The 62650-nt window shown below is 35.6% G+C and overlaps 5 protein-coding genes and 1 long non-coding RNA gene across 9 annotated transcripts; 2 read left to right on the forward strand and 4 right to left on the reverse strand.

Moving 5' to 3' along the window:
- Positions 1-34450: 34450 nt before the first annotated feature.
- On the reverse strand, positions 34451-34983 carry LOC139087392 (huntingtin-interacting protein K-like). The gene is made up of 2 exons (XM_070636187.1): positions 34794-34983; positions 34451-34729 (listed from the first exon to the last, which is right to left on the reverse strand). The coding sequence occupies exons 1-2, from the start codon at positions 34941-34943 to the stop codon at positions 34523-34525; spliced, it is 357 nt and encodes a 118-aa protein (XP_070492288.1). The 5' UTR covers positions 34944-34983; the 3' UTR covers positions 34451-34522.
- A 444-nt stretch (positions 34984-35427) lies between these two features.
- Positions 35428-35793, reverse strand: LOC139087393 (fatty acid hydroxylase domain-containing protein 2-like). The gene has a single exon (XM_070636188.1). It carries the CDS (start codon positions 35791-35793, stop codon positions 35428-35430), a length of 366 nt encoding a protein of 121 aa, XP_070492289.1.
- Positions 35794-36144: 351 nt separating this feature from the next.
- LOC139087396 (uncharacterized) lies at positions 36145-37374 on the reverse strand. Its single transcript, XR_011544123.1, has 3 exons — positions 37261-37374; positions 36253-36332; positions 36145-36191 (listed from the first exon to the last, which is right to left on the reverse strand). It is a non-coding gene; the product is annotated as an uncharacterized lncRNA (long non-coding RNA).
- A 2456-nt stretch (positions 37375-39830) lies between these two features.
- LOC139087395 (probable cytochrome P450 313a3) lies at positions 39831-41217 on the forward strand. The gene is made up of 2 exons (XM_070636189.1): positions 39831-39912; positions 40560-41217. Exons 1-2 carry the CDS (start codon positions 39831-39833, stop codon positions 41123-41125), a joined length of 648 nt encoding a protein of 215 aa, XP_070492290.1. The 3' UTR covers positions 41126-41217.
- Positions 41218-42920: 1703 nt separating this feature from the next.
- Positions 42921-46038, reverse strand: LOC139087390 (mitochondrial dicarboxylate carrier-like). Of its 3 annotated transcripts, none has more exons than XM_070636183.1 (4): positions 45977-46038; positions 44646-44708; positions 43878-44573; positions 42921-43819 (listed from the first exon to the last, which is right to left on the reverse strand). In XM_070636183.1, exons 2-4 carry the CDS (start codon positions 44683-44685, stop codon positions 43704-43706), a joined length of 852 nt encoding a protein of 283 aa, XP_070492284.1. In that variant the 5' UTR covers positions 44686-44708; positions 45977-46038; the 3' UTR covers positions 42921-43703. The 3 variants fall into 3 exon arrangements, with proteins under 3 accessions (XP_070492284.1, XP_070492283.1, XP_070492282.1); XM_070636182.1 differs by lacking the exon at positions 45977-46038 and adding an exon at positions 45825-45970; XM_070636181.1 differs by lacking the exon at positions 45977-46038 and adding an exon at positions 44811-45000.
- Positions 45405-51134, forward strand: LOC139087391 (uncharacterized). 2 transcript variants are annotated; one of them, XM_070636184.1, is made up of 2 exons: positions 45405-45518; positions 50300-51134. In XM_070636184.1, the coding sequence occupies exon 2, from the start codon at positions 50354-50356 to the stop codon at positions 51080-51082; it is 729 nt and encodes a 242-aa protein (XP_070492285.1). In that variant the 5' UTR covers positions 45405-45518; positions 50300-50353; the 3' UTR covers positions 51083-51134. The 2 variants fall into 2 exon arrangements, with proteins under 2 accessions (XP_070492285.1, XP_070492287.1); XM_070636186.1 differs by lacking the exon at positions 45405-45518 and adding an exon at positions 45594-45795.
- The last annotated feature ends 11516 nt before the right edge of the window (positions 51135-62650 follow it).

Raw genomic sequence — 62650 nt, forward strand, 5'->3', positions numbered from 1 at the left:
AATTTTCGTATATTAGCTTACTGACTTATTGACACAATCGATTGAATTTATTGATAATTTAATTTTAACCACTTCCACAATTGTGTATCATATCGTCCAATGCGCTATTGAGTCAATAATTATTTAATCAAAATTATGCTGATGAGATAAATATCAATACAATAAAATATGTAGTTTGCTGAGGCTTATTGGATTTTTGAATTGTTTTGTGGCTAATAAAATTGGTTTTATTTACATTGAAAACCTTTTGATAAATTTAATGCATTGTTAATTAGTGATTAAAAATTCATAAAAGTACATGTTGGTAGTAAAAAGTTTACTTTTACAGTATTTTGTGGGTGTAATTATATTTGTGTACTTTATTTGATACTAGGTAAACAGCACAGAGTGACACAAATGAACTCTTTTATTAACACTAAGTTGAAGTCGTCTCTATTTGGCAGCCGTATAAATACTGCATAAGGATCTTACCCGAACGATGCAGAATTGGTCGAGAATCCTGCTCTACGTCAACTTGACTCAGGTCTGAGGACAACTTGAAACTGGATTGAGTCCGAATTTAGACTAATTTGAGGCCGCCCTGACTCTAGCCTGACTGGAATCCTATAGGCTGACTGGAATCTAACCTGAGGCATCCTTGATTCTGGTCTGAGACCGACTCGACTCTGGCCTGAGACAGACTTGTCTCTGATCTAAGGCCGGATCTCATTGAATATGACCTTTAATGGAGCCAGAGTCACACTGGTCTGATGCCAGATTTTCAGACTATTGTACGTCGTGTGTCTTCCGGGCTAAAACTAAAGTGAACTGGGCATGCTATAAGAAGACATGTAGAAGATCCTTCAAATAAGGTCTTAAAATTTGACTTTCTACAATCTGAATCTGAAGATGGCAAAAGATCAATGGGACGCATCAAGAACTCATAGAAGGAAGCTATTGAAAGAGATAGAGGTGCTGACTCCAACCTCCTTCTCCAGTGATGTATTCAGGAGACAATACTTCAATTCGTATTCGGAATCAGCGAGATGAGCCCAGCGGTAGACCCAGCTTGAGAAGTCATCTGAGAGATGCTAAGGATCACAATTGATCTACACAACCAACAAAGTAAGTAAAGTAAGTAAGCACTTCCCAAGCCACCCAATGGACTATCCAAAATTTTAAATTTACTAAGTTTATGAACAAAACTCTCCCAATATAGATATTGAACCCAGCACATTTCTAAACAAATATTTTGATTCTTAAAGTTTCACAAGCAACCAAAAAAAACTTTTCAAGCATAAATCGGAACAAGGCCGAAAAGACTAACTTTTTACTCCTTTGAATAGTAAAATTACTGAATGTAGTGGTTTTACTCTTCTGGAAACTTTTGTATAAGCCATCTGAGAAATAGTTTTACTTTGGGGATCATCCATAAATGATGTAAATTTTTGGAATGGATTCTAAGTTTCATCCGACAATTGTATTCTAAATTCCTATGCACAGCTACTGACAAACTCTCCCTTCACTTTTAGACATCATAAACAGTCAACCCCAATTCCATCCATTATGCTTAAAAGGACTGAAGGCAGAAAGAATGAGTTATAAGAAAAAAAACATTCATCTTGAATGTTAAAGGAGAAAGTTTTATTATGGAAAAATAATTTCATTCCATTGCAATAACTTATGCATTGTTAAAAGTTTATAGGAACACTTGAGCTTTTGATACTTTTCAGCAAACACAGACATAGATACCGTACACAAAAAAGTTACATAAAAGTTCTGTAACAGAAATCCATTAGAAATGAATGAAGTTTTTTGTATTTTATGTAAGAGATGACGATGACATGATGGTCTGGATGGTATGGATTGGTTCTTGAAGACTTTGTTTTGGTCTTGGTCTCTTTCTGTGTCTCTTTGTCGTGGTATCTCTGTGTCTCTGTGTCTCTATGTCCCTGTGTCCCTGTGTCTCTGTGTCTCTGTGCCCCTGTGTCCCTGTGTCTTTATGTCACTTTGTCCCTGTGTCCCTGTGTCCCTGTGTCTCTGTGTCCCTGTGTACCTGTGTCCCTGTGTCTCTGTGTCCCTGTGTCTCTGTGTCTCTGTGTCTCTGTGTCTCTGTGTCTCTGTGTCTCTGTGTCTCTGTGTCTCTGTGTCTCTGTGTCTCTGTGTCTCTGTGTCTCTTTGTCTCTGTGTCTCTGTGTCTCTGTGTCTCTGTGTCTCTGTGTCTCTGTGTTTCTGTGTCTCAGTTTCTTAAAACTATACCAAATCTACAACCCCTATCCACATTCCCTGGACAAGAAACTAAATCAGTCTTAGAAGAGTAAGGAACATTGCAAGCATCATCATAATTTGTAAGAAACAAAACTTCATCTTTTCATGACACTAAGACAAACAAACTAGCATAAAAAAGGGAAAATATTCTTGTGTTTTCAAAAGTTTTATTAAGTTTGATGTAATGCGGATGATATGCCTTAAAGGGGCAAAGGAAGAATGATGGAAGGAAATAATTTGTTTTTTTGCTGATTTTTGTGATTCATGAAATTGTTAGACAAGATTAAGTGCATGATAATTATAGAGTTAAATGAAAAAGTTTGATGAAATGTTTTGGGAGTCGTTCATTTGTTACGTAATGCAAAGGATCGGCTTATTTGACACCCTGCGCCACCTCATCTCCGTGTATCCATGGGGAAGACTCCATCCGTGTATCCATGGGGAAGACTCCATCCGTGTACCCATGGGGAAGACTCCATCCGTGTAACCATGGGGACGACTCCATCCGTGTACTCATGGAGAGTATTCCATCCGTGTATCATCCGTGTATCATCCGTGTATCATATGTGTATCATCCGTGTATCATCCGTGTATCATCCGTGTTTCATCCGTGTATCATCCGTGTATCATCCGTGTATCATCCGTGTATCATCCGTGTATCATCCGTGTATCATCCGTGTATCATCTGTGTATCATATGTGTATCATCCGTGTATCATCCGTGTATCATCCGTGTATCATCCGTGTATCATTCGTGTATCATTCGTGTATCATCGGTGTGTCATTCGTGTACCCATGGAGGGTACCCAACCTTCCATATCAGCATTATTAATTATTGAACCGCCCCTTTGTGAAAAGTTGAGGAACTTGTGATTATTTGAAATGAATCAAAAACTGTCCGAAGTTACTCAATATGCTTAATCTATTACCAAACAAAATCTTGTATAAATTAAGGATATATTTATAAGAGGATCAGAACATTTCGTACGTACATTGTAAATTAATCCTGGATATAACTGAGATTCAGCAACAATATTGTATTGAACTGTAAGCTTCTTTTGTATCGAAAGCTTCAACATGCATCCAGGAATGTGAATATATAAAAAAATCAATTTTATTCATGCTGCAAATTTTTTTTTATGGAAATCCGCATTTCCATTAAACAAATATGAAGATTTTTTTTTTTGTGTCTCTCATCCCCATCACATCCATCAATACGAGTAATACATTTATGCAAATAAGGATTTGGGTCAAATTATGAATATCATCAGTATTCAAATTCATGTATCGAATATGCAATTAAAAGCATTCACACTGCATTTTAATTAAAATTAATTTAATTTTATTTAATATGATGACATTTTTTTGTCATCATCATCAATGTATTTTTATGCAATAAATGTTTGCAGACTTGCCGAAAAATGTTATGAATGAATTGGTGAGGAAAGCATGCAAGTTGAGAGAAATTTTATGGGATATTGAAAAGGCTGGAATTTTTGGTATGGATTTAACATTGTGCTTACCTGATTTACTGGACACCGTACAGATTGATTTGATCTCAGTCGTTGATTACAGCTGATTTGTCTTGTAACTGACAAGTTTCGATAGCAAACGCATTATGTAAGAACATTTATTATTCGGAGTAAAACTTTATCGAAACCAGGCATTACAGTACTCTTACGTCTTATCTTCAACATGGCATTGTAGTGACTCCTTTGCTAATAGGGGTACCATACCTAGTTCATTTAGCGTATCTTAGATCGACTTACTCAATCTAGATATAAATCAAATGATGCTAAAGTGTTTCTGATACGTTTCATAAATGGGATTTGATACCCATACCAACGACTGGATTGTGCTGCTCAGATACTGTATTAATCAATTCCAAGCTGATAAGTATGGTTGATTTTTCGCTAGATTGACTGCCAAACGTCAAAATTGGGAGTTTTTCAAGTGACATCATTACAGTCTCTTACTAGTTTTGACTTTCTATATTGAAAATTGAACAAAAAGACCCTTAGTTTTTCAGGTTATTTAGATCCAGAGCTGCGTTTTGTGGAGTTTCGTGTCTGATAATAGCTTAACGAGTGAGTGTGCACCAGACCTCGGCATTCCGTAGACCTACAATTTATAGTGGAATCCAGAACTACTCATTTGATGACATTATTTGCTGTAGCCGAAAGAAGCCTGTGTGCCACATTTCTACTACAAATTATTATTAAAAGGACAAAGCACAAGTGGAAACGAGTCTCGAACTCATGAAGACAGGGTGGACATTGCAGAAATAAAGCACCGAAGTGCTAATCCATTCCGTTACGTAGCCATAATTATTTTTCACAAATTGGAAGTTCTCAGAGTGGAGTGAACTCACAAAAATTCATCAAAAAATCCTATAAAAACGCCCTCAAAGTACACCAAATTTATTGTAGTGATACAATAAAAATTTCATTTACTCGTTCATAATAATTATGATTTATTTGCATGACGAGAGCAATTTCACTGAAACAATTCCGCACAACTCGTTGTGAACATTAATGTGACATTATCAAAGTTCGATTATTTGCAAATTTATTTGCACTATTGTCGATGTTATACGAGGGGAAAAATTAATTTTGATTTAATGTTATTCACTCTCATTTGTTACCCCAAAAAGTAAAAATTGTTTCCATTATCGGATTTAATTAATTAATAAGTTGTAAATGAATTTATTGTAAATCGTTTTATGGTTGAATATAATTGAGATTTTTGTTGGAAACAATTGAGCTTAAATTTGTTCGAGGGGATGATTTTTAATCAAAAGTAAACAATTGGTCTCTGTGTTCGTGAGGAATTCATAAATTTTGAGTACAGGCGACACAATGAAGCGAACTGCATTTTTCGGCTTTAAAACTGGTCAAAAGTCAGCCATCATGGTGCTGTTAAAGATATTTTGCGTCTTTCTGATTGAGGATGAGAGGAAGGAGGATCAAAAAGTCGATTTTGTTGCTCTACGTAATAAATGATGCAACAATAAATACGGCAACGAGACGGTGCTTTAGTGAAAATGCTGTGCCACGGAGTATTCATAGAAGTTGTAACATAAGCCTATTCAAGGGGTTTGTGTCACGGACGTATTCGGAGAGGATGGAGGCAGGATGGAAGGTAGGATGGAATTTAGGATGGAAGGCAGGATGGAAAGTAGGTTGGGTCAACCTCGCTCCCTCACTTCGGAAACCAACACTGCCTCTCCCAAATAATTCCTGATTACGCCCCTACGTTGTGCTATTCAGAGACTATTGTCGATGTACGTAGAGCTCAAAATCCAATTCCTATCATTCTAAAACAATTATAAAACTTCAAATTCCAATAAAAACTCACAAAACACAAAACTTCATCTGCAGTAAAAATCCAATTTCAAGCTCACAGCATCAATCCATCATAAAATGAATAAAACCTCCAACATCCTGTTAAAAAGAAGTCACAAAAATGGGGAAAAAAATTATTTTTTTATACATAATTTGATATAAAGTTGAGGCGAACCGCAATGGAGAGAGAACAAAAAAATCTCACAACAGATGGACGGACTGCAGTTAAAAATTAAATGTCATTCTGTTGTGAGAAATTTATGACAGACGTTCTGAATGTCAGCAGAAGCGAATGAAAAAAACTTTTTCCATATTTTCCTTGCTTAAAATAAAAATTAATATTTTAATGTCATGTGTCAGAAATTTATCAAAAAAAAGTGGAACTTTTTATTTTCAATTAAATTTTTATGCTGCACAAATTTTAAATTTTGTTTCAATATGATGAATATTTTTTGGTTCGTAATTCTGTTCAGCTTGAATATTTTATGTATACACATTTTATATTACCTTGCAGGATTTAATTATTGTAGTGAAGTTGATGTAGCGGCTAATGTGCCAGAAATAGGAAGGATGGAAAATTGTGGAAAGTGTCTTTTTCTGTCTATTCATCTAGATTGAAACTTTGTTAGATATTCAATATCTTGTCATGTTAATTGCACTGTAAATGGACCTTGCCAGATTGTTGAGCTGAGAACAGGCAGGACTTTAGACGTTCGGACTCAAGTAAAGGCACCTTTTGGACATTTGTATTTCGGATGTCCAAGAAGACGCTTCCACTGGAGTCTAAACTACAAATTTCTAAATATGCGCCTATACTAAAGTCCGGACTCCACTTTCTTTTTGGAGGATGTCTCAACTCCACAATAGGCACCTCCTGATAAGTGAAATTGAAAACCCTTTCACTTCCTCAGTATACAAACATTCATATTATCTTGTTAATGTTCAGTTCAAGAGGAAGACCGAAAAAGTCCTGGATTGTTTGTGTTGATAAGGATGCTACTGTTCTCAATATCCCAAATTGGCAGAATTTATCGAAAGATAGAGCTGTGTAAAGACGTTCTTTTAATGCGGAAATGGGTCCCCGTGCGCCTCAGCCAAGAAAGTAAGAAATAAGTAAGTAATGTTCAGTAGATGTCTACTTCTAACGTATATTTGTCCATTCAGGCTTCAAGAGTCTTTGGTGTTCAGATTCCAGCACGAATACAGCTCGATCGCCTGCTGTATGTTTATCAATTTCAGAGTATGACATGAGAAGATATACGTTTGACTTCTGGTCAGCAATATCAAAAGCTTTACAGCATAAGTTACTACTCACTAGAGTTTCCACAAACTCCCAGTTCCGACAAATCCAAAACTTCCCAAAATTGTTCTTGATCTTGACAACCCTTCCAACAACAAACTCAACTACCAAACCTTATCATCGAAAAAGTAAGGATGAACAGAAGTGTTGTGAGGAAGTAAGATAGAACATATACGAATAATAAATAATGAAGTTATGTAGCACAAAAAAAAATATTTTCTAAGCCATAATGTGGTTGCTTTTTGTGCAATCTATTTGTTTGTGTGTGCTACTTATAATTGAATTTTTTTTTCTTGCAGAATCCAGCTGTTGAGCTTATAAAGGCATAAAAAAAAGTTTTCTATGTTCTGATATTTTTATCATAGAAGTGAAAAGGAAGTAGGGAAGTTGGAGGTTGTTAAAGATGGATGAAGCGTCTTTTAGGGAATTTGGATCAGTAAGGTGTGTTTAGTGGTACGTTTAGGGATTTCCCTCATCACTATAGGTTCCCGATGCCGAGACTGAGAAAGCGAAAAAGGAACAATGGTTTAATAAGTTAGAAAGTCAGGCAGGTATCTTTAAGGTCCTGGGTTCGAACCCTGGGAAATTAAAGTTGAATTTTTGGCACTTTTCCGCTGTTCAAGTCTCTTCAATTCAGGTTGTTGGTCTTATACGTCTCTAGATATGCCCCTAGACAGACAAGATTAGACTTTAGAATTCACATAATTTTAAAAATTTACATCCTTAAAACCTCAATGAAGAGGATGAATGGTATAAATAATGGATGATATGGCTATATTTTATGCATATGAAAATCTCAATTTTACAAGCAGTTCCTCAGTAAACTTTAATGTAATTAAAACTGTGATATATGTTCAATATGTAAGAAGCTTACCAAATCTACTCCGATTAAAAATTTAATTGAATTTTTTATGCTGTCCAGTCCTGATAAGAAATATAAATTTGCAAGAGTTACCACAAATGAAACGATTCATTGACGATTTATTCATTTTGCTCTTCCTCTTCCATCCTGTTCATAGTTATATCTTTTTCATTTCCTCATATTCTCTATTATGCACAAAAGCTTGTTTAGACTAGTGCCAATAAGAATGAAATAAGAGGTAAAAATTGTAAAATAATGTCAACCACAACGAGTCATACCATTGTTGCTCGAAATTGTGTACATATTACATCTATTCATTCGATAATGGAATTTTGATAAAGGACGGAAGTAGGAAAGATGCAGATTAAAGGTCATAGAGCGCTTAAAATTTGTAACGGCTTTTAAAATTTTGAATTTTTTATAATATTTTGTAGGAAATTTTATGCTAGCGGTGGGCAAACTTTTACTATTTGCGGCATACCACGATGGTGAGCCTCAAATGGAACACTAATGTGTCGCGGAACCCATCACTGATTTAGGACATGGAAAAGGAGAACATATGGATGTAAAAGGGACAAATGTTATGAGTTTGGGTGTTGAGAAAACCTAGTAGAGATGAATAGGAACACTGTATCGTAGGAAGGTTTGGTTTGGGTGATCAAATCCTTTTCCTATCCCCACCATTTTTGAATAAAATATTCAATTTTCTAGGGGTTCTCTCAAAAAATGTAGCCTCTACCCCTGCCTCTTCCTCATCAATTCCCGTCAAAAAAATTCTGACTTCGCTCTTGATGTGACTGATAATTTCTATGTATGGAATGGAATTTCCGCCGTTTTTGCAGGAATCAAAGCTAGACTTTTAATTAAGACCGGGAATGAGACCGGGAACGAGACCGAAATTGTTGTTTAGGTCCCGATCTCGGCATCAGGTACCATTACTTTGAATATGACAAGAACCATAACCTCAAAATTTCTGATTTCCATAAATCAGACTACATCCAATGATGAAGCATGTCACAAAAACCCATATTGATCATGTTCAGCACTAACATAACCTGTCAAATCATGATAAAAAGTACACAAGTGAGCAATTGAGTTTATTAAATGCTTTATATTGATACTGTTATTCAATCGCTTCCATTTCCTCCAATGTTTTGACTCCTTTTTTCCATACATGCTCAATATCAAATGTATAGGAAACACTGCAATGGCAGTTTAATCTACTGACAATAACAAATATTTACAGAAAAGCTAGTTTCTTTTTTCAGTCATTGCTAGTGCTTTTAATAGTACATTTAGAATGTGCTTTTTTCATCATGGTTCTTTTCCTGTTTGTGCTTCATCTTTTGTTACTCATTGCTAGTGCTTTTATCGAAAGAGAAAATTGTTAGCAATACATTTAGATTAAATACATAGATTCTTACTTGTTTTGAATGCAAATGGAAGGAATTCTTTCCCTTTTTTTTGATGCAAATGCAATGAAATCTCAATTTTTTGTCATTTTTTAAACCGGAATTGCTTGTTATTTAATGCATGTTTAAGTTTCAGAGTTGGGATCAAAGCGGAATGAACGATCCATAAGGAGGATAGGGTGTTAGTCTAAAAGAAAACTAATTCTATTTAATGTTTCTAGCTTACTCGGTCAGGAATAGACCGAAAACCGGTAAATACCTTTTAGGTAAGAATTTGGACTTGATTCACATCTTCATCACATGGTATAGGTCACCAAAAAGTTGAAAACGGTATGAAACTGAGAACGGCGGACAGCTGGTTGGCTTCTTACCGGATCAATGCCAAGTCCAGTGCCAAATCATTCTGTTCGCTTGATCCGGTAAGGTACTGCTATATTGCTGGATAATTTCCTCTTGTTCTTTCACAGTTCGGGATCATATTCTATGTGAGATGAACCTTGATGTCCTTTATTCACATCTATCCCGAGTGATATAGATGAAGAAGGCTCCTCCACAGACCCATGTGGTTGTCAAAATTTATGCAGCTTTTGTCGGCAGTCGTATGGATGTTCACGAAGGCAGCTTCCATTTGGTGTTAGTAAAGCTCCTTTTTGAAACCTTTTCATTTGTAACGCTCGGTGATACTTTCTTACTAACACCCCCAGCTGGGGCGCACGATGGTTCATTGCCGCGCATAAGGAATGTCTAAGGACAGCTATCCTTCGAAACCGTCTGCCAATTCGAGATTTTAATGACTTCTCAGAATATCCAATCCAGGAATTCTTCGGTTGATAATGGATATACTGATTCCCTACCAACCACAAAAACCAAAAAACCTATTTTACCATCCCCGAACTATATTCATTTTTTTTCTTTCCATCTTCCGTCATTGAAATGCACAAAAAAAAATAAAAACTATAAGCAACTCAGACTGAAAAGATTACGATGAGAAATTCGTTTTTATTATTTTTTATCTCCTTTTCATTCCTCTTAAGTACAAGAAAATCGAAGAACTAGTAGCAGCAAAGAGGAAGAGAAGAAGCGAATAATAGATTGAAATTCATTAAATATTTGCATAGCAATGCTCGCATATGACAAAGCAATATAAAAGAGCAATGTAGTTGAGTAGTTTATGCATCTAATTCAAGTTAAGGAAGAATTATGACTGGGTTGAAGTTTAGCGCATGTTAGCAATTGTTGGCAATGACTTCAAGTTGGAGACTAATAATTGTCATAGGCTAGATAGTGTTTAGGCCGGAATTCACAGAATTGAGTCTCAATCCAGAGTTACGCAGGCTAGATATGAAGATTTATCACCAATAATAGGTCATGTGCTTTCCAGGTACTACTTATAATAAGAATTAGTAGGAATTGGCCTTAACCTAAATTAGGGGGGTTTGAGGGGGTAGGGTGAGTTGACTAAGTTAGATCGGAAACGCTTAGGGGGGCTTTGGGACTTCCTCTTCAAAAACCTTACAAAATTAAGGATTTTTTTCCCAAAAAAAAGGGATTGGGAGCAAGTGTCAGGAGTGGTTAACCCCCATACCCTCTCCCTCTCCTCTTTAATACCCCCTAATCTAAACATTCCAAAATTCCCCCATTTACAACACTAAATTACCCAAGTCATCAGACTAAAGTGTCAAAACACTAAAATTTAATCACACATAACCTTAAAATGCATGTTGAATTTTTAAGATGCAATTTGCGAAAATGTATACGAAGAAGTAGATGAGATGCTTTTCATCAATGCAAATATGTGCTTTTTTGCTCAAATAAATATTTGTATTTCAGTAAATCAGATATTGCTCTGCACTTCTTTAGACGAGAAATACTGTTGAGGAAGAAAGCGACTGCTTAGTAAAATTGAATTTTTTTGTTATTCCATATGCTTAACTAACCTCCTTTTATGTGCATATGATCTTATTTAGTTTTTCGTAATACACTTATTTTGCTCATGTGAGATGCTTGAGAGACATTTAGACGTGTATTTTAAATTTAAAGTTTTCGGGGGATGTTTGGATATGATGTCGGTGTTATGGGGATTTATTGGGATTGAGGGAAGCAAAGTCTGACTCCGAAGCTGATCAAATGAAATAACATAGAATAAAAGCCTATCCAAAACACCTCATCTGAAGGCTTGCAGCCCTACAATCAGACTAGGTATGGGAATGAAGGTATGCTAAGCCGTGCTGGACAACCTGTGTGCCGGGATACACTAGTGACTTGTCATAAAGTTTTACCGTGACACAAAAATGGAAAGCCCATCAATTTATTAAAGAACAAAAAGTAATACTGCCTAATCGGGAACGATCGGAAATTACGTATAACTTAGGAAACTGGAATGAGTATGTAGCGGGTAGCATCCTTACAAATTCATCTAAATTGACTATTCTTAACGTTCCTTAATATCCACACCATCCCCTTAAACAGCGAATAAATAAATAAATTGACATCAACAGTCTAAAGTATGTAGACTCAGTTTGTATGCTGCATATCAAATGAAAGGAACTACATAGAAAAAGGATTAAAAATGTTCTAGCAATGACGATGAATTGCAACATTATTTAAAGTTTTAGCATGTAAACTTTTTTTTATTTTTAATGAGCTTCAACTTGATTAGGTTGAGGTTGATAGATGAAATTGGATGTATGTAAATGTGATGAATTTTTTAATTGTAGTTTTGCAGTTTGTTTAGTCAAGGTAGAATGTGATTTTACAGGTTTTTAGATGATTCTGTTTGAAAATTAGAGATATATAGTCAGATGGTGAATAAGCTGAGCATTTCTTTCATATAATTAACATTAGCAGACATAGTGTATTCTCTCGAAAGTGTTGCTTACTAGATGAGAGCGTTACTTACTTAATATACTTGATGAGCATGTTCATAAACATTGTTCATAGCTTAGTCTGCTCTTAAGAACATGCTTTTTGCTTGCTAGAGTAAGTGGAATGAGAGTTCGGCACATATTGAACTGTTGCCATCACGGTGACAAGGTTCCTGTATACTGCCTTTTGTATGATATTTTGTGTTACGGCTTTTTGCCTTCTAGGAATTAATTTCATATGAATCTGGACTTAATGTATTAAGGAATTATAAATTGAAGAAGATTGAGTGTTTCCTTGGTAGATTCCGAAAATATTTCACAAATTTTCTACACCAATGTCCATTTGAAGAACCAATAAAAATGTATTTAGCCATCAAACAGCACTCAACAAATTCCCTGAACAACACAAATCTCTTTGACAATGATGGGCTGGACATTTTATTAGAAGACCTGTAGAAGCTTATATCAATGTAATAGATATGGAACATTTTGATAATATGGATCTGTTTATTAAGGTCTTTGCAGAGACAGTGTTGTACTTGGTATTGGAAATAGGCAGACAGATGCCAGTGTAAGATTCAGTTTTAGGTATCGTGAGGAAGGCAATAGTTTATAATTCTAAAAACTATTAAATTATCTATATGGCCAGCCCGATCAGCACATATTGAACTTTTGTCACCACAGTAACAATGTGGCAGTATACTTAGAGCTAAATGGCAGCTACTTAGCGAAAACAACCAAATTTGCCAGGTGGATGCCACTTGTTTCTAAGTTTACTGTCACCTCGTCGCCATAACGGCAACATTTGAATATATGTCGGTATGCAGAGATGTAAGTATGCAAGTAACACAAGAATTCCACAATGAATTTAAGAATCAAGAATGACTTCAAGAATTTGTGAAGCTGCTCATGTGTCGCTCGGGTATTTCCTCCTTCTTCCGAAAACCACTTAAACCTCACACAATCTTCTTAAATCAAGCTCATCATCTTATTCTGTATCTTATTTTTTTCTATCAATTCAACAACCCATATCGAAAATTAAACTGCTAAACTGTCTTTTTATTGCTCCATTGCTGTGCAATAAAGAAAAAAGAAAGGAAAACTTTTTAATGTGAATGTTTACCAAAGTGTTTACACAACTTTGTATCTATCCAAAACCATTTTTGTGTTTGTTTCTTTTTTTTTGTCATTTTCTTTTATCAAAAAAATACTATGAAAGCTTCTTCCTACTGTTCCTTTATGCTCTATCTCATATATGTGATATGTACTGCATAGTATGTGTATGTGCAGCTATGATGACAAAGTTTTGAAATTAAATCTGCAGAACTGGAAGAATAAAAAAAATGTGAAAAGAAAGTTTATACTTAACAATAGTTATTGTATGTATATTGGGTATGAAAAAATAAAGGATAAAGTTTTTCATGTTTAAGCAATAAAAAAAATAAGTTTATTCACACATCGCTTTTATATACATACTTTATAATCCTTAATAGCTAATTTTTGTGAAGATTATGAAATTAAAAAGTTATTCGAACGTGATCAAATCTTTTGGCAAGTAGTTGCGAGGAACTTAATTTTTGTGCACTTAAGTGAGTCAAATTGAATTTTTTTAACCTGCGGCAGGGATTGGTCTTGAAAAGTTTCAGTTTTTGTTTTTCTTTTGAAATTTAGATTGGGTTTAAAACAAGTTTTAAAATAACTTCGAGAAGTTGGGAGGTTTTGCTATAAAAAGGACACAAGTTCTTCTTTCGAGTCTCGAACCCAAGATTGTTAGATCGGTGTTGTAGTAATTAAATTGAATTGAATTCCGTCAACGAATTGCATCGAATCACACAAAAAATTAAAGTAGCCTTGATAAATCGATCAAAAACCATTGATGAGTAATTGATTCTGTTTAATCAATCTCGTTAATTACAGTTAGTTAGAAATATGATTGATGTACAGAGGTGAATAAACGGATTGTTTATCAAATTATTAAGCAATTAATGTTCATATCATAATAGACAATTAGCGTACTAACCTTAATGAGCGTCAACAATCATATTTATTGAATCAAATAATGAGCGAGCATACTCAAAGTATTCTTTTTTCATACAAATGAGCATACTCACAAAAGTGAGTATAGTAAGAGCATCAGAATGTTAAATTTTGTAGGCATACTCATGCATTTGTTGCTTGTTTGTTCAAGATACTATGATACTTGATCTCATTTTTATGATATTTTCTTCAAATTTTGGATTTATTACAAAATAAAAGATGGATCTAGAATTTTGTGACATTCCCGGAATACACACAATGAAGAATTGACCAAAAATCTACCCCAAGTCGACTTGATTCTGGCCTGAGGCCGGATTTCATCGAATCATGACTGAGATCAGAGTAATGTTGGCTTTAAGCCGGATTTTTGTCCATTTTGAATGCCGTCCATCTGCCTTCCAGGAATTTAGCGAAGAAAAAATTTTCTGGAAGGGGTTCTGAAAAGTGTATTTTTTGCATTATGTAACTAGAAAACGGAGGCAATAAAATTGGGTCTTAAATCCTTAAACGAAAGTAAGGCATTGATACTCACTTAAGTATGCATGGTTTCATCCAGAACAATAGAATCTTTCATCCTGAACAAAAGAAATTTCATTCGAATGAAATTTAGTATCAATGCCTTAAAACAAATCTACTAATGCAAATTTCAAAGAATGTAGCAATTCAAAGTTCACTAAAATATCAAAAGGACTTGCTGATTACTTCACTGTTGCACTTTATACACACTTAAGTTATCCTAAATGAAGAAAGCTTCGTCACGAAGCTTTAAAAACTAAATTATAACTAATTTTTTAACAAAAAATAGATCCCGTCTAAATTTGTCAATCACATGAATACCTCGGAAGTGGATTCCTTGTTTCTTCCAGATGATACGTACTCGGATGCCACACAGCGATGTCTTTCATTTTATGCTAATGAAAGAGCATTTGCGTATTTTTTAAAGGTCTATAGCGGAGTCTTCTTCATTTGTGTCGCTCAGACTAGTAGCAAATAAGGAGTTTTTGAATCAAAAACCACGCTCAAAACTCAGTTTTACTCAAAACTACAATCCGAACAATTCGTGTTGGTATTACCAACACTGAATATTAGTATCCATAAACCGCAATAAGATAATTCTCATGTTCCATCCAAGTAATTAAATAAAATTAACACAGCAATAATTTTTCAGCCCACAACTGCATTTTTTCAAATCTCACTGCGTTATCTATTTAAACAAGCCATGGAATGAGGCAGCAGTAGTGAATGAATTTAAAAATAATAATAATAAATACCTAGTATGTAGGAATAAAAATCGAGTGGAAATAAAATAAATTTTCTGTGGAATGTTTGCCATTAATTACACAGAATTAACATTTAAATTGAATACTACTGTATCCTGTTGGAACAAAATATAAATTTTTCTCGTGCATAAATCAGATTTAATGCAAACAAAATTTAAATGAATGGAAAAAGAGCTGATGATAATGAAAATGATGAAAAATTCCACTCAGCTCTTTTGCCTTTGCCTTTTTTTTAAATTTTATGTTCATGCTGAAAAATATATTTTGCATAATTTTGCGTTATTTACCTATTGAAATGCCGGATTTTTTTATGCTATGTTGATGAATGAAAAACTATTTAATTAAACTTTTTGATGAATTTTTCGAATACCGAAACTCATTTTTTTATGAATATTTTGACGTACTTTAATCGACTTTTGTTTTAGTTTGATGAAGAGTTTGGTAAACATGCCCGAGTGGAACAGGCTTGGAATAGTCGACCGTACGGTTAGTTATGAACTTGACATTTTTAATGGCAAATTTATAAGACGCTAAAATGTTCAATTGCGATGTATGGGTCAGAGTCGTGGAATATGACTGTAGTGGATGAACATGACATTGACATTTTTGAGAAGTGGATTCTCAAGTTTATATTGGTCCTTAAGAAAAAAGGTAAAAATCTACCTCCATTTTAAGTTACTGTGTGGGATATGACAGTTGTGTACATTAGGTTACGTGGGCGTCCAAAGAATTCATTGAAAGAAGCTGCCGATTAAGACAGTGTTGCACTTGGATTCCGGGAATTAGCACTCGGTAGCCAGCGATTGAGCTAATTTTAGGCAACATCAATTGATTTGGATTTTCCATTTTAGGATCACAATTGATTGGCCAGCGAAGTATGTGTCTAATTAAATAATTATAACAAACTTTTGTGGCACGGCACACTAGTGTGCCAGTAAAAATATTTGGAAATGCCATGTAAAGCATGCTGCTTGCGTTTTCGGCTGAGGCTTAACACAAAGATGTACCACGATAATTAAAAACTTTCCCACTACTAAACTAATCAAATTGAAGAATTATTTCCAAAAAATTACAAAAGTACTCGTTTTTACCGAGTTACTTCAGCGCATTTTTGTCCCAGCGATCAGTAATTGATTAATAAGTCACTTTCAGACCTAAAAACAAGATCCAGTAGGATCCAGGTCACTTCCACATAATTTAATGGATTTTTATAATTCAAACCATGTAACGGTTATGACAAATTTAAATTTTGTTCAGTAAACACTGTTAAAAATTCGAAGAACATTGAAATACACTGTAAAACAATGAAAAAACGAGTTGTTGTTTTTGTTGTTACTATTATGAAAATGAAAAATTGTTAATTATAGTATTTATGTGTTGATTTGAAACTTTTAAATGTCCGGCGCCGCAATAACTCTATGGAACTGATCTTTTAAAACCATTCCGAGGTCTCTTCGATGTCTAGTTAAAAAGTTTTTAGCGTCAGCCGACCGAACGAACGAACGACCGAACAAAGTGTCTTATTAAGCTACCTTTTTGAAAAAAATTTCAAAAATGCGCTAAAAAACAGGGGTTTGACCTAAATATCCCAAACTCATAAGTACTCCCGTAGCTAAAACATAGACAATGGACTCCATGTAGATCCATTTTCCCTCTCCTGAAGCTTGCCCAACCTTCAAAGTGAATAAAAAAATACATTTCCTCATTCCATATTAGCAGGTGTGCCATAATATTATGACATTGATATAAAAAAAGTTCCATTAACACTTAGCTACTGCAAAAAAAAAGTGACGGAAATGTATGGTCATAAAATTCCATCAATCATTTAACCACATATAGCACTATAAAAATTAAATGTATGTATTTCATTTCAAACTTAATTTTTCATAGGAATTAATGGATTCCCGAGAGATACAAGTGTAGGAGGCTTATTCCCGAGTGAAACAAATGAAGAAGGCTCTGCCATGGAACTTTAAAGACTCTTGGCTCTAAATCTTGGCTAAATCACTTTTGAACACCAAATGGAAGCAGTCTAAATTTGACAGCCATATGGACGCCAATCAGAGACGGCTTTCATTAGGTATTAATAAGAGGTTGAGCGGAGCCTTTGAAGTTCCATTTTGTAGCCTTCTACATTTGAGTAGCTCGGAATTTAAGTGCAGGAGCAATGTGTAAATATATAAGCTCTTCAGGGATGCTGATATTGTAATACGAATTGTAGTGATCAAAATTAGATGGACTAGACATGTTATTAGAAGACACATGAGAGCTGTATTAATTAAGATCTCAAAAATCTGACTTTTTGTATGACGAGAGAGCACGTGGGCTAGAATCTAGGAACTGTTGGAAGAAGACTGTCGAAGCGCAAGTGGAAATCAGCTGAATCAGGTTACATCAATGATAGGTAGTAGGTAGTAAGTAATTCAGTAAGTAAAACAAATGAAAAAGGGCCATAACTTTCTTGACGAAGCCGCACGAGGGTCCATTTCCGAATCTAGAGTTGCTGTTGCTGTCTTTAGATAGCTTCTACTTACTTACTTACTGCAACCATGTTCCTGTGTGGAGCTTAGGTTACAACAGAAGGCTTTCCATCTGACTCTGTTGCTGGCTCTGTCACCTAGTTTGTACAAATTCTCTGTCCGCACGTTGAGCTCTGACAACTTCTGACAGTTTCTTATTTCCAGCTTTTTTGCTCGTTATTTCTATTGCTCGGGTAATAAAACAGCTTTAAAATTTGAGAACTTAAACTGTGGAACACAAAATTCAAGAGCAGAACTAGAAGCCGGTTTGAATTTTAGTATCAAGGGCAGCTGGGTGTCGAAACTTCCGTACATTCCCATAACAATAGCACTTAAAATTTATTCAAAAACTTAAAGAATAAATTAATTTTGTCCATTTTATATCTCCAACATTTCTTCATGACCAGGATAAAGTTTCTCCATTTATATCAATTTACAGAATGAATTTTGCATCGAAATGTGAAAAATGTGCAAGTCAAATAATCCACAAGACTGATTTAATTAAAGTCATATACAATGAGAAATTTGATTTTGTGATGATACTAATGAATACTCTCTTTTCAACATTTATGCTTCCTGCATACCGAAAAAAAAATTAGTCTCTGCAGGCATCAAAGCTAGAAATAAAAAAGGAGGCAAGAGATTTAGAAACAGAAATAATTGACAAAATTACTTTAGCAATTAGACTTGACACTAATGCCTTCGACTATAACACCATTGCAGATTCTCGTCTCCTACATACTATGAATGTAAATGTTCCATTTTAACATTTGATGAGATTAAATTTCCATTGCAAAATGTGAATTCCTTGCCTTTTTTTGCTCTCTCTCCTACTCAATGACATTATTGGCAAATGACATGAAAATGAGAAAATTTCCTCTCCATTTGCCATCAAATTTTTTCTTTTTTTCCTGATGCTGCTGCATTTGAAATCATGGAACTAAGCTATTATCCGGCTTTTAAAAATAGTCTCATTATATGCCAACACTATCATTTTTAACCCATGACTTTTTGGCTCATTCTGTTCAATGGGTTTTGTCGCTTAATATTTTAAATCATCTTAAAGATTTGATGAGGATTGGGGGTAAAATGTTAAGTTTCTTGATTAATTGAAAGATATCCGAGCGACACTAATGAAGAAGGCTACGATACGGAACTTTAAAGGCTCCGCTAAACCGTCAGAGGAGGGAGGTGGAAGAAGACGTTTGAATTGAACTTTAATAAGGACCAAAGCTCGAAGTCGACGCGAATTTTGTATGGCGTCAAGTCGACTTGAGTAAATTTTTTCATACAAAATCCAAGTCAACGTCAAACTCTGATAAAGACTTTATTAATCTTGAGGTTGTAAGCAAACAGATCTCTTTGACTTCGTTGCAAAGTTTCAGAAATTGCGTAGAAATATCCGAGTGACACAAATAAACACCAAATGGAGGCTGCCTATTTCAAGCAGCTATATGGACGCCAAACGGAGCTTTAAAAGCTTCATAGTGGAGTATTTTTCATTTGTGTCACTCGGGATATTATCGTCGCACAACCCGAATAGAACAAAACGTTTACTAGGGAGCTGTCACGTCATCCTATCAGCTGTAAGACACAAAGTTGCTCTAGCAACGGCTGATTTTAACCGAATATTATGGTAAACCACTCATACAATAGATCAACAAGTTCTTCAAGTCGAGACGCAATCGATATTGAGATATCTCGGGAATGATTTGATCCAGTCTTGAAAATATAATTTTGTCACAATTTACAAGCCTATACTGTGCCAGTTTTTATTCTGACTGCGTTGAACCAAAATAAACCTTTAGCTATTCGGATCATTTAAATTCAGTCTCGAACTCATGATTGTCTGGTATTGTTGCAAAAATTAGGTACCAAACTACTAAGCCATTCCGTCATCAAGTCACTTCGGCTCATTGTGCTGAACCAGGTCATAATTAAAATTTATCCTTAATATGGAGCCTTTTGATCCAATTCATACACTCAATACATATTTGCTGGGAGGCCATGTATCACAATTGATCTATAAGACCAGCGAATTGAGTAAGTAAGTAAGTAATACATATTTGCAACTACATCTTACTCATACAACGATGGACAACTTATCACACATTATAAACTACAAACATAATCCCCATTCACCTTAAATTATTCATCCAAAATGAAAACTATCCAACCTTTATTCCACATTGTACTAATACTCGCAATGCAGCCATTGCTTTGTGGTGGATCAATCAATATCGACTGATGTGGAGATAATTAGGAAAAAATTCATCACATTGATTTATAGTTGCAAAATGTTTAATGGATGAGATAAATAAGAGAAAATTTTCGGTCAATGTTGCGTGTATTTATTATTATGATGTTAATGTAGCTCATCATCAATTGAGGATTTTTATGGTTGTGAATAGTGTGTGATTGATATGTATTATGAGGATTATATAGGGATTATTTTCATTTTAAATTTGAACATTGATGAATTAGAAATGATTATTGGATTATAATGTTCGATAGTTACATTATTTAAGCTGATACACGTTTTATCCCGAACAGACAAGGAACATATTCAGGAGTATGCTCACAAAATTGAGCATAAATAACTTTATTGATTGAGTTTACTCATGTCCACTTTAATTTAAGTGAATAAGCACATTGTCTTTTAGCGTATTGCACTTTTTCGAAATCTACATCTACGATTAAAGAAATAAAAAGTTTAGAATGTTGAACTGCCACTCAAAATTCAGATTTTTATATCATTAAGTTGATAAAAACTAAGAGCCAACTTCACGTTGGTCGGTTTCTTTCAATCCGAACATCAAATCAAAGAAAAAATTTTAGCATCAATATTTATGGTAGTCAACATTGTCACTTAGATAATGACTAAATTGTGCCGATCGGGTTTGTCATCGAAAATTAAAAATTCCACTTCCAAGTGCTGAAACGATAGCTTTGAGACCATAAATGTAATAAATTTCGATGAGCATATTAAAAGTCAAAACTCCAGCCCCCAACCTTCTCTTCCTTAATCAACAATCTTATTTATTCCCATCCCCATTACTTTGTTAAAAATTCATAAGACTTGTTTTTCAACAGCCAGCAACAAATCTTATGAGACGATAAATATTCATAAACATGACAACAAAAAAAGAGGTGGGAAAAAAATGGAAAATTGTCGTATGAAAATCTCATAAAGACGATCAACTTTTTTTTCCTATTTAACGCCAAATTCATTGGGAAAGTTTTCCATTTTAAGAAAGAAAAACTTTTTCATTTTCCATTTTTTTTTTTATCATCTCATGTTGTTGCTGCTCTAATCCAACTGTGTGTTAAATTCAATTACTTACATTCATACATATAAAGTACAATTTTTAGCGAATTATCCCATTGGGAGGAATAGTGCCTTTGTACTTTTGTAAATGTCGGTTTGTCTATATCAGTGGTGGACAGCCTGTGTGATGCAAAATTGTTTGGAAAAGCCATTGACAGTATATTGAGTGCGATTTCGATCGAGACTTATCAACCAAGTGTACTTACATACTTACTTCACAGGCTGTACAGATCAATTGTGATCCATGACATTCCTCAGTTGCCGTCTAAAACTAGCTCTGAAGCCATGTGTCCATTTTGTAAAGCCGTGTGAAGCTGAAAATTCTGAACATGGGCGCCACACGCGCTCTATCTATTCGCTATCTTCCCGAAAAGCATAAAATGTTTTTTAAGGGCACCGCTATATAATTGTATTAAGGACACGAAGTTGCCCAGATGACATCATGGTCGCTGATTTTGACTCATTTTTTCCGCAAAAATGTGGTTCACCACATTGTGTCGCTCGGGGTTATTGTTGCGAATTCAATTTCTGCTTCCAATTCTAGAAGCGGAGGTGCTGTAGTGATCGATCTTCAGCTCTAATGACCTGATCAAGAGAGTTTCTAGTTGAATTTGTTCGATTTCTCGCTATTTAAGCTATACAACTTGGTTTTGTCTAGGGTTCGCCCAGATGCGCAGGCCTGCAGTTTCAATTGTTCTAGATGCGCATCTAAATGCATCCATCTGAATTTTTTGTATGAAATTTTTTTCATAAAAAATTATGAAAAATCGCGTTTTTGAGAGTTTTTCACCGTCGTAATTGGAAAACTAAATCAAAATTAACATTTTTTACGATATTCTAACTTTATTTTTAAAAAATTAAAAAAATGCAATTTTCCAGTGTTTTTCCAAGATTTTTCATCATTAAAATATCTGCTGCAGGCCTGCAGTTTTCTGCATCTCTGCATCTATCTGCATCTAGTTTAGGCGAACCCTAGTATTGTCATTCTCCAACTTCCTCCAACCTCTCTCCGGAGAGTGGAGAACTCAGGTGACAGCTGCGGAGACTCAGTAGTAGTCCACCTTCATCACCCCTTCCTTCTGAATACGCCCCTAGCTCCCATCCCCCAAGTTCTCATTTCAAACTCCAACTTTTGATTAATCACGCACTAAATGCGCCATTACTACTTCCTCCAGCCAATCCCTTATTATGAATTTTCTGGATGCCATTCCTTAAGAAAAAAGGAAAAACTTTTTCCGTTCCTCACAATCGAAAAAAAAAATATTTTATTTGATGTTGATGATGATGGCAATAAGGAGTGAGTAGAAGGGGATGTGCAAAAGTTTAAGAGTAGCTAATAAAAAGGGAAGTGAACGAAAAAAAAGCAGTCGATGAGAAATGAAAGGGATTTAAAATAGCATATATGAAGCATGCAATCGAAGCAATAAATCTTTTAATAAAATAAAAATTTTCGTTCCTTACAATCGAGTGGGTTTTGCTAGTTTGCCGTCTGTTTGCTGTTGTTATTATCGAAAATTGTTTATCAATTTTTTGAATTGAATTTTTTTTTTTTGTTCCTTTACTGTTTTTTCATGGCATATAAAAAGTATAGAGAGTGCTGCATGAACGGACTTTTATCTTCTGTAACACTTTCTATGTTTTGGAGACTATCAACAGGAAGGGAAATAATTGGTTGGAGGAAGGAAAATGAGAGTTGTAAACATTGTAACATATGAAGCTATAATTTCTGCTGGTACTTTTATTTTCATATACTGCGCATTTATTGAGTTTAAGGACGAGTTAAGGATGGTCAGGGTTTGCACTAGAATTACTTACTTTATTACAATAGAAGGCTTCCCATCAAACTCTGTAGCTGGTTCTGTCACTTAGTTTGTAAAAATTCTCTGTCCATACGTTGAGCTGAGATTCTTTCATTACTGTTCTGCACTAAGTAGCTTTTGGAGTTCCTGGTCGCCTTTTCCCTTGTGAAAAGAAAATGTCTATGCTTATTTACTCCCTTGACTGGAGAGCATTTAAACCCCTTTTCTACACATCCAGGAATTTTTTGGTTTTTCTCGAGATCTCTTATCTTTCACAAAGTCTAATACTGTCACCTTAAATACTGGGGCATCCTGAGGGTGTCAATTTGTATGATCTAAAATGTCTGTAATAAATACTTATATTATGATAACTGCTTTGGGGGATTGGGGAAGCCGAAGTCTGACTCCGAAGCTGACCAAATGTCAAGTGTGTACCTTCTCGTGGTATCCCCTGTTACCACCAATCACACCGCTGGCGACCGAAGCTGTGCCGGGATATGTACTCTAAAGAGTAGATTAAAATCCTACTCAAATCCTCGCTTGTAGGGTGGCAGCCCCACAAACAAGCTAGGGATAGCAGGCTTACAACTTGCTATCTCCGAACCAAACCTGTACAAAGAAAGCTACAAAAGGATATTAGGACTGGATCAACAATGACAACCCAATACAAACGAACCCGGACAATGATTGGTCAATGGAACATAAGGACACTCTTTCAAAAAGGCATGCTGGCACAGGTGAATAAACAATTCAGCAGATATGGACTTAGTGTGCTGGGACTGAGTGAAGTGAGATGGACTGGTGCTGGTCAATTAACATCACCCTGCGGTACCCTGTTGCTGTATTCTGGTAAAGAAACCGAACACAGCGGAGGTGTTGGCATTCTCCTAAGCAAGACAATTCGAGACTCACTGCTGGAATGGGAGCCAATATCACATAGGATAATTAGAGCCAGAATACAAACGAAGTATAAGAAGCTGACGATTCTTCAGTGCTATGCTCCTACTGAAGACAAGGACTTGACGGTCAAAGAAGCTTTTTACAGCCAATTAGATCAGGCACTGGCGAAGGTTCCCAAACAGGATATAGTGGTGCTAATGGGAGATTTCAATGCCAAAGTTGGTGATTCGAATGAGGATGTGGAGCATGTTATGGGCAAGCATGGCTTAGGTGTGAGAAATGAAAACGGTGAATTACTCGTGGAACTGTGCGGTAGTCATAATTTGATGATCGGAGGCACCTTATTTCCCCATAAAGAATGTCATAAAGTCACTTGGAAATCGCCGAATCGCAGAGACCAAAATCAAATAGATCACATATGCATCAGTCGTAAATGGAGCAAAGCACTAATGGATGTCCGCAACAAACGTGGAGCCGATGTAGGTTCAGATCACCATCTAATAATCGGAAAACTTCGGTTCTATTTCAAGCGATTAAAGAAGAGCGCTAATACAAGAAGAAAGTTTTGCCTCACAAAACTGAAGTCTGCTGAAGTCAGATCCAGGTTTGTCTCCAAAGTTAAGGAAAGTACCTCGAATTGCAACAACATCTCTATTGATGAAAGGTGGAGACAGATTAAGGAAGGTATTGTAAACACCTGCAATACTGAACTAGGGATAAAGAAAGATAAACGTGAGGACTATATCCGAGAGAGTACTTGGAACGCTATTGACCAAAGGAAAGAAGTGAATGTGAAACTCCTGAACTGTAACGAGTCGAGAGCTGAGGAACTAAGCAAGCAGTATGCATTGCTGAATAAGAGAGTCAAGAGGGAAGTAAGGAATGATTGGAGACGACATCTTAATGGATTAGCAGAGAAAGCACAAACTGCTTCTGACTGTGGCAATATGAAGGACCTCTATAACACAATCAAAGAACTTAGTGACCGGTCAGGCCGAAAGCAAGTCCCAATCAAATCTAAAGAGGGTAGAATCTTAGTCACCGTTGATGAGCAAGCGGCTAGGTGGAAGGAACATTTCGAGGAAGTCTTGAATGTCCAGCGTAATGGTATCTGCATAGAAGCGGTGGAGAATCCACCAGCTTTGCCAATCGACACGCGTCCACCTACAAAGAAGGAAATCATTGAGGCGGTAAAAAGGCTTAAAAGTGGCAAAGCAGCGGGAATGGATGAAATACCGGCAGAGGTCCTCAAAGCTGATGCTAATGTCACCGCTAATTTTCTCAAGCCACTTTTTGATGAGATTTGGTCCCTTGAGAAATATCCCGAGGAATGGAAGGAGGGATTGATTGTTAAGCTTCCCAAGAAGGGCGATTTGAGTAGCTGCAGTAACTGGAGAGGAATTACCCTCTTATCAGTCATAAGTAAGGTGTTTATGTCGGTAATTCTACAGAGGTTGATGGACCCAATCGAGACAAGATTGAGGAAGGAGCAAGCAGGCTTTCGACCGTATAGATCGTGCATTGATCAAATCAGTACGCTGAGGATTATCGTTGAACAATCAATCGAGTGGCAATCAGCACTTTATCTCGTCTTTATTGATTACGAGAAAGCCTTCGACTCAATAGATCGGGAGTGTATCTGGACAGAATTACGTAATTTAGGTGTACCTGAGAAGCTTATAAGGCTTATACGTGAAGCGTACGATGGATTTAGATGTAGAGTGCTACATGAGAGTGTGCAATCGGAATCTTTTGTGTCATTAACAGGAGTCAGGCAAGGTGACTTGTTATCACCATTACTTTTCCTAGTAATTATGGATAAAGTAATGCGGTCTGTGACGAGAGGCAAGCCTAGAGGGATTGTTTGGTCTTTAAATGATCGTCTTGAGGATCTTGATTACGCAGACGACGCGTGCTTGTTGACACACACACATCAAGACATGCAGGGAAAGCTCAGAGACTTGGAATTTGAATCCGCTAAAGTGGGCTTGGTCATCAATGTTAAAAAGACAGAAAAGATTCGAATCAACGCCAAAAACAATGCACCACTGTATATTGGCGAACAAACCATCAAAAGAGTTCAGCACTTTACGTACCTAGGCAGTAACGTATCAGCAGATGGCGGTACAAGGAAGGACGTTGAGCAAAGAATCCAGAAAGCACGAGGAGCATTTTCGAAGCTCTCAAATATCTGGAGATCCACCAGCATCAGCAAAGCCTTGAAGATGAAAATCTTCAATGCTTGTGTCAAGTCAGTACTGCTATATGGTTGTGAAACCTGGCTCACAACTACAGAGATACAGCAAAAGCTTCGAGTTTTTGTTAATAGCTGCTACAGGCGGATTCTCCGCATCTGGTGGACTGGGAATCCAACCGAATGGCCATCGAATCAAGCTTTATTAAGAAGAGCAGGCCAAGAAGACATCAATCGAGAAGTACAATTACGTAAATATGGCTGGATAGGTCACACACTTCGAAAACGTAATAGTGTTGTAGCTGGGGGTGAGACACAAGCTTGCTATACTGCCCTTGGTTGGAATCCACAAGGAAAAGGCGTCCAGGTGCTCCAAGAGCAACATGGCGTAGGACGGTAATGAAAGAATGCCAGTTAGATGTCAAAACTGAGAATTTGTACAAGCTTTGTGATACAGCCAGCAACAGAGTCAGATGGAAGGCCTTTTGTAGCAACCTAGGCTCCAAGTCGGAGCATGGTTCCAGTAAGTAAGTAAGTAAGTAAGTAACTGCTAGACTTTTTAAAAATTTTGAAGCTATTCCGAAGCAATTCCTGGAGTCGGTTGTAATTGTTTGGCTGAATTGTCCATGGACTCCTTGCCGCGCGCGTTGAACAAGTTTAAATCAAGCTTTATTCCCCGAGAACTTCTGCCAGTTCTGAACACAATAGATATTCCGAACTGGCTGAAGTTCTCGAAGGATAGAGACACTCGACTTTAGAAGTTCTCTCCGCACGGCAATGAGCCGTGCGCCTTAGCTAAGAAAGTATGCATTCAGCATTAGTTTAAAACCAGCAAACTTAGGGAAAATCCAGTAATTCTATTGAACAGAACTATTGCTTCAAATCTGAGCTCTCGATGATGTATGGTGGCTGAGATTTCACGCCTCACCCAGCCAGCTAACTAGTCAGACATTCAAAGTAAATTATGAGCATTATTTTGTTCAAAATTGCGTTAAAAACAAGCGAATCCGACTTAATCTCTCCATTATTAACTCAGGACAGTAGTGGCCAACCTTATATTTTTTGCTGACATTTCTGAAATTTTTGCCTTAACACTAGTGTGCCACGGAGCACAGGTTGCCCAACACTGTCGAAGGAGTTGAACATCTTAATTTCTGTGCAAATTTGGCTTTTTCATGTCATTAAAAATTTACATAAAATACAGAATTCCGGCACAGATAAGGCCAGCAATAGAGTCAAATAGAAAACCTTTTGTAGAAACCTAAGGTACACATCAGAGCATTGTTTTAGTAAGTAACTGCAGAATTCCGGCACCAAGAGCATAAAATCTTGTGAAAATTTCAACAAAAAATCAACAAATCGACACGCTTACTAACATCTTGCGGCACTCAGTATCAAAACAATTGACAAAAATATGTTATTCATAAAAAACATTCAGCGCGTCGTCATGATCCCATTTCAAGCTATCTTCACGATTTTTATAGCTATTGACTGTCGTCTTCTTATTCTGCTTCAATAATAAAATGTTCTTTCTTCAATTATATTACATACATAACTCCATTTATTCTATCTATTCCATATCGTAAAACAGAACAAATATCAACAAAGTGGAAGAATGAAATAAGAAGGAAATGAAAAAGTTCATTGAGGTGTGAAATCTGATAAGAAGCATGAGGATACAGAGTAAATATCCGAATGAATGAAGCGAGCATATAAGAAAATTGACAGCAGTAAGTTTTTTTTGGAGATTTTTTATGATGTCCATAAACATTTGTTGAGTGAATTTGGCAGTAATTTTTATTCGTTTATGGCAATCAGGAGTTTATGTGCACAATTTTAAGTTTTGAACTGATATTATGGATTAATGTGATTATGTACTGAGAGTAATATTCATTTATTAATCCATAAGATACTTAAGACAAAAAATAGATGTGATACAGACCGACGCATATAAATGCGCAGCTATGGACCTTAAGGTCTGATAAGCTAATGTTTTTTTTTTTTACAGACCGACGTGACTCATGCGCCGGATTTGATGAAATCTGGACTGTCCTTAGATGATTCCTAAAGCTGCCTCAGTTACTGGTTTACAGGCTATCATTTTCCAATCAGCATTACCAAATACAATTCCCGATCAGCACAATGCAAGTCTCATTTTCATAGGTTACAATGGACCACAAACTTGCCAAAAACAGGTGTCACCATGGGCGGAACCAGATATCTTCTGAAGGGCTGGGGAAGGAAGTTGATTCCTCCTACCTAAATGAGCTGTTGACTGTCACGATGTTATCAGGATACCTACACTTTTTACTGCCTAACTCTGAGGTTTCCTTTTGAAAGACCTTTTGTTGCAACCTAGGCTACAAGTCGGAGGATGATTCCATTAAGTAAGTAGGTCAGAAGTATCTTAGTGGGTACGTATTGCTGCTCAAGATCACTTCTATCATTCACATATCATGACCCTGATCTTGACCTTTACTCAATTCCTAAATTTCTTAACTACACGTCTCTCATAACCAATAACACACAAAAATTCCCCATTCCCAAAAGCTGCATCCTTATCATATGTTTATTCATGCATTCAATTTCAATCCCATTGCATGTCTCGACAAATTATTCTTAGATGTCTCAATGTCTACAATTCATTTAAATAATTTAAGTCATTAATTTAATTTAAATTTGATACAAACAACAGATGAATATCCGAGACATGAAAGATGAATGCTTCATGCCTCAAATTTAAATGATTCTGATCTTTTTATATATAAATCATTAGATGTGGAGTCAGCTATTTAATGGATATTCTTCATTTGAATTAATGTTGAGTATCTTTGGATAGAGCAGTGTCTGTCAATTTGTGGATTTTTGGATATCTGGGACTGGTTTTTGTACTGCAACTAAGGTTCTAGAGAAAGAACTTCACTTCTCGACAACTTTATCCAATTAAGACTCGAACTCACGACTCTCTTAATTACCGGTCAAGTGCTCTTACCTACTGAGCTATCGGGAGCTGTTAGGGAACGACACAAAAAGCACATATTTGACTAAGTCGCAAAATCCAATGGTTTTTATGAGCATAAATTGAAATTTTGAAAAATTTTTTAATGAAGCATTTGCTTGCGGAACAACAAAACTTCCAGGCGGCTACTCCGTTGCCATGAAGATGACCAAAAGTCATAATGACGCTAGTGTGCCTTAATGGCAAATTGACGGCCAAATGACGGCTGTATTGAAATATTAAATTCACCAACAGTATCGCTTGGATTATAAACAGCTTTCTCTTTATTCTACATGTGCTTAATCACTTCTTTCTCTGACTGCCCAAATCAACTGTGTCCATGACCTTCAAACTACATATTAGACTTCTTAATTAAACGAATCATTATCAATTCTGTAAGTCTGCTTCAAAAAAGAAGTATATTAACAACACATAATATTTAACAGACACTAGCCAACTGCATGATGATGCATAGCATCTCAATACTAGATATTTAATTAAATTATTCTCTCTTTTCGATGTTGCCTGTATCTACAGCAGTTAATTAAAATTAAATCATGCATGATAATTGTATTATGTGTTAATTGACTACTCACAATGCGGTAATTATATTTTGTGTGGATATCTGAGTAGAATTAGTTTGTAGATTAATTGTGGTTGGGGCTTTAGAGAGGAAGCTAATTAAGAGAAACTTTTTTTTTCTTCCTCCTGCTGTCATGTGGCTACGGAAATGAAATATTAGCAAAAGTTTTTCTGCATTTGAAATTTTTTTAGAATTTTATCAAAATTCACAATGCAGCTTTGGAGCTTTTGAGCACAAGATTTTAAGTAACGGTACTTATTACGGACGTTATTTAAGTTACGTAGATTTTTACGTACGTAATTTCAGTTAAGTAATTTTTTTACGTACGTTATTTGAGTTACGTAGATTTTTTACGTACGTTATTTGAGTTACGTAGATTTTTTATGTACGTTATTTGAGTTACGTAATTTTTTGCGTACGTTATTTGATTTACGTAAATTTTTACGTACGTTATTTGAGTTACGTAATCTTTTACGTACGTTTTTTGAGTTTCTTATATTTTGAGTTACATAATAACCAAACCATCCCCTTCATTAGAAAATTCACAAAAACGTCCATCAACCAATCTGTCCATTAAATCACGAACAATATTCAAACCAAATTAATGTCCGTATCATTAACAGATTTTCTTCACATTTATCTATTTTCCAGTAAATCTAAAAACTAACTCTTTTGTCCCCTCTTCACTTTCAATCTGTTCAGGATATTTAAGTAAGACAAAAAATTTAACATTGATTTTTTTTCTTGAAACATAATTAAATCTAGATTTTGGTTGATGTTTCTGGATCTTGTTATACTGTATAAATATGGTCCTGGATCTTACTGGATCTTGATATACTGTATAAATATGGTCCTGGATGTTATTGGATCTTGATATACTGTATAAATATGGTCCTGGATCTTACTGGATCTTGATATACTGTATAAATATGGTCCTGGATCTTACTGGATCTTGATATACTGTATAAATATGGTCCTGGATCTTACTGGATCTTGATATACTGTATAAATATGGTCCTGGATCTTACTGGATCTTGATATACTGTATAAATATGGTCCTGGATCATGAAAAACTTGAGAATTGTGCACATATGAAAATATGTTGTCGATACTGTAAAAATATACAACTATGATATTATAACAGACACTACTGTGACCTAATAACAGTCGGGAACGAAGCGAAGCGAAGTGGAGTCCGACACTACTGTGACCTAATAACAGTCGGGCGAACGAAGCGAAGTGGAGTCCGACACTACTGTGACCTAATAACAGTCGGGCGAACGAAGCGAAGCGAAGTGGAGTCCGACACTACTGTGACCTAATAACAGTCGGGCGAACGAAGCGAAGCGAAGTGGAGTCCAACACTACTGTGACCTAATAACAGTCGGGCGAACGAAGCGAAGCGAAGTCCGACACTACTGTGACCTAATAACAGTCGGGCGAACGAAGCGAAGCGAAGTGGAGTCCGACACTACTGTGACCTAATAACAGTCGGGCGAACGAAGCGAAGCGAAGTGGAGTCCGACACTACTGTGACCTAATAACAGTCGGGCGAACGAAGCCGATCATCGTAAGTGAAAACATAGTTCGAGCGAAGCTCGAACCTAAGCAGTTCGAACGCAGTACGGACTTGGTTGAGCGAAGCTCACAAATTTTTGCGCCCTGAACGGAGCGAAGCAAGTGAAGGCGTGAAAATTTTCCAACACGTAAGAAAACTGTACATTTCTGTTAATTGTAGAAAAATATTTTAATAAAAATTTTCCTTGGATTTAAAAGACTAAAAAGTAGTTAATAAAAAAAAACGTTAAAAAAACTTTTTAAAAAACACGCTTTTAAAAAAGACTAAAAAACTTAAAAAAAAATGTTCTAAAAAGTAGTAAATAAAAAAAAATCACGCTTCTTAAATAAAAATATTTAAAAAAACTTGAAATTAAGAAAATAAGCTAAAATATTTTTCCAAAACATTCTTGTGTGGTACAAGAACACTATGACTTAAAAGCGTGGGGCGAAATTACTATGCATTTAACACTAACTTCTTTCGAACGCCCCACGCTTTTAAGTCATAGTGTTCTTGTACTACACAAGAATGTTTTGGAAAAATATTTTAGCTTATTTTCTTAATTTCAAGTTTTTTTAAATATTTTTATTTAAGAAGCGTGATTTTTTTTTTATTTACTACTTTTTAGAACATTTTTTTTAAGTTTTTTAGTCTTTTTTAAAAGCGTGTTTTTTAAAAAGTTTTTTTAACGTTTTTTTTAGTGAGATTTAAATAGGCAGCTAAGCTGTGCATCTTAAGAATTTAACTTGAAAATTCACTTAACTCAAATTACGTACGTAGAAATTTACGTAACTCAAATTACGTATGTAATAATTCAAATAACGACAATTTACTCAATTTATGCATCTTTTAAGAATTCCTCATACATATGCATACCCAGCCAGTCTAAAACACAAACATTTTTCCTCATTTCTTCACCAAAAAAGAAAACTTTACGAATTCTTTTTTTGTTCATTGGACTTTTTATTGAAATTGGAAAACTTTTTCCGTTTTTTAAATGCAAACATAAAGCTTAATTGTCTCATTCAAACTTTTTCCATAATTGTCTACTTTTTTTTTGCTGGACGATAAGACTAGTAAAATAAAATAAAACTGAGATATCATGTTACATTAAATGTGTATAGTCGCTCTCTGTATATTGTTACATGCTGTGTAGAGTGAGTAATAATAATAACTTATCAAATTGCAACAATAGAGGGGGTGGACAGGATGTATGATAATGTATGAATGTGAACGACCAGATAATGGATGAATAGAGTACAATAGATGTGATGTATTCGAGAATAGCGCATTATTGCTGATTAAAAAGGGATTAAGTGATTTCATATTTATTAATTCGTCATGAAACCTTCGTTGAATTGCAAAAAAAGGAATTTCTGCTTTAAAATTCAATTATGAATGAATATAAAAATAACGGTCGAAATTTATTTGAATTGTAGCGGTCATAGAATATTTGAAAAATAACGGTTGAAAGTTTTTTGAAAAGTAACGGTCAAAAAATATTTGAAAAATAACGGTTGAAATTTTTTTGAAAGGTAACGGTCAAAAAATATTTGAAAAATAACGGTCAATATTTATTTGAATAAATGAGGATCAAAAAATAATTGAAAAATAAACAATTAAAATTTTTTGGAAAAGTAACGGTCAAAAAATATTTGAAAATAAACGATCAAAAAATATTTGAAAGACATTCTATAGTCGTTCTTTCAAATATTTTTTGGCCGTTATTTTTCAAATAATTTTTGACCGTTAATTTGAAGACCTAATTTGAATAATATAAAAAACGCTTACCTAAACTGGACTTACATAGAGTACATCCATTACAAACCTAATCAATCAAAATCCACCGTCAATCCAAATCCACCACCGACAAGACATGATAAGCGAAACAACTCCTCAGGCACCAAACACTTTTCAACTTCCTTTACATTTAAAGCCGTTCGTGCTAACAACCAAAGAAAACCAGACATAAAGAGAAAGTATATATAGCTGTAGGTAAACTCATGGGATGAGCATGATGATTGCACTTAACGACTTATTGATGAACACAAATAATAAATATATAAAATTGCTTTAAGGGTGTGAGTGTGAAAATGTATAAATAATTGAGAATGATTTATGAGCTTATTGATTTGTGGATTATGCTTGGTGCCTTAACAGTGTTTGCCTTAGCAATTATGTAATAAATTTTTCTTATTGGATTTACTGGACTACAATGTTGCAAAAGATTGTTAATTCCGATAAGAAAAATTTTAAAATTTCCTATGTCAAGCTTTAATTTATGTCTTTCCATTTCCAGCATGCAAATATCGTTGCCGAGATCCAGAATAAAAAAAAAAAACTAATCAATAAATAACTTTCATGGTTGAATTGTCTCAGCAAATAGTAAAAGTGGTAAAGAAACAGCCATTAAATCCATAAAGTGGATTGGAAAAATGGACGAAAAGAATTATCAAGGCACCGTACTCGAAATGTAGAGAGCGTAAAAACCATTTGTAATTTATTGTCCTCACATATCATCCGCATTTAGCTTCCTTTTAGTTCTTGCTATAAAATAGCATCTGTGTGCAATTCAAGGGACCATGATGCATAAGGAAGTGTGGATTCTCTATTTTCATTTGTTTATTTCACACTATTCGGTGTCGATTGAATATGTTAAGTCACTGGATGTAAGTGTAGATTGAATTAAGAGCGCATAGCTTTAAATTTTCAATGTTTAATTGAATTATTTGAGTATTCTGCATGCTGCTGCTGTTATACTAGCTATACACTATGTTGATGACTTTCCACTGATTTGTGACTGGATCCTGGCATATCAGGAACTGACAATATTGACATAATCATGTTCAATTGCTTCAAAATCGAACATGACGCTCAAGTTGACATAATCTAATACCATCCTATAGACAGACTTTGGACATACGCTCATCGGCACTAAGCTCTTGCACTGAAAATTCACAATGGCAATGCCAAAATTCCCTGAAAAAAATTCAACATTTAACTTTTTTATTTTTTTCACTATTCTCAAGTGGGAATTATTCCTTGCTATAAGTGAAGTTGATAAATGAATTTGGAGATTATTGCTGTTGTAGAAGGAAATGTCATGTGCTGTAAATTATTGTCGTTTCCCACTTTGTAAGTCCTTAAAAATTTTCAATCGTCCTTAAAAAAATTTAAAATTTAGTCGGATTAAAAATTAAATCGCAGGATTAAAAACACGAACAAATTTTGATCCAGAAGATTAACTTAATCCGTAAGATTTATTCATACCGTAATAAATGAGTAAGATGCAATTTAATTAATTCTTAATGAGGAATCGAAGAGCTTCAACAACATCTCCTTTGTTCTCGCGTAATGCTTTTTCGGCAATTGAATGTGATACTTCCAATTCGAACATAATCTTGTCAATGTCACTTTTCTTAATGTGAATTTTCTGTAATTCAACTTCTTTGGCGAGTTTTGCTTGGGCCTCTCGGTTGCCTTTCTCTACGAACATTTGGGCTGCCTAAAAATAAAAAGAATAATGCATTAATTAAGATTAAAATTTTGCCGCTGGATCTTGTGTTTACATTTGCTATTGTGTTACTCAATTCCGTTTCTTCTTGAAAATCTGTGACTTTCTCTAAATCGGCAGCTCCACTATCATGTTTCCTTTGTTTCTTGTCTTGTACTTCCTGTACGTCATCCGTTCCATTCACTGTCTCCTCTATATTTGCCATATTTTTAATATTATTAATTTTTTTCTAATTTTGTTGCACGTTTTGGTTCCGCTTTTATGTTGACACTTTTGTGTACGTTTTGGTCCAAATGCGATAATCAATTTTTGGACCACTTTTACTTAATGTTGAGGTACAGAAACTTGCATGCTTGTGTATCATCATTATCCCTAGCAAATAAACAGAGTGCCAGCGTAGGATTAGTCTTAAATAGCTGTAAAATTAGGAAAAATTCAATTTATTTCAAAATAATCCAATGTCAATCATGTGGATAAAATCATGGATAATTTTTTTGTGGATAAAATAAAACTCAATTGCATTTTTCTAGCTAAATACTTAATATTATTAACTCCTATTTATACAGTATAAGCTTAATTACTTTTCACTTTGATACAGCCCGGCTGTAACCAACAAAAGCGTTTTCCTAAAAATCTGACAGCATTTGCGTTTGAATTTTTCAAATACGTTACAACTAAGAAAATCTTCTTCATTTAGATTTCTTACATCCGTTTTCAAAAAATAAAATTCTATGCTTAACAAATCGTTCAGATTTCTGGAAATTGTCCGATGTTCCATTAAGATAATCCAACAAGCCATTAGTTCCATAACATTCATTAGATTTTGCATGATGATAATCATGAACTTCAGGACTTAATAAAAGTGGAAAATGAAGTCCAGAATGTTCAAATATTGTTGATATTGTAATGCATGTTATGACTACAGAAGCTATGGCAATACTTGACCGTGTCAGGTAGATTCCAACCGATGGTGGAACTAAATCACATAAAATATATTCAATTGGATGCTGATATTGTCCTACAGCTGCAAATGGTGCTGTAAATTTATGATGCATCTTATGGATGTGCTTGTAGATTGAATTATGATGCAGCAGTCTATGGCTGTAGTAAAATACTACCTCATATGTCATCATGCAGATTATTGTCTTCAGAAGTAGTTCCGTAAATGTTGGAATTGTGACAAAATCTATAAAATCCAAGTCATCGACGCCCATTAACATAAAGTAAGCTATTGCTATCGATATTGGAGTTGTGACAACCTGATTAGCCACAACTGTTCCTACCAAATTAAACCATTCTGAATTGTTTAATTCATTTTTGACATCCTGCTGAATTTTGAATTTTTGAATTACAGGCAAGTTCTGGATAAGTTGAAATATGCCAACGAATATCCAATGGAGTAGAAATAAGTAACACGTTGTTCCGAAAATAAGGTAAAGCGCTTGATTGTCTGCTGAAATGATTACGAATATGAGCCAAAAGAAGAAAAAGAAGATGAAATAATGAGTAAATACCAGAAATATCTAGCCGAGATGTAAATGAACTCCAAACTTGAGGCCAAATGGGTTCACTCTGTGAGACAAACTCGATCAATCTGAAACGTTTATGAATAAATTAGTGATTAATCTAAAATGCGAAAGTTCTTCTGTTGTGACATTTTAATTTTGCTGCATTCCCAATAAATCCTGTTTAATCAGCTATATAATCATTTTTTAAGCGCGACATAGCAAATGTTGATGACTATTAATTCTCTACTAAAAACCAATTAATTATTTGGATACCCGAACGGCACATAACGACAAACTGAATTCTTCGCCGTAAAAAATGTTCTTAATGAACAGTCAGAACAGCTTCGCATTTTACATTTAATACGTTGATGTAGCGGTGCCTTAAATAAGACAGCGTGTGGCTTGGGCTAATAACTCATTAATTGTTCATTAGTAAGCATTCATAATTACATCAAGCTTAACTCTCCAAAACAACTTCAAAATGTTTTGATCATTCTGTGCCAAAAAATAAAATCTTCAGTTTTAGACCGGTAAAGACATGAAGATATTGAAAGTTGAAATTTATCATAAACTATGCTAAATTTTCTTCATTTAATTAACCATAATTTTGATGAATTTACTGTATTTAAGGTTTCACGAAGTCTTGATTTTGACGAATTTTTGAGAATGCCGTTCTTCGAAACCTCAAGATCGAAACTTTGAAGTCTTGGTCTCGGTCCAGAGAATCCTTAGATGTAATTAAATATTATGCTGTGCAGCACAAGAATAATGAAGTTGATTTTAACAAACAAATGTTTATTATTGGACAATTGAAAGGGGATTGCAATTTCAGCTAAAAAGGGGAAATCAACTAAGCTAATTTCAATTATAAATACAATTTAAATATTAAATGACTGTTAGTATAAACTCAGCAAATTTTTACAAAGTAAATCAGGATTTTTAACCACATGTCCCCTCTCATTGAAGCGTTAAACCAGAACTGGCTCTAATGAACCCTCAAACTTAAGAACTTACTTAGTGAATCCATAAACTATAACTATTATAAAGTAGAGTGGACTGATGTAAATATATCTTAATAAACTTATCATATTCGTTCACTTCTACTACAAATAGGAAAGTGATTAAAGTATAACAATTTTTTTTTCGACTGACTCTAGCAAATCTTTTCAATAACAATTATTGAGCAGTTTGTTGAGTTTTTTGTTTATTGGCAAAAAAAGCTGTCTAAAGGTAAAGCTTGATGTTCAATCGACAAAAGCAAAATATACACTAACAGATGTATTTGTTCATTCTTGAGTAAAACCTGTACCTCTGCGTCAGCATGTGCTTTGCTATCGTTTAAATGTTTTTTATTTTACACAGCATTAACATCTTCTTTCTGTTTAGGCTGTCAGAAACGAGACAAAGGCATTTCTTCTTAGCGGTAAAGCTGTTCTTTATGGACCTTGAGTTTTATGAAAATGAAACTACGTCATACTTTCTATGGTACCTTACTCTACTTACTGTAACCATTTTCCTACATGGAACTACTAATCGGTAGTTGTTGAAATGTTGCCATTACTGCGTGTCAGCCACTTGGCAACTTTGGTGGTTTTCGTCAAGTGATTGTCACTTGGTTCAAAGTACTATGCCGTCTCGTCGCCTTGGTCCCAAAATTTCAATATGTGCCGATCGGGACTTATGTGGAACTAAGGCTACAATCAAGTACTTTCCATCTAAGTTGGTTGCTGGCCTTGATAACTCATTTGTACCAGGTCGTTCAATTTCTTTGTCCACATTTTCATTCTGATCGCAGTGCCTCCAACTCATAAAACTAGGCCGACTCAGCTTCTAATATCAGAATCAGCCAACACCAGTCAGTATAACTTCTTGTAAAGCTACATTTTATAGTGGAATCTGAACCACTTGCAAACAATGTTCTGCAAATGAAATTCAACTGTTACTTGGATAAAGTGTTCTAGCTTGCCCTAGAAATCGACACCAATAGCTTCAAATGAGCTTTAAATGACAAAAATGTTCCTGGTAGGTCAAGAATATTTTTTATTTCTACTTCCAAACCTACGCAAAATGCTGCAATAAATTCAATTTCGGCTGTTGAAATGATCCAATAACAACGACTGCGTCACTTCCTCATGCTCTGATGGCTGTATTATGTCGTTCAGAATGATATTGCCAATTCTTCATTCACTGCTAATCTAAAAATAGCCAAAATAAATCCTTCAAGCAAATCATGATTTCAAATATGATATGGAATTCCAATTCATAAAAAGAAGCATCTTCGAGAGTCAAACTTATTGATGCATGTAATTATCGTTGTCATTACTCAACAAATTTTTGGTGCTGCTCACTTTTTTTTCGAGGTACTTGATATGATTTTCTGTCAATTGTCATTTGAATTTTGTTTAAATCACATCAAATAATGTACTGGACATTAGTTCTTGTATTTTTAGTGATATTTGGATTCGCAGCTGTTAAAATTGTCAAAAAGGCAGCTAAGAAATGGATACCAAAGGATCTCGATAAGTTCTTCAGATCAATCGATAGACTTTCTTCCGAAAAGATCTTCAAAGTAAAGTTCCTTTACAAAGACATGTACTTTGTGCAAGATCCAGAATTGATTCACAAAGTTCTGACATCGGAAGTTTGTATGGAGAAGCCTCGAATGATTTACAAGTTCTTTGGACTCAATGATGGACTTTTGTGTTGTGGATGTAAGTTGAAGTTCATAGGTTTCGGTTTAAATCTGGCACCATGCCAGAGTCACGTCTGCCTCCCTACCATGTCAGAGAAAGGCCTGTCTGGCTACTATGTCACAGTCAGACCTGCCTGCTTAAAATGTCAGAGTCAGGCCTGCCTGCCTCCCATGTCAAAGTCAGGTCTGCCTACCTACCATGTCAGAGTCAGGCCTGCCTGCCTACCATGTCAGAGTCAGGCCTGCCTACCTGCCTTCCATTAACAATGTCATTCAGGCAACAGTGCCAGATTTTGAATCGATTACCCTTCTTCGAATACCTTTATGCTGATTATTTTCATTCATTTTCTACTTCTTCTTAGACAATCAATGGCGCCGAGACAGGAAAAATTTCAGCAGTTCATTCAACAATGTCATGGTCAGTTGTTTTGTTCCTATATTTTGCGAAATAGCCGACCGAATGATTGACAAAATCAAAATGAATGATTTCAGCAAAAAGGAAGTAGACATGATACATTTCACAGAACGTTGCACAATTTCCATGATATTAGCTACGTCATTTAACATTTTTCCAGAAGATGTTGGAAATACTGATGAAGAAATTGGCCGGGTAGCTGAGGCTGTTAAGATGTGAGTTAATTTGCGACAAAAATTGAGGATGACTTTAATTTTTGTATTTTTCAGCACATCCATGATGTTATCCGAGCGATTTAAGAGATTCTTACTGTTTTTCGACACAATTTTCAAGCGGACTGAGCAGTACAGAAAGCAACATGGAATCAGAGAATCCTTGTATGACTTATTTCATAAAATTCTGGCTGAAAAGTCTAAAAATGCTAACAATAATGAGGAACAACCGTCATTTATGCAGAACATATTTTACAATAAAGTAATGGCCTTTAAGGATGAAATGACAGAAGATCAAGTTAAGGACTCGATATTTACCGTAATTGGCGCTGGATTTGAGACAACAGGTAAGAGGTTGAGATCATAATGTTATCTGAGTGGCAAAACATACCCAGAAAGCACACTGAGTAGAAATCGCTGAAAATCCGGTTCCAGGCTGATTTGACGCAAGTCTATGGACGGGTTTCATCAAATATGGCCTAAAGGTCAAAGTCAAGCAAAGAAGTTACCCGAAAGCGGATTTTTTGACTATTTTTACGCTCTGTGCCTTTCGGGAGAGGGTGCAACTTTGACTTGCAGACGTTGTAACGCAGTGGTGAGCAACCTGTGTCTCGAGAAAATTCTCAGGTGTACCGCGAAAATTTTTCTCGGGCTGAGGTGTACCGTGGCACAAAAAAGGTTGCCCGTCAATGGTGTAACGCTTAAAAGACATGAAACTATTTCTGATGTCACTGTGTTGACCTTTTTGACAGCAAAAAATTAGATTTGTCGTAGTGTGCCTTTCAGTTTATACTTTAAACCAGTGTTGTCCAAACTATGTGACGCGGCACGCTAATGTGCTGTCAAATTTTTTCGAAAATGAAATAAACCGTAAGTCGTATGCGATTTTATTCTTGGCTTACCACCAAAGTGTTTCTTGACGCATAATTTGGACAGAACTGCTTTAAAACAACACTAATGATACCTTAATTATTCATAAAACTCTATTTTCCAGGAACTGCATCAGCTCATTGCATTCTGTTTCTCGCCATGCATCCAGACATCCAGGAAAAAGTTTACCAAGAGATTATGTCAGTATTTCCAGCAGACGATGTCGAAATCACTTACGATAGTCTATCAAAGCTAAGCTACCTTGAGAATATAATGAAAGAAAGTCTCCGACTTGGACCAACTGTTCATTCAATAGCACGAGAAGCTATGGATAATTTTGAGATATCACCAGGACAGACTATCAAGCGTGGATCAATATTTTGCATCAACATTTATGGTCTTCATCATCGAAAAGACTTATGGGGTGAGGATGCTGAACTGTTCAATCCCGATCGCTTCCTTCCCGAGAATTTCGATGGCAAGCATCAATATTTCATTCCATTTTCCATTGGACGTCGTAACTGCTTAGGCTATCGATACGCATACACATCATTTAAAGTCATGATGGTGAAGCTACTCAAACATTTCAAATTCACAACTAACCTCAAACTGAATGAGATCAAGTTCAATCGTCAAATCGCACTCAAATTAAAGGGTAAACATTTAGTTATGATTGAAAAGAGACATTAAGCAATTTAACATTAAACTGTCAATATTTTTCATTTTCTTTATTCATATTTCCATCTAAAAAGCATGTATAATGTATAATTTCTATAAGTATATATAGCAAAAAAATAAACTTTATTTCTATACCTTTAAATATGCATTTGCACGGCTTCATGTTTATCAATTCTTTAACTATTCATTTAGTGAGATTATTTCTTCAAAATATATATAATTTAAAGCCAGAGTGTGGCTGTCTCAAAAACGACCGTTAAAATTTTTTTTTTCAAAAATATTCAAAATATTTTTTGTCGTTATTATTCAAATATTTTTTTACCGTTACTTTTACCTTTCTTCGTAACGTAAATCTTTATTTTAAAATAAGTTCAACGTAATGTCGATAAACTCGAATTTGAGACGAACACACTATTTAAAACGAAAGCATGTGAGATGTAAGAGATTATGGATTTTTTGTTTACTACTTACTTTTCCTGGGGGTATAGATTACTAAAATTATTACGCACATTCCTTGTTTATATGATGTATAATCTATTATTCTTCTTCTATGTTGTTCAATTATCATAAACACGTAAATATTGACAGATTTTGGGCGTTGAATTAGGCTATTATGATTTTCAAACACGTGTAAAGCTACAAATATATTTATTGTATTTTTAGATTATCCTAGATAATTATTATGCTGTTTATATCCAAAGTAGATTATGATTGTGTTTACATTCAGAGTTAGGCTGAATTCTGATTGGAATTTGTATATTATTAAATTATGAAGAATTAATTCTTTAATTCGCAAATGACCAGCACGTGCTAGTTCGAATGCTACCGCTCCCAAATCCGACCAATAACGATCTACCGTGCGATCTACAGAAGTCAATCGTAGCTTGGGAATGATACTTTACGGATACTCGATAGTTAGTATACCAACTATTTAGAATTTTTTTTTTTCGACTCTATACTTAAGCTTGAGCACGAATAGGATTTTGTATCAAAAAGTATAGTCAACTTCGAGTTCTTCTCAAAACTCGAATACAGGAAAGTTAATCGAATATCAAACTGAATTAAATCGTAAACACGAATATGAAAAGTACGTAAACTTTGAATGAAAGTTGGCAGTTTGGCGCAACAGACTCACTGACTAGAATACACTATTCAACTGCATTTTATTAATACCCGAATAGAACAACAAGTTTGCTAATGCATTACTTTGTCGTCGTATAAACAGTAAGAAGCAAAGCTGTGATGACCGCACCATGACGTCGGATTTCGAATTATTTTTGTAGCTCGACACATTGTGTCGCTATGGAATACTTTAGTTTTTTTATGATTTTACAACAAGTGTAGATCACAATCAATTTGGCTATTCGTCATTCAATAAGTGGAATGACTTATCTTTGATCTCCATACTTGATACTCTTCAAATTTTCCACTTTACACGTGTTTACATAAACTATTTGTTGCCTAGTGAACATGTAGTTTAGTTAGTGACTAGCAATTAGAAGTTTTTATCTACACCGGTTTCTTAATATATCTTGTAGACAATGATTCTAACAAGGTAGTAACCCTGACAGACGATGAGCATACTCATCATAATTAGTATGCAAATGAGTATGCTTAATCAATATAATTGAGTATGCTGAATTTTGGGAGTGTACTCATTGTAATGCTCCTTGTCTGTTCGGGTAAGTAGTAACAATATTCCTAACTGATAATTTAGTTTCCAAATAAAGTATTGTAGTAATTAATAGTTAGCCTGATAAAAGCTAGTGTTTCACGCTTAATTAAATAATTCCTAAGATTCCTTGGCGAAGACGCACGAGAGTCAATTGCATAGGATAAGGAATCAAAAGATAAGTCAAGTCAAAACAACATTCCAGCCTAAGCATTTAATCCATAATTTCTTATCATCTCAAAAAACTCATAAAAAAAAATAAGATAGTCTTAAAAAATACAGAAACAGATGATTAAGATAAAAACAAATTTTATCAAGAGAGTTTTTAGTCAACAATTATGATAGCTACATATTTACTATAAGAACAGAACAAAAAAATAGACCCTAATTCAATCCTAATGAGTAAACATTTCTAAATTAAAAATATGAATAAAAAGCATCTTCGAATCGGAATGTATAACATTATTAAAAAAAAAGAAAGCAAAAAAAGACACCTTATTGCAACCTGTTGAATCCAAAATATTGGACATACGCAACAGTATTATAATTAATAATTGATTTTTTTCGTAAATGCAATTTTGATACTCTTGCATAATTAAAAAAAATATAATATATACGACTTACGTTTCACAAATAACTAGACACTGATTAACAATCATTTGCTTTACGTGATTAACTTGGGAATTATTGTCACAAGTTGATAATTTTTTTTTGGTTGCTCTTCTTTCCAATATTTGCACGAAAAGAAGACAAAAAAAGGCTGTCTCGTATTTAATTAGGAAGATATACCAATTTGATTTTTTTTTGTGACTTTGTTGGTGAGAAATAATTTTGGATATGATGACAAAACTTCCAAATCGGAAGTAAAGCTCGACTGCAAGACGACAAAATTATTGATTAACACGATTCTGGACGAATCTATTTTGCTTCTGGGAAAAAGCCAAAATTCATCCTTAATTGTTCAAGGAAGACGAATGTTAAAACTGTATGTGGACCAAGACGAACGAATGCTGGGACGTAGCCTTTGAAGAAGCCTGAAAAATTACCAAAATTAAGTCTTCAATTCAGTAAAAATTAATTAGTCATGCTTACCCAAAGGACCCAACTTCGCTGTATGTCTAACAATATCAAGTACACCGCTATATTCGCCTGGCTTGGCATTCATTGCTCTTGTCTTAATAACATCCAATGGTTGAGTCATACAAGTGGCAATTCCACCAGCAATTGATGATGCAGTAAAATGCAAGAACATATTGTCTTTGAAATATCCAGAACTGAGTAATAAGGCCTTAACTTGATCGTAGAATGATAGCTGCCCAATTGTCATGAAAACTGCTCTCGATGTAGCTGTAGATCCACCAGAAAATAATTTCGTAAAGCCTTCTTGTGAATAAATTCTCCATAAACCATCAATTGCATGTTTATAGTTTCTTCGTTGTTCCATTGGAAGTTTCACATCATTTTGCATTCTTACGTTGACTAAATCAGCTGGAGTACCGACAAAACCGCCTGCAGCACCGGCACTTCCAGCCAATGCAACTTTTCCTAAGAATCCCAAATCATTTCCGAATGATTGCTTTCCGGCCTCATAAATACCAAATCTTGTTGTTGAATATGTCAATTGACGTAGCAATGAAGCTGATATGCCATTGTATAAAGCTGTGATGCCTTGATTCTTAACGATATTACCAGTCAGTCTTAGAATCGATATTTTTTTCTCTTGGGATGTTTGGAGTTGAACTTTGATTAAATCAAGTGGATGTGTACAGCATGCTGCGCCGGCCGAAGCTATTATGGTGACGAAATTGTGATAACGATGATTAATAATCTAAAGATCAAAAGTTAATTAATAAAGCTCACCTAAACCTCCGAAATACCAATAACTTTGACGATTTGCCATGGTTCTGGATGTTTTACTATAGTCTGCAATGTGGAAAATTAAAAATCAATTGAATATAAATTTTTAATGGCTATATTCTAATTTATGTCATTGTCATTTTTACATAGAATGGAATAAATTACGACCTTGGATCCTGCTTTATTTCGTTTTGGAATATTTAAGTCTATTAGCACCAGTTGAAATGGACTTTAACACATTACGACAACACAGTTAATGCACTCTATAGGAATGTTATGTATATTGCTAATCAATACACAAATAATGCTATAATTAAATAAAATTCACAGATCACTTTAACAATTCATAATTGACACAAAATTCCTTGCACAAATTTTTTTCGGAATTTTTGCATCATTTTTAATTAATTTTTTGGGTATTTTAAGCATTAGTGTTGCTAATTCATTGATTACCTAGCACATAGATACATATGATTTTGTTAATTACAATACAGAATTAATAAAAATCCAAAAAATGTCAACGGTTGCTACAATTTTGAATAACTCTTTGCAAGGGAAAGATGCGGAAAAGTGATGCGAAAAAAGCCCTTGAAGCAAAAAAGTTATTTTCAAAAGAATTCAAATTTCATGAATTAAAGTGCAAATTTCATCAATTAAACATAATAAATCTGCATCAGACACACGCAGCTGTTATAAAACAGGTAATAAACTTTCTATCCCAATCCAAATATTTTGCTGTCACTAAGTTATCAGCGAGAATTTTCAAAAGTTCTAGTTTGTTTACAAGGAAAAATCAGCTGATAAATGTAAACAGTCGTGCACGCTTGATATATAAAAGGAATAAATCATTAAAGTGATAATTTGAAGATAAATTAGGTATGAAATAACAAGTATTTGTGATAATTTAATTTGGTGTTGATGATAAGATTACAAAATATTTGGATTACACAAATTGTCGGCTGGTTTTACGTCAACAACTTTAAAAATAACTTTTATGCTCGTTTGTTGCTATCCTCATAGAATGGATGTGTATTTTCAATATATTTAAGGTCAATAGTCTTTAGTGTATCGGACAGACTATTTCGCAATGTGTATTTAAAGTTTCTAAGCCAAAAAAAATTCTTATTCCACTGGATCTTTTGATCAACATACAGTAAGAAGAAATTTTATAGTCAAACCGACCTTGGATGTTAAAGATCACGAACGGGATTAGTTACTAAAATTATTTTTAGTACAAAAACACACAGCACGTGCACAATTAGTTAAGTACGAATTGAATTAATGTGTCACAGAAATTAATTTGACATTAAAAAAAATTTTTAAACGCGACTCACAACTCAACAGATGGTTTCACAGAAACGAAATGAAAATGAGTTTCCGAAAATATCACACAAAATTTATTTAATGTGGAAAAATATATATTCTCAAACAGCATCATGAAAAAAAAAATTGAGTATATGAGTATAAAGAATATAGTCAACAGAATAGGACAAGCGCACAGTGAGATCTCAAAGATGTGTCTCGCTGTCTCATGCACATATTTGTGTATGAATCAATCATCTATGATGATTCTATAAATAGAAGAAGAAACAAAACATTCTAAATTAACATACATTTTATGGATGTGCTGTTGTAAGTCATCACGCACTTTAGAGGCTTTCGTGTGTAATTTTACGTTCTTGAGTAGTGGTTTCGAAATCACGATTCACTGCTCTTACTTAAATATGTTTAAAGAGATCAAAAGAAGCATAAGACATTCATATTCATCATACGGCACATAAACATAATCTCCTTAATTGATTTTATGTCACGTCTTTTATGTGCACTTATGCTATGTCTATACATAATTAAGAGTTTTTGCATGGCATCTTCTAAAAATTGTATCACATTGTAGTATCGATCCACTAATTCCCAAAGATTTTATAGACGTAAACACAAATGATGCTCAAACTACGTCATTAACAAGTCCGACAATTGGTGTGAGCAAATAGAGACACGTTAAATTCTCTCTTGATATTTTTTTATATTCACACCGTTTTCACGTGTGAATGTATTGAATTTGTTCAGATTGAAAAATCAGTTTTTTGGATTTTTCAGCAAAACTAAGCACAATGGCAAGTTATGTTCTATCGCAAAAAGTTTGTGCCTGGAATTCCACATCATATGCAAAAAACAGATTTGAAATTGGTTGAGGCATTGCTGAGAAAATCGAAAAATTCGCTTTCTGTAAGCAAGCAAGCAAGCAAGTTAATGTACACGATAACTCAAAAACTAGACATCGTAGAGACTTCTAGTTTTTTGCAATCGATTGGTGCCATTCCAAGGAAGAACTGATTAGATATTGGGCATGGTAGGAACAGCCAATGCTTCTAAAAAAGCAAAAAACTTTCGGTTTCATACAAAATTTCAAAATCAATGTTTTCTATGATTTTTTGCAACTTTGAACGTTGAAACTCTGAGCATGTGCCAAGCGAAGCTTGGCCTACCCACTGGAGCCTGATCCCTCAAATATTCGCCAAGCGAAGCTTGGCCTACCCGCTGGAGCCTGATCCCTCAAACATTCGCCAAGCGAAGCTTGGCCTACCCGCTGGAGCTTGATCCCTCAAACATTCGCCAAGCGAAGCTTGGCTACCCGCTGGAGCCTGATCCCTCAAACATTCGCCAAGCGAAGCTTGGCCTACCCGCTGGAGCCTGATCCCTCAAACATTCGCCAAGCGAAGCTTGGCCTATCCGCTGGAGCCTGATCCCTCAAACATTCGCCAAGCGAAGCTTGGCCTACCCGCTGGAGCCTGATCCCTCAAACATTCGCCAAGCGAAGCTTGGCCTACCCGCTGGAGCCTGATCCCTCAAACATTCGCCAAGCGAAGCTTGGCCTACCCGCTTGAGCCTGATTCCTCAAACATTTGCCAAGCGAAGCTTGGCCTACCCGCTGGAGCTTGATCCCTCAAACATTCGCCAAGCGAAGCTTGGCCTATCCGCTGGAGCCTGATCCCTCAAACATTCGCCAAGCGAAGCTTGGCCTACCCGCTGGAGCCTGATCCCTCAAACATTCGCCAAGCGAAGCTTGGCCTTCACCCGCTGGAGCCTGATCCCTCAAACATTCGCCAAGCGAAGCTTGGCCTATCCGCTGGAGCCTGATCCCTCAAACATTCGCCAAGCGAAAGCTATCCGCTGGAGCCTGATCCCTCAAACATTCGCCAAGCGAAGCTTGGCTATCCGCTGGAGCTTGATCCCTCAAACATTCGCCAAGCGAAGCTTGGGCTATCCGCTGGAGCCTGATCCTCAAACATTCGCCAAGCGAAGCTTGGCCTACCCGCTGGAGCCTGATCCCTCAAACATTCGCCAAGCGAAGCTTGCCTATCCGCTGGAGCCTGATCCTCAAACATTCGCCAAGCGAAGCTTGGCCTACCCGCTGGAGCCTGATCCCTCAAACATTCGCCAAGCGAAGCAGCCTATCCGCTGGAGCCTGATCCCTCAAACATTCGCCAAGCGAAGCTTGGCCTATCCGCTGGAGCCTGATCCCTCAAACATTCGCCAAGCGAAGCTTGGTCCTACCGCTGGAGCCTGATCCTCAAACATTCGCCAAGCGAAGCTTGGCCTTTCCGCTGGAGCCTGATCCCTCAAACATTCGCCAAGCGAAGCTTGGCCTATCCGCTGGAGCCTGATCCCTCAAACATTCGCCAAGCGAAGCTTGGGCTATCCGCTGGAGCTTGATCCCTCAAACATTCGCCAAGCGAAGCTTGGGCTATCCGCTGGAGCCTGATCCCTCAAACATTCGCCAAGCGAAGCTTGGCCTACCCGCTGGAGCCTGATCCCTCAAACATTCGCCAAGCGAAGCCAGCTATCCGCTGGAGCCTGATCCCTCAAACATTCGCCAAGCGAAGCTTGGCCTACCCGCTGGAGCCTGATCCTCAAACATTCGCCAAGCGAAGCTTGGCCTATCCGCTGGAGCCTGATCCTCAAACATTCGCCAAGCGAAGCTTGGCCTATCCGCTGGAGCCTGATCCCTCAAACATTCGCCAAGCGAAGCTTGGTCTACCCGCTGGAGCCTGATCCCTCAAACATTCGCCAAGCGAAGCTTGGCCTTTCCGCTGGAGCCTGATCCCTCAAACATTCGCCAAGCGAAGCTTGGCCTACCCGCTGGAGCCTGATCCTCAAACATTCGCCAAGCGAAGCTTGGCCTACCCGCTCGAGCTTGATCCCTCAAACATTCGCCAAGCGAAGCTTGGCCTATCCGCTGGAGCCTGATCCCTCAAACATTCGCCAAGCGAAGCTTGGGCTATCCGCTGGAGCTTGATCCTCAAACATTCGCCAAGCGAAGCTTGGGCTATCCGCTGGAGCTTGATCCTCAAACATTCGCCAAGCGAAGCTTGGCTATCCGCTGGAGCCTGATCCCTCAAACATTCGCCAAGCGAAGCTTGGGCTATCCGCTGGAGCTTGATCCCTCAAACATTCGCCAAGCGAAGCTTGGCCTATCCGCTGGAGCCTGATCCTCAAACATTCGCCAAGCGAATCTTGGCCTACCCGCTGGAGCCTGATCCCTCAAACATTCGCCAAGCGAAGCTTGGCCTATCCGCTGGAGCCTGATCCCTCAAACATTCGCCAAGCGAAGCTTGGCCTACCCGCTGGAGCCTGATCCCTCAAACATTCGCCAAGCGAAGCTTGGCCTATCCGCTGGAGCCTGATCCCTCAAACATTCGCCAAGCGAATCTTGGCCTACCCGCTGGAGCCTGATCCCTCAAACATTCGCCAAGCGAAGCTTGGCCTACCCGCTGGAGCCTGAGTTCTCAAACATTCGCCAAGCGAAGCTTGGCCTACCCGCTGGAGCCTGATCCCTCAAACATTCGCAAAGCGAAGCTTGGCCTATCCGCTGGAGCTTGATCCCTCAAACATTTGCCAAGCGAAGCTTGGCCTACCCGCTGGAGCTTGATCCCTCAAACATTCGCCAAGCGAAGCTTGGCCTATCCGCTGGAGCCTGATCCCTCAAACATTCGCCAAGCGAAGCTTGGCCTACCCGCTGGAGCCTGATCCCTCAAACATTCGCCAAGCGAAGCTTGGCCTATCCGCTGGAGCCTGATCCCTCAAACATTCGCCAAGCGAAGCTTGGCCTACCCGCTGGAGCCTGATCCCTCAAACATTCGCCAAGCGAAGCTTGGCCTATCCGCTGGAGCCTGATCCCTCAAACATTCGCCAAGCGAAGCTTGGCCTACCCGCTGGAGCTTGATCCCTCAAACATTCGCCAAGCGAAGCTTGGCCTACCCGCTGGAGCCTGATCCCTCAAACATTCGCCAAGCGAAGCTTGGCCTACCCGCTGGAGCCTGATCCCTCAAACATTCGCCAAGCGAAGCTTGGCCTACCCGCTGGAGCTTGATCCCTCAAACATTCGCCAAGCGAAGCTTGGCCTATCCGCTGGAGCCTGATCCCTCAAACATTCGCCAAGCGAAGCTTGGCCTACCCGCTGGAGCTTGGGCCCTCAAACATTAGCCAAGCGAAGCTTGGCCTATCCTCTGGAGCCTGATTCTACAAACATTCGCCAAGCGAAGCTTGGCCTACCCGCGAGACTTTTTATGGGACGGTGTGAATATATCCGCATTGGGTTTCTACCCGATACACTAGTTATTTATTCCTTCCATTTCTTCTTGCCAAAATATTTTTAGATCACGACGAGATAACGAGCTAATCAAACACAATATTCTCAAGTTTTTATCAATATGGCACTGCTAATTTCAGCATGTGGATTTACGGAGCCTCGAAAATTTGTTATTATCAATGAGAATTGCGATACAGATGGTTCATTTTTAATTTCATCATTAATTGGTCAACGATTACGACAACAGAGTTCAGCGATTGTCTTAATATGCTGCCATCAGTCACTTAAATTTTATGAAACATGCGGCAAGAAATTAGGATATAATCTAATTATGAGTCTTAATAAGAAAAGTCTTGTTGTAATTGAGAAGCTGCGTGATGTGCCTTTAATGACCTCAGATCCAGATAACTTAATGGAGCAACTTTATGGTGAAATTAACAATCATGTGAATACATTCAAGAGCAATGGCATAAAGAACATTAGTGTTATAATTGATGACTTAACATTTTTCACAAATCTTGGATGTACTGAAAAAGAACTAATTAAAATCAGCATGAAGCTACACAAGTTAACAAAGGAGTACAATGAACTATCTGTCATACTTAAAGTTGGTCTATCTGATTTACATCAATATCTCACCAATAATATTGAAGATCTCAGCGATGTGTCAATAACAGTTGAGAAACTCAAGTCAGGTGATTTTTGGGATGTCGATGGAAAGTTGAGAATAAAGAAGGTCAAATGTGAGAATGGCATTTATATGACAGAGAGTGAGAGAAATATACTTTATTATGTGGGCGATCACAATGTGAAGATTATAGCACCTGGCGAACATGGACTAAAGATTTGAGTTAAGTTCCTTTGTATTAAAAATTTAAATAAATTGGAGATATTCACCATTATACTACCGAGTATTAATTACAAATTAAGGATGCATAAAGGTTATTTACCCAACAGCACAGCATGTTGACATGGGCTCTGCTACGTAACCGTATTAAAAGTTGCGTTGACGACACTGTGACTGCTTATTTCGATCCGTTTTTACACAGAAAATTGTGGTTCGCCTCATTGTGTCCCTCGGGCCTTTATATATTCGTAAGGGATTGTTTGCATTGTAGGTGGGCGGCAACTTGGTAACAATTTAAGTAAACGGAACCTTAACCTTCTACCTTAAATATTACGCCTATAAAAAAATTCTAGATACAGCCTTGAGTGCTGTTTATTCAATTCATGTTTATCATCATTTGCCTGCCACGTTTAATGTGTCCATTTCTTAAAGGAAAAACATTCAGCACCTTGATCTTTGCAGACTAAATAAATACACAAGATTCATTTTCAAACAATTTCACATATAAGCAATCCGATAATCGTCTATCCTATAATTCATAGTCGGAAATCAGGTCATGTAGAAAAGAAAAACTGAGAACTGTTCATTCATTCATCATTTAACGATGCGTGAACGGTATAGATAATTAAGAGAATGGGAGAAGTAAACGTCTATCCACAGAAATTTTCATAATCAATTAGCAGCTTAAAGTCGAAACTCAATTAAAAACCATAATTACTACTTGTCAAGAACAAAATTGAGCTTTTAAGGCTTTTAAACACACAAAATGTTTAATACAAAAAAGGAGGTGGTAAGCTATTAATATAAATGAGTATAATATACCATCGTATACTAAGACTTTTGTTATCTGTGATTCTACAACATAAAAGAGGTGCGTATAATCTTTTGATTTCAGGGTTGTTTCCAATGCGTGGCATGGAAACCTTAGAGTATTCATTAACTAACAAGGCGATAGAGAATTTTTGGATATTACGTAACACCAAACATTAGCATTTTTAGATTCGCCCTTCCTCCCACTGTAAAAATTTGCAACAAAATCAAACTGAAATTTGACGCAGTAACACATTTTTCCAACCCTGACTATTACAGGGTTGCTCTGACAGGTAGATCCTCTTCTCTGTCTTTGGAAATTACGTAACGCTTAGGGAGAAAGTTATGCTTACAATTTTGCTACAAAGTGTTACCGTGCTGGGCAAGTAGGAAGTCAAAAAACGCTTCAATTAGCGTTACGTAATTTCCGAGTATTCGACTGAATTTGATTAGTCAATAAGAACAACTCTGCATAATCCTTTTGTATTTCGCATCGTTTTCAAATTAATTACTATATACATTTAATTAATTAAAGACTTCTTTGTAGAATTTACTCCTACGTTTAAAAGTTCTTTTCGCAGGTCCGAACAGCATATCGTGTTTCTAAGGGCTAAGCTACGTCATCGTATTTGCAGTAAGGCATGAACTCTAACATACAAAGAGCATGATTACATAAACGAGCATACTCAAATGTATGCTTTTTTCATACAATTGAGCATGCTCACAAAAGTGAGTATACTCATAGTATGCTTTTTGTCTGTTAGGGGAAGTTGTTCTGATGGCCCTGTAATAGTTTGTAAAATCTCCTAAAATTGAATTGTTATTCATGAAATACAGAAATAAAATATAACGTTTTTTAAGTAGCAGCGAAAAAGCGGCAATGACTAAGTTGGTCAGTAAGTATTGTAATAGATGATATTGCATCATTTTTCGATTCCCAGCATTGTGTCTAATAGACAAGGGAGGCCATGGATCACAGTTGATCTGTATGGTCATCAAATTAAGTAAGCATTGTGTCTCTCGGGAATGCTTCATAAATACGTTTCTTTATTCAACTACTGAATATTGCGGATTAAAAAAAATATTTTGGTGATGAAATAGTTGAGTTACGCTGCCTATTCACAATAATTTCTATCCCTTTTTTGTTGTAAATTTCAATACTACTTCCTGATAAATTATAATCCGGTGTCTACAAAGAGCTTAAAAAGGAATTGTAGAAAGGGGAGTGTGCCTGTGTTTTACAACAAGATCAACTTCAGGATCCACGTGTAAAAAAGCATCTCGAACATATTTTCCTTAAAAGGCACTCAAGTATGTCAATTCTACAGTTTGAAAAACAATGTTTTCATAAGATGTTGAAGAAAATTGAATTTCAAGTTTTGCGTCGTTCCTCGTTGAGGTTTTTTAAATGTGTCGCAATGCTTGCGACTCCCCTCCCTCCGAAAACATCGGAATATCTTAAGTGAATAAGCACCTTTAGCACAATAAGCTACAGAATTAAATGAAAGGAAATTCAGGAATGAAAATTACAAAGAAGACTAAATAAATCGGAAGCGTGATGCTACATATTTAATAGAATTGAAAATTTCTCGAACAATGAAATCAAATTTAAGGAATATATAAGATGATTACGTTATTTATAGGCATAATTTCATATCCTTCAGCAGGTTTATCAATAAAGCCATAGAAATAAAAAAGTCTGAATCAATTAAGCCTTTTGTTAACCTTTTCATTCATCGATGAACTTTAATTATGGTCTATTTATGCTTATTCAAGGTGAGTTGACACTATTTAGCATAACCTTAAAAAGTTTGTCTGCAAATAATGTTAAATTGAATAATGGCTCAAACCTTTTATCAATATGTACAAAAAAAAGGAAGGTCGCTGATACAGAGAATGTATACTTATTGGTGTTTGTTACATAAGGGTATGAAACCAAAGATTTATTTGGTAACAATAAGAAGGAAATATAAACTTTTGGTAAAGGATATGAGTACAACATTTGCTACCGTTTAACCCAAATTAGCCAACAACTTGTATTGATACGGTTAAGACCTTATAATTAAGGAATCCTGTACATTGTTATAGAAAAGGATCTTTAACTTTTTGTAGTTGGACAAAAGTTTCTGAGAGCTTGAAAAAGTTTGAGGCTTGTTCAGGCTCGGACGATTGATTTTTATCAAGTTTCTTGATTAATCTGTGGCGTACTTTGAAGTTTGAATATGGGTGTCAGTGCTGTCCAAATTCTTATGTGTTATGGGACACCTTTGTGATAAGCTACGACATATCTGATAAGTCACGACCAAAACAGCACACAGCAAGGAGTTCTTGGCATTTTCACCAAATTTCGATGGCAAACAGTTTTGAAAACACTGATGTAAGCTGACCATCTGTAAAACTTTTGTCAGCACATTTCCGAGTTATTGACAGAAGTTCCCATTTCATGCTTTGGAATAATTTAGAATATCTATTAGACAGCGCTGAAAAATGTCAAAAATTTCATTCTCGAATTATTAAAAGTTTTCAGTCTGTCTAACTTTTTAAATGCCAACACCACGATACGTCAAGCTACTCAGCATTTCATTCATAAGTCAATAGCTTGGCAGTCTAAGTTTGAAATACTTTTTCATTATTATACCCTCATAGGCATTTAATCAGGGGCAGATTCAGGAAGGAATCATATTTACTTCCTTGGCAAAGGCGTACAAGGTTCCATTACCGGTTTTAGAGTTCGTTGGCCTCTGGATCTGTCTTTAGATAACATTTTACCAGTTTCCAATTGAGAACGAAAGCTTGGTTTGATTAAAATTGACTGTCTTAATTTGAAAACATTAAAAATAGAAATGAGAATAGGAGGAAGAGGCTCCTTAAAAAATCCTTGCCACACCCCTGCCTATACCTCTATTCAGAAATTCACTAAAAGTTTTACGTCTGGTATTCCGACAAAATATTTTAGTTCATTCAATGCATGACGTAATTTCTTGATAATTAAAACTTCCTTTACTGTTTTCTTCCTTCACAACTTTGAGGAAATTAAGAAGAAAATTGTTTACGGTATCACGAACAGTTTTCTGGGTTCATTCATGAATGACGTCTCGTAAAAATGTTAGTCTTCTCTTGGAGCTATGCTTTCTCGAAATCCCGGTTCCGATAAATTTTCGGGATTGGGATTGAAACTTTCAGGATTTCCCGAATAGCTGTAATTGGGATGTAATCTCGATAGCGCACTATGGGGCAAAATGAAAAAAAAGGGACATTCACTTTGTTTTTTGGACTTTTTCGAATTACACCTAGTGGGTATTATTTTCTTGTAGTACATATAGCAATAGACTTGCATGCCAAATTTCAGGTCATTTGGTGCTGTTTGGTGGGTTCTGGAGCTGTTTGAAGTTGAAAAATGGTGAAAAAACAGATATTTTCACATCCTGTTTGACTCGGGAAATTCTATATTTAATTAAAAGATATTGAAAAACGGTTTTCGGTTCCTAATTATACTATAAAAGAGCTTTAATTTCATACTCTGGAAAGTTTATATATACTGGGTTTTAGCAGGGCTTTAGAAAATGTATGAAAATACCAGGAAAAAAGCTTCAGGCCACCGGAACTAACATTTTTAGGTCGATTTCCCCCATACGGAGCTATACTAGCTTAAAGTACTTACTTTCTAGTTTTCAAAACCGTTAAAACCTTTACAATAAGTACTGGGGAGCAAAAGTTATTGCATTTTAAGTTTTGGACGAATTTGTTTCTCAAAACTAATATTTCTGAGATAAATTTGAAAAATATCATTTGGAAAATGTTTTTTTATGTGTTTATATGCATTTACCCATTTAAGAACGATTTATGAAGAAATTTTTACAAAAAGTTCAAAATTCGCCGAGTTAGAGGTACATATGCTATTTGACGACTTGACCCTTTTTCTCATCACTCAAACTGCTATAACTTTTACATGACTAAATATTTTTCAGTTCTGTTTCTTGTTTACTGTAGCTTATTATAATACCTTTCCAACGATATATAATACTTAATAGTTGGAAGTAGTCTTGGTCGTAAAAACGGACCCTGTTTGTGACTGACCCTTTACAAAGAAATTTTCAAAAAAGTCATTTCAAAAACTACCACTTAGAAAATAAATAATACAATGTTTTTGTGTTTTACTTGTCAAAATATGATAGTTATGAATCTCAAAACACAAAAAATCTCATTTTGTAAACTTTCGACAGGTTTAGGGACCTTCATAGGTAATACTCAGGTAGTCTCTCAATTCTCAGATATGAAAATTTTTATTGACTTTTTGATTGATTTTGAATATTTACACTTATTTTGTGCAAAATATATCAATTTGTAAAGTTTAGGTCGAAAAAGTGATTTTTGACTATTTTGTTAAAAACAGGCTTAGGTAGGCCACATTTAAGGCACTTCCAGTAGCCACTATGATTAAGTTCTATACATGTTTTATACATATTAATAAAGGTAATATTAGTAACTAGTAGTAACAGAAAACAGAATGCAAAAATATTGGTTCTAAAAAGTTATAGTCATTTGAGTAGCCAAAAAATTGTCGAGGAGAGCAACCAGCATAGACAAAATCACAAAAATTCAAAAATTTAATGAAATTCTTGAAGTTTTTTGAAAAAAAATTGATTTTATGTCATAATAATTCAAAATATTGCATTTTTTGTCAAAACAAGCTTGAAATATTGAATTTTTGTGTTTTTGCCTATGCTGGTTGCTCTCCTCGACAATTTTTTGGCTACTCAAATGACTATAACTTTTTTTAGAACCAATATTTTTGCATTCTGTTTTCTGTTACTACTAGTTACTAATATTACCTTTATTAATATGTATAAAACATGTATAGAACTTAATCATAGTGGCTACTGGAGTGCCTTAAATGTGGCCTACCTAAGCCTGTTTTTAACAAAATAGTCAAAAATCACTTTTTTTTGACCCAAACTTTTAAAAACTGATATATTTTACACAAAAAGAGTGTAAATATTCAATATCAATCAAAAAAAGTCAATAAAAAATATTCATATCCGAGAATTGAGAGACTAGCTGAGTATTACCTATGAAGGCCCCTAAAGCTGTCGAAAGTTTACAAAATGAGATTTTTTGTGTTTTGAGATTTATAATTATCATATTTTGACATGTAAAACACAAAAACATTGTATTATTTATTTTCTAAGTGGTAGTTTTTGAAATGACTTTTTTGAAAATTTCTTTGTAAAGGGTCAGTCACAAACAGGGTCCGTTTTTACGACCAAGACTACTTCCAACTATTAAGTATTATATATTGTTGGAAAGGTATTACAATAAGCTACTCAAAACAGAAAACAGAACTGAAAAATATTCACCTATAAAAAAGTTATAGCAGTTTGAGTGATGAGAAAAAGGGTCAAGTCGTCAAATAGCATATGTACCTCTAACTCGGCGAATTTTGAACTTTTTGTAAAAATTTCTTCATAAATCGTTCTTGAATGACTAAATGCATACAAACACATAAAAAAACATTTTACGAATGATATTTTCCAAATTTATCTCAGAAATATTAGTTTTGAGAAAAAATTCGTCCAAAACTTAAAATGCAATAACTTTTGCTCCCCAGTACTTATTGTAAAGGTTTTAACGGTTTTGAAAACTAGAAAGTAAGTACTTTAAGCTAGTATAGCTCTGTATGGGGGAAATCGACCTAAAAATGTTAGTTTCGGACGTCTGAAGCTTTTTTTCCTGGTATTTTCATACATTTTCTAAAGCCCTGCCACTAAAACCCAGTATATATAAACTTTCCAGAGTATGAAATTAAAGCTCTTATATAGTACAATTAGGAACCGAAAACCGTTTTTCAATATCTTTTAATTAAGTATGGAATTTCCCGGGTCAAACAGGATGTGAAAAAATCAGTTTTTTCACTACTTTTCAACTTCAAACAGCTCCAGAACCCACCAAACAGCACCAAATAACCTGAAATTTGGCATGCAAGTCTATTGCTATATGTACTACAAGAAAATAATACCCACTAGGTGTAATTCGAAAAAGTCCAAAAAACAAAGTGAATGTCCCTTTTTTTTTCATTTTGCCCCATAGTGTAGCGAGAAAACATACTTGGAGCTATAAGACTCTTCAACAGCAGTGGACTCCATTTTCTGTTCATGACACACCTTGGTGGTAAGCCTCGTCATATGACATAACGTTTCATAGCATTTCTAAATGCACAAATGTGCACACAAGTTCCCGCCCATCACTGCTCAATGACTTTCGACCTTACTACAACGAAGATTTTACAGCATAAAAAACACTTTCTTACAACATGACCCGAAAGGGACTCGAACCCACGCCTTCTTGTATTACATATCTTTTTCAAGCACTCTCACCTACTGATCTACTGAAGGTTGCTAGAGGGTGTGACATAATGTTCACTCAAACCTTTTTACACGTTAAAAAGGCATTCAAACTGTTGTTACCCTTTTCCTGCTTAATAATTACCCGTCACTTATGAACGATTCATCTTCGAATAATTTCAATAACATTTTAACACTTCATTTGATATTTATAAAAATCTACACATGCTTATAATTGAGTTATATCCCAAAACATCATAATATTTACACAAAAAATAATAAAATGAACTGAATTATATTAAATAAACTTTAAATTTTTATCTTATCGATTATTTAAATATAAACAAAATAATGCTTGATTGCTATAAGGAACGCGTAGGAATACTTGAAGACAGACAGTATCGGAATTAGCATACTACTTTTATTGTTGTCTTTTTATTTTATTTCTTGACATGCTTGTTCACATTGTTGAGTGTTTTGTATGCACGGAGAATAAAAATTATCCCTGAGTGACTGAGAAGCTCATTAATTCAAGAGCTTTAACATTGGCTTGAAGCTTTTTATAAACTTTCGAAAATTGCCTGCAAAACAATGACAAGATTGTTTCATTTATGTTCCATTATGAAAATTAAATTTCATTATTTTACATTTTTTAACTTATTTTTCCATGCGACATTAATAAACTGCAAAATGAATTCTTTACGTCATTCATTTATGATGTTCATTAACTCAGCTGAAGGAGGGTGTATGGATTAGTAAGTGTTTCTTTAGTAGACGTCATTTATGGTTGATCCATTTATTATGCCTAATTTTTACTGTCCAAAAAGGTAATTTGATCGCTTCCGCGAACTGCATACTCGAGAAGCACAGGGTGTTGATATGCCTGAGGTAAGTGTCACACTTGCCTAGGGTAAGAGTCACACTTGCCTGGGGTAAAAGTCACACTGGCCTGGGGTAACAGTCAATTTTGCCTGGGGTAAAAGGCACACTGGCCTGGGGTAAGAGTCAATTTTGACTGGGGTAAAAGTCACACTTGTCTGGGGTAAAAGTCAATTTTGACTGGGGTAAAAGTCACACTTGTCTGGGGTAAAAGTCACACTTGCCTGGGGTAAAAGTCACACTTGTCTTGGATTAGAGTCACACTTGCCTGGGGAAAAAGGTCACATTTGCCTGGGGTAAGAGCCACATTTGCCTGGGGTAAGAGTCACTATTGCCTGGGGTAAGAGTCACACTTGCCTGGGGTAAGAGTCACATTTGCCTTGGGTAAGAGTTTAACTTGCCTGGGGTAAGAGCCACACTTGTCTTGGGTAAGAGTCACTCTTGCCTGGGGTAAAACTCACACTTCCCTTGGATAAGAGTCACACTTGCCTGGGGTAAGAATCACATTTGCCTTGGGTAAGAGTCACTCTTGCCTGGGGTAAGAATCACACTTGCCTGAGGTAAGAGTCACATTTGCCTTGGGTAAGAGTCACACTTGCCTGGGGAAAGTTGTCATACTTGCCTGGGGTAGGAAACATAAGGGCATGTAGTTCATGAAAGTCACGTTGACCTAGGGTAAAATTCAGAGTCACGGTTACTGAAGATCAGAGTCACACTGACACTGAGCAGTATTTACAGACTTTGCTACGCCATATGCCTTCCGGTATAAAAGAGAATTCTTTTTTTGACCTTGTTCGTGAAGAAGATATTGATTGTTTATGTTAAGCTTGATTAAATCTATTACGTTTTTCTTTCATTTTTGTTTAAAATAAGACTGAAACGCTGAAAAACATGTGAACACCAAAAATATGTAGTCTGATACTTTTTCTCTTCAGAGGATTATAAAAAGTATCATTCAGTAAAAATCAATAAAAGCTAAAGTTTCACTTCCTTAAGAAATCATTTCTTTCATAAAGTTTCTTTTCTAATGAAATGATTGTTTTTTAATTTATTTATTTTCATCAATAAAGCATTACGATTAGTTTGTGGGAGTTCAGGTAAAGGTGAATCAGCCTCAGTAGGTATTGTCTATGCAGAAATTCCTACTGCTAATAAGAAATTTATTTGGAATTATTCAGCTGCTCAGTGATAAACAATGTTTAAAATAAATATATAAAATAAAGAAGATATTCTTATTAAAGACCTTAAGGTATTCAAAGTAGATTTAATGAAAAGCTTGTGGAAAGATGCTTTCTGATTCATGGTTAGTGTACATTTAGCAAATTAGTATTCATCTGTAATTTACAAATCAAATTTATAGTGTAAACTAAAGGAATCTCTAGTGATGAAAAACTGTTTAAAGATAGCTAAATGCTAATTTCAGCAAGTAAATAGCAACAAGTTTATTGAACTCAATCTAACAGAAAAAGAATAATTCTGAATAATGGAATCTTGAGTGGGATTCGAACCCACGTTCTATGATTTCCGGTACTTTAACGATGCTTCTCCGGTTCTCCCACGATTGAGCTAACCGGCGCTATTTGGTTATGCGGCATAATGTCATATATCAATTATGCATCTTTCTACCCTTCACACTACTCGACTCGCAATGATATACAGTTGATAAACCATTACAGGAGTCATCTTATTCCAAGATTTGCTCGATTTACAGATTTAAGAGCATTTCAATGAGAATTGGATAGAGAAGAAGGGTAAATTAACATTGTATCACATTCTTTGCAACCCTCAGTAACTTAGTAGGTAAGATTGATATGTAATTAAGAGGGCATTAGTTCGAGTCCTTCTCGAGATATGTTGTGGGAAATTATTTATACCCTAGAGCCTTAGAAAAGTTCCTGCATTGGATATTGTTGATTAAGGACACCTAGAGTTCTCAATTTCCCAAACAGGGCAGCAGATATCGAATGATTGAGCTGTCTATAGACGTTTTCTAAAGCCCAAGTAACCTGTTCGTTAACTCCAGCTAAGGAAGAAAATTAGGAAGAGTAAAAAAAAAAATTGAATGGACATTTTGTAACGAAGGGGGAGGGGAGAGTCTAGAAATTCCTTTTTTGCTTAACCTAATAAGTGAACCACCCTAAATAAGAGCCTTAAAAATAGTAAGATTTTGAACATGATCGACCTAAATATTTTAAAAAATCTTAATTAATTTGTTACGACTTGCTGTGTTATGGCAATTAAACAGCGAGATGCATTAACAATCCAAATTTGCGTAAGCGCAATCAAATTCCTCAATCAAAGATACTCCATCCATATATCAATATGAAAATTAACTCTCTAATATATATGCAATATTTGTTCCAAATGTTTTAAAAATCAATTGCACTTCAAATACATCCACAAAATTTTATTATTCCAAAAAAAGAAAGAAAGGATGAAAAAATATATAAAAATATTGAAATTGCTTTTTAAAGCGCAAATCAAAAGGTGATTCTCAATTCTTAAACGATACGATTGTTTGTGTGTTTTTTTGCTCATTTAATTGATTCCATGATGAATAATTTGAAATTTCATGAATTTTTTTTTTTTTTGAAACTTGAACATTTTACAGATCCAATGAAATCGTTGAGAGGGCGAAGATCAAATTTGAGACCACATTCAGGAGTGTAGTCAGACATGCTGGATCGAAGGAATTGGCGGTAATTGCAGAATGATGGAAAATTTGTGAAGAATATGTAGAAATTGTCAGAAGTTGACTCAAGAAGACAATCAGAATTTCGTTTGTAACTTTTTTTGATGACTTCATCATCGATATGCAGCATTGCACAATTTCAATTTGTTTACCTCGGAGTCACAGCAACAAAAAACTTAAGGTGATGATGAAATTTATTTACCCAATTTTGAAGTTATCCCAGTTTATTGAACTTTTCAAGTCATTCAATGAGTCAGAACTAACGAAGCTTTTAACGTTATTAAAAGTTCCAGCTGATTGCGTCCTTCCATTACAGGAACGTGGATTCACATGACTTCCTAATTGATGATCATATTCATTATTACTTAATTCTCTTTTAGATAATTATAATTTACAAAATTACTCTTTTTTTCTTGTATACAAATCGACACATTGAAGAAAATTTTCGGTGTGATGAATATGGCTTGGCATTGAGATACAGATGGTATCAAAATTGATTTTTTCATTTCCACGTGGATGAACAATGCGACGTAAAATAAATATTTTGGTATGTTTTTTCTTCGTTTTTACCATTCTTTTCAGGAATTGCTTGAATAATATTCATCTATACACACACACACACACACACACACACACACACACACACACACACACACACACACACACACACACACACACACACACACACACACACACACACACACACACACACACACACACACACACACACACACACACACACACACACACACACACACACACACACCACACACACACACACACACACACACACACACACACACACACACACACACACACACACACACACACACACACACACACACACAC

The sequence above is a fragment of the Chironomus tepperi genome, unplaced genomic scaffold, assembly GCF_022539635.2.
Source record: "Chironomus tepperi strain 1889 unplaced genomic scaffold, CSIRO-AGI_Ctep_v1 contig_101, whole genome shotgun sequence".
Classification (NCBI taxonomy): domain Eukaryota; kingdom Metazoa; phylum Arthropoda; class Insecta; order Diptera; family Chironomidae; genus Chironomus; species Chironomus tepperi.

Bases quoted from the DNA above. Each gene is read 5' to 3' on its own strand.
- LOC139087390 (XM_070636183.1), bottom strand. From the start codon at position 44,685: ATGGCAAATCGTCAAAGTTATTGGTATTTCGGAGGTTTAG. The intron at 44,574-44,645 runs GTGAGCTTTATT...TCACCATAATAG, and splicing joins TTGGTATTTCGGAGGTTTAG to CTTCGGCCGGCGCAGCATGC. The intron at 43,820-43,877 runs GTAAGCATGACT...GTAATTTTTCAG, and splicing joins AGCGAAGTTGGGTCCTTTGG to GCTTCTTCAAAGGCTACGTC.
- LOC139087395 (XM_070636189.1), top strand. From the start codon at position 39,831: ATGGCCTTTAAGGATGAAATGACAGAAGATCAAGTTAAGGACTCGATA. The intron at 39,913-40,559 runs GTAAGAGGTTGA...TCTATTTTCCAG, and splicing joins CGCTGGATTTGAGACAACAG to GAACTGCATCAGCTCATTGC.
- LOC139087392 (XM_070636187.1), bottom strand. From the start codon at position 34,943: ATGGCAAATATAGAGGAGACAGTGAATGGAACGGATGACGTACAGGAA. The intron at 34,730-34,793 runs GTAAACACAAGA...TTTTATTTTTAG, and splicing joins TGAGTAACACAATAGCAAAT to GCAGCCCAAATGTTCGTAGA.
- LOC139087393 (XM_070636188.1), bottom strand. From the start codon at position 35,793: ATGCATCATAAATTTACAGCACCATTTGCAGCTGTAGGACAATATCAG.
- LOC139087391 (XM_070636184.1), top strand. From the start codon at position 50,354: ATGGCACTGCTAATTTCAGCATGTGGATTTACGGAGCCTCGAAAATTT.